We start from the raw sequence: 72,089 nt of genomic DNA on the forward strand, positions 1-72,089 counted from the left end.
AGTGATGATTACTTCAGCCGAGCTACCTAAAAGATATTGGGCTGAAGCAATCAACACCGCTTGCTATACGCAAAATCGAAGCTTGATACACAAGTCTTACAATAAGACTCCATACGAATTATGGAAAGGGAGAAAGCCTAAACTTAATTATTTTCATACTTTTGGCATCAAATGTTTTATTCTTAATAATGGTAAAACATATCTAAAGACTTTTGATGAGCTGGCAGGGTTGTCGAAGCCCTACAAATTCAATACCGGCTCAACCCACTAATTTGTAGTAGTGGCAAGACCAGGTCGAATCCCAAGAGAACTAATGAGTTCGTTTCTTTAATTTAAATAAAATGACTCAAAGTAGGGAAATTTGGGGGATTTGAGAACAATAAATAAAATAAATAAAATAAACAATAATTAATAACGAGTTCAGAGATGTTGAATTTTGATTCAAGGGAAAATGAATTTTAAAGATGTGACTCAAATCATCGGCTCTTAAAAATTAAAGTTAGATTCAAGTACTTAGTCAAAGACTAATTAGGATAGCCATAACTAGCCTTTGATCTCCCTGAATTAACTGATTCAAACCAAGCATTCGAACCAACTACTATTATTGAATGAACTGGGAACGATAGCGTTCCATATTCAGCCAATAACGTCATTACACTTTAATGGAAAATAACTAAACCTAAATTACATATTGAGATAGCTACAATATGCAACTTAGTCTTCCTAGCCTTTATATGCTAATTAAAAGCAAAATAATTAATACAAACTACTCAGTCTAATCATCTATGACAATTACGGATCATAAACTCATAAGATAGCAATAGGAAAACAATAATAAAGTAAGTTGTCAATTTAATTTACTATCAGTCTTCCTGTAAAATTAACTCTGAAAGAGCAGGAAGTACATGAATCCAATAAATTAATTGAAACAGAACCTCCCTAAATTCACAACTGAAACTTCAAATCCCTTGAATCAGATTAAAGAGAATCTAGCTAGACATAGAGAAAACTATTCTAAAATATTAAGAATTTAAAAGGAACAATCTGCCCCGAAATACATCAGAATAGCTCTCCTTTTATAGGGTTCCAAATCAACAATCTTCCCTAAAATTTATGCTCTTACCGCATCTTTCTCTACCAGCTTTCATCTTCAAAAATCTTGTTTAAAATTCATCCGCGAGTAAACCGAAATAAGCGTCGCCGTTCCGAAGCCCCTTTTGCGTTCCTTCCGTACGTTCCGCTGCTGCAACCTGCGTAAACAAAATCAAAGATAAAGTAGTAATATACGTACTGCCAGAGACAAATTGGAACTACCTAGTTAATTACCTATCTAATTAATTATCTAATGGCCCACTCAACTTATTAATATAATAACTAATATAAGTTTAATTATACTTAAATTTAATTAACTAAATTATCTAATCCTAATATAACAAAATATACTAATAATAATGAAATATAAAATATAAATAATAAAATTAACCAATAAAACTTATTTAAACCAAGGTATAAAATATGCTCATCAAAATTTCCCCACACTAAAACTATGCTTGCCCTCAAGCATATTCTCATCTTTCTAACATAAACTTCTCCGACTCCTTTCAAAGCCACCTAGAAATATCTCAAAAATTATTATATATTTAAAGGCTAGAAGTTGAAACACACTCAAGATAACAAGCATGGTTTATTGATAACACTTGAAAAATAAATAGATAAATAGATAAATAAAATAACTCACTAGTTTTATCAAAAGTCAATGAACAAGACTTAACACCCTCTCAAGGATTCAAAATTCACTCATTGCACTCATAGTGTTTAGGGTTTAGTGTATCAAACTCTCCAATCAAAACATAGCAAGTAATCTCATAAGCTTGCAAGTAAATCAAATCTCCACCACTGACAAACATGAGTTAAACCATGAATCAAAGGGTCTTTATTGAAGGTTGTAACTTGGCTAGGGACAAGGGATATGGTAAAAGGAATTTTTAGGCTTATCAAGTTGAAGGAATCACATAAGCCTTTAACACAAAATTTCACCCTAAGCAAATTTCAAAGCTCTGAACAAACCTTCGTTCCTCCGTTGCCTTCCCAATTCATTTTCATGTTTTTTTTACTTCTTTCATCATTCAAACCATTTTGCTGCCTCTAGTATACAACTTTATTCAAACTCTTCTTTTCTCTTCTTCTTTTTTTTTGTTTTTTTTTTCTCCTTAACACTTTTTTCAATCCTCCTCATTCTTTCCCTTTTGCAAACTTCCCAACTTTATTTCTCAAAGAAGGAACACTACTTCACATAAAAAGAATCATCACTTGGATAAATTAATTCAACTCCCAATAACAAGAACTATAATTTCAGTTTCCAATTGCATCCTGAACCCACAGTAAACAATTTATTGCCCATAAGAACAAGCAAAACTTTGTGTAGATAGACCAATATGATTCCTTCAATTCAAGGGTTCAAAATTTATTGAGGGAAATTAACAAAGAAAGGGAAAAATGGCTTGTAATGTGGTAATTAAAAGAAAAGAAAGGCTAAAAGCTCAAAGTGGCTCACTAAGAGTTAAAATGTAAAGTAAGCTTTTTGGCTAAAAGTGACTCAACCTAAGTGCCCTTTTCATCTTCATGTTCTAACCCACTTGAATGTGGTCTTAAAATGCATTTAAGAGCAAGTTCTAACATAAACAAGCCATGCTTGATATCACACAACAAAGAAAATTGAGCAAAGTGTTGCTCTTTAGGCTCAAAAGCTCACCAAAAAGGGTCAAATTGCATCAAGTCTTGCTCATTTTCATTCAATAAAACTAACAAGAATTTTTAAAATATAATTTTTTTTGTATAAAAGAAAAATAAAATCATGCTTGCTTCTCTCATGTGTTAAAACTCTAAACCAAAAATATACCCTAACTTAAGACATATCCCTAAATAACAAGAAAGTAATCAAAACAAGTCATCAAGTCATATACTACCATTGTTTACCCACAATCAGTGTGCAACACTCTCCCCCACACTTAATTCATGCATTGACCTCAATGTATGCACACATAAAAACTTCACATATTCACAAAGAATTTGAGCATATTCTAAGATTACTTATTTGAAAAATAAAAATAAGTAAACAAATAAAGAAAAAGACAGATTATTGAATTGGGTTGCCTCCCAAGAGCGCATTCGTTTAACGTCGTTATGCCCGATGTAACCTCAAATGTGTTTTTATCAATTAAAGTACTCCAGGAGGGCTAAATCAACATCTTCCAAACTCAAAACTACCATTCCCTCATGAAATGGTTTCAACCTGTGACCATTAACCTTAAAAAGTTTTCCTGTATCAATGTTTTTAATCTCTACTGCACCATAAGGAAAAATGTTAGAAACAACAAAAGGTCCAATCCAACGAGTACGTAACTTACCAGGCATAAGCTTCAAACGAGAATTATATAACAAAACCTTTTGGCCTACCTCAAAATTCTTTCTCAAAATCATGTTGTCATGGAACATCTTGGTTTTCTCCTTGTATATTCTAGAATTTTCATAAGCATCTAACCTCAACTCTTCCAATTCCTGTAACTGCAATTTCCTTTCTTCACCAGCTTTCTTCATTCCCATATTACAAGGTTGTACGGCCCAATAGGCTTTATGTGCAATCTCTACTGGCAAATGACAAGCTTTTCCAAAAACCAACCGATAAGGGGACATCCCAATCGGAGTTTTGTAAGCTGTCCGATAAGCCCATAGCGCATCATCTAAGCGTAAGCTCCAATCTTTTCTACCTGTGTTCACAGTCTTTTCAAAAATGGATTTTACCTCTCTATTGGACACTTCAGCTTGCCCATTGGTTTGGGGATGGTACGTTGTAGCTGTTCTGTGATGCACTCCATACTTCTTGAACAATGCTTCAATTACTTTATTGCAAAAATGACTCCCTTGATCACTTATAACAGCACGCGGAATTCCAAATCTGTTAAAGATGTTAGATTTCATAAAGCCTGCAACTACGGAAGAATCATCAGTTTTGGTGGCTTTTGCTTCCACCCATTTTGACACATAATCAACCGCTAATAGAATATATTGAAAGCCACAAGATGATGGAAAAGGTCCCATGAAATCAATGCCCCACACATCAAATATCTCCATAATCAAAATAGGAATTTGAGGCATTTCATTCCTACGAAATAATGAACCAGTTTTCTGACATTTTTCACAAGTTTTACAGCACAAGTATGCATCTTTAAACAAATTTTCCCAATACAAACCACTATCCAACACTTTTCTCGCAGTTCGTTTAGGACTAAAATGACCACCACATGCATAATTATGACAAAAAGCTAAAACTGACTGTTGTTCATTTTCAGGCACACATCGTCTTATTACTTGGTCAGCACAAAACTTCCACAGATATGGTTCATCCCAAACATAATATTTAGCTTCACTTCTTATTTTTTCTTTCCTAGACTTACTAATGTAACCAGGTAAAACTCCCGTCACTAAGTAATTAACAAGATCAGCATACCAAGGAACCATACCTGACAACTGGAACAATTGCTCATCAGGAAAATTTTCAGAAATAGGAAGTATATCCTCATCTCTTACCAATCTACTTAGATGATCCGCTACCGGATTTTCAGTTCCCTTTCGATCCTTTATTGTCAAATCAAACTCCTGAAGTACTAGAACCCATCTTATCAGCCTGGGCTTAGATTCTTTTTTTCCCAAAAGATACTTCAATGCCGCATGGTTAGAAAAAACTATGACTTTAGAACCAAGCAAATAAGATCTAAATTTATCTAAAGCAAAAATAACAGCTAAAAGTTCTTTTTTCAATTTTGGAGTAACTGCATCGTGCAGCATTCAATGTTCTTGAAGCATAGTATATGACATGACTTTGCTTCCCAACTCTTTGGCCCAAAACAGCTCCAACTGCATAGTTGCTGGCATCGCACATAATCTCAAAGGGGAGTTCCCAGTTTGGAGGTTGAATAACAGGAGCACTTGTCAGCAGTGCCTTAAGCTTGTCAAAAGCTTCTTGACATTCCTTTCCGAACTCAAAAGTAACATCCTTTTGCAATAGTTTACACAAGGGGACAGCAATCCTTGAGAAATCCTTAATAAACCTGCGATAAAATCCTGCATGTCCAAGAAAAGAACGAACTTCCCTAACATTAGTAGGGTAGGGTAAGTTCACAATCAAATCTACTTAAGCTTTATCAACTTCTATCCCCTTAGCTAAAATTACATGCCCTAACACAATTCCTTGACTAACCATAAAATGACATTTTTCATAATTCAGAACTAAATTCGCATCAATACATCTTTTTAAAACTTTAGACAAATTATTTAAACACACTTCAAAGGAATCACCATAAACAGTAAAGTCATCCATAAACACTTCTATGCAACTCTCAATAAATTCAGAAAAAATACTCATCATGCATCTTTGGAATGTTCTTGGTGCATTACACAAGCCAAACGGCATCCTCCTGAATGCAAATGTTCCAAATGGGCAAGTAAAAGTAGTTTTTTCTTGGTCTTCTTGAGCAATGGCTATCTGATAGTAACCTGAAAATCCATCCAAAAAGCAAAAACAAGATTTTCCAGCTAACCTTTCTAACATTTGATCAACAAAAGGTAAAGGAAAATGATCCTTTCTTGTAGCTAAGTTCAGTTTTCTAAAATCTATGCACATTCTCCAACCATTTTGTACTCTCATGGGTACCAATTCATTCTTCTGATTTCTTACCACAGTTATACCAGTTTTCTTTGGAACTACATGCACTGGACTTACCCATTCACTATCAGAAATCGGGTAAATTATACCTGCATCCAAAAGTTTAAGAATTTCTTTAAATACCACATCCTTCAATGTTGGGTTGAGTCTTCTCTGTGGCTCCCTTACTGGTCTGGCATCTTCTTCTAAATGGATTCTATGCATACAAACAGCTGGACTTATACCTTTTATATCAGCTAAAGTCCAACCCATTGCAGTTTTGTGTTCTTTCAACAGTGAAACCAACTTATCTTCTTGTTCCTGTAACAACTTATTTGAGATAATGACGGGTAATGTCTCTCCCTCACCTAAGTATACATACTTGAGGTGATCAGGCATAGTTTTCAACTCTAAAGTTGGAGCCCGCAACACAGATGGCAACATTTTTTCATGAGTTAAAGAAAAATCAGCATTTGCAGAATTTAAACCAGATATTACAGCTGATAAAACTTCACAAGAAGAATCAACAAACTCATCTAAATCAAATTCAGCTTCTAAATCAAACAAATTTTCAGCAAAACTATCTTCAAAAACATCTTGCACTATTGAATCAATTACATCCACATTATAAAGAGAATGATACTCAGTAGGATACTTCATTGCATCAGAAATATTAAATTTAGCAATTTCTCCATTAAACTCAACAGAAAGAATACCCTTATCAACATCTATCTTTGTTTTAGCAGTTTTCATAAATGGTCTACCTAACAGAATTGGAGTTGATTGATCTATTGCATCATCATTCATTTTCAAAACATAAAAATCAACAGGAAAAACCAGTCCATTAACTTGCACTAAAACATCCTCTACGACTCCAACTGGATGCACACAAGAACGATCGGCTAATTGAACAATTATTCTAGTTCCTTGCAAAGAATTTATATTTAAATCTTGATAAATGGAAAATGGCATGACATTTATTGATGCACCTAAATCTAACATGGCACGTTTAATCTCTTTATTACCAATTATACAGGGTAGGGTGAACATACCTGGATCCTTGCACTTTTTAGGTAGATCATTACTTATCATGGCTGAAACATTTTTACCCAATATGATGGTCTCCTTACTCTTCAACTTCCTCTTATTGGTACAAAGTTCCTTTAGAAACTTTGCATACTTAGGAATTTGCTTTATGGCTTCTAGTAAGGGGATGTTGATTTCTACCTTTCTAAAGGTTTCCAAAATCTGATTTTCATGTTCTTCTTCTTTTGATTTTGCTAACCTTGAAGGAAAAGGGGGTAGAGATGAATCATATTGACCAAAAGAAGATTCAGAACTTACCTTGGATTTTTCATTAGCCGTAGACTCACTTTCCTCCTTTGATTTTCCTTCTTTTTCCTCTTCCACTGATAATGGAGATTCAGGCTGAAGTTGCTTACCACTCCTCAATGTGATTGCATTTACATTTTCTTTAGGGTTTACCTCCGTTTGTGATGGTAGTTTCCCCGAAGCTTGGGCTTCCAACTTGCTAACAGATGTGGCTAATTGAGAAATTTGATTGCCCAATTGTTGAATACTTGCTCTTGTTTCTCGTTGAAACTGTTGAGTGTTATTAGCAAGTGCTTTAACAATTTCATCTAAAGACATACCTGAATTTGAAGCTTGAGGTTAGGATTGCTGAGGTGTTTGGAATTGTCTAAAATTCTGATTTTGAAACCTTGGTTGCGCTCCTTGATTCCCATAGCTCAAGTTTGGATGATCTCTCCATCCGGGATTATACTGGTTTGAAAAGGGATCATATTTTCGGTTGGGTTGACCAGGAAATCCCCCTATTGCATTCAACTCTTGATTTGGATTTTGCAATGTTGGGCACATGTCTGTGGGATGCTTGACAAATAAACATATTCCACATGCTCCCGTAGATTGCATTTGTCCTACAGCCATTTGACGCACAAGAGTAGTCAAATCTGAAATTATATTTTCAAGTTGAGAAGTACTTACCTCGTTAACTCTACGAATAGATCCATCCGCACGTGTCCCATATTGTGGAGAATTTTCGGCCATGGTTGATATTAATTGTCTAGCATCCGTGGGTGTCTTGTCAGCCAAAGAACCACCACTAGCTGCATCTACCATACTTCTATCTGTAGGTAACAGCCCTTCATAAAAGTATTGTATCAAGTGTTGGTCTGAGATTTGATGGTGTGGACAGCTAGAACACAACTCCTTGAATCTTTCCCAATACTCGTACAATGTTTCACCTGTACATTGTCTTATCCCATATATTTCCTTCCTAATATTAGTTGCCCTAGATGCAGGGAAGAATTTTTCTAGAAATAGTTTTTTCACATCATTCCACGTGTTAACTGAATCGGGGGGAAGATTATAGAGCCAATCTTTTGCTTTATCTTTTAATGAAAATGGAAATGCTCTAAGACTTATATGCTCATCAGTCACCCCACGTGGTTTCATACCTGCACAAACTACTTGAAACTCTTTCAAGTGTTTATGTGGGTCTTCACCAGCCAAACCTCGAAAAATAGGGAGTAAAAGAATCAAACCAGATTTTAAAGCAAAATCAACCTCAAGATTTGGTATTGTTATGCATAGAGGTTGTTGGTTTAGATCCGGTGCAGCTAACTCCCTAAGTGTTCTATTATTTGGTTCAGCCATTTTACTTACAACCTCCTCGTTTACTGGATCATAGGTTGAATTTACCTCTTCAGAACTCGAGGAGCTATTTCTTTGCTTTGTTTCTTTCCTTAGTTGCCTTGCGACTTTCTCAATCTCAGGGATATATTGTAATTATCCCGAATGAGAGGAATGAGTCATGCAACACTAAGGACAATAGAAACAATCACAAAGAAAAAAAATTCAAGAAACGATGTTAGTTCCCCGGCAACGGCGCCAAAATTTGGCAGGGTTGTCGAAGCCCTACAAATTCAATACTGGCTCAACCCACTAATTTGTAGTAGTGGCAAGACCAGGTCGAATCCCAAGAGAACTAATGAGTTCGTTTCTTTAATTTAAATAAAATGACTCAAAGTAGGGAAAATTGGGGGATTTGAGAAGAATAAATAAAATAAATAAAATAAACAATAATTAATAACGAGTTCAGAGATGTTGAATTCTGATTCAAGGGAAAATGAATTTTAAAGATGTGACTCAAATCATCGGCTCTTAAAAATTAAAGTTAGATTCAAGTACTTAGCCAAAGACTAATTAGGATAGCCATAGCTAGCCTTTGATCTCCCTGAATTAACTGATTCAAACCAAGCATTCGAACCAACTACTATAACCAACTACTATTATTGAATGAACTGGGAACGATAGCGTTCCATATTCAGCCAATAACGTCATTACACTTTAATGGAAAATAACTAAGCCTAAATTACATATTGAGATAGCTACAATATGCAACTTAGTCTTCCTAGCCTTTATATGCTAATTAAAGCAAAATAATTAATACAAACTACTCAGTCTAATCATCTATGACAATTACGGATCATAAACTCATAAGATAGCAATAGGAAAACAATAATAAAGTAAGTTGTCAATTTAATTTACTATCAGTCTTCCTGTAAAATTAACTCTAAAAGAGCAGGAAGTACATGAGTCCAATAAATTTATTGAAATAGAACCTCCCTAAATTTACAACTGAAACTTCAAATCCCTTGAATCAGATTAAAGAGAATCTAGCTAGACATAGAGAAAACTATTCTAAAATATTAAGAATTTAAAAGGAACAATCTGCCCCAAAATACATCAGAATAGCTCTCCTTTTATAGGGTTCCAAATCAACAATCTTCCCTAAAATTTATGCTCTTACCGCATCTTTCTCTACCAGCTTTCATCTTCAAAAATCTTGTTTAAAATTCATCCGCGAGTAAACCGAAATAAGCGTCGCAGTTCCGAAGCCCCTTCTGCATTCCCTCCGTACGTTCCGCTGCTGCAACCTGCGTAAACAAAACCAAAGATAAAGTAGTAATATACGTACTGCCAGAGACAAATTGGAACTACCTATTTAATTACCTATCTAATTAATTATCTAATGGGCCCACTCAACTTATTAATATAATAACTAATATAAGTTTAACTATACTTAAATTTAATTAACTAAATTATCTAATCCTAATATAACAAAATATACTAATAATAATGAAATATAAAATATAAATAATAAAATTAACCAGTAAAACTTATTTAAACCAAGGTATAAAATATGCTCATCATGAGCGTGCAGATGAACGAATATTTTTAGGATATTCATCTACCAGCAAAGCATTCAGAGTATTGAACAAGAAATCAATGGTGGTAGAGGAATCAATTCATGTTACATTTGGTGAAGCTCATAAGAAGAAAACCCAGAGCAACAAAAATGATCAGGAAAGTTGTCAAGTTGAAAAATCATTTAATGATACTGACATATCTTTTAGAGATCAAACTGTACAGGGTATGGAGCAATTGGACATTGATTGCAATAGTGAAGGACACGTGGAAGTCAATGGAGATTCACACGTGGAAAATCAAAATTCTCAAGTTGAAATGCAAGTTGGAGAACAATCTGATGAGCAAAATGTGTCTACCTCCAACTTACCGACTGAACAAGGAAACGTGGAAAGCCCATGCAACCTACAACCTGACTTGAGATGGCTCAAAAATCACCCTCCAGAGCTAGTGATTGGAGATCCACGAGAAGGAGTAAAAACAAGGTCCTCAAATATACATACTTTATTTTCTTGTTTTCTTTCTCAGGTGGAGCCCACAAGCATTGAAGAAGCTCTAAGTGATCCAGATTGGATTAATGCAATGCAAGAAGAGCTCGATCAATTTAAAAGAATTGACGTATGGGAATTAGTTCCAAGACCTGAAAATTACAATGTAATTGGAACAAAATGGGTCTTTCGGAATAAAGCAAATGAGGATGGAATTGTCATACGAAATAAAGCACGCTTAGTGACAAAAGGATATTCACAAGAAGAATGCATAGATTTCGATGAAACGTTTGCACCCGTTGCAAGACTGGAAGCCATCAGAATATTTCTAGCATATGCCGCGTACAAGAATTTCACTGTCTATGAAATGGACGTGAAAAGTGCATTTTTGAACGGCTTACTTGAAGAAGAAGTCTACGTTGAGCAACCTCCCGGTTTCGAGGTAAAAGGTGATATTAATAAGGTCTACAGATTAAAGAAGGCGTTATATGGGTTAAAACAAGCACCGAGAGCTTGGTATGACACTCTATCAATGTTCCTAATTAACTATGGTTTTACAAAAGGCCTTGTTGATAAAACCTTGTTTAGAATTCAAGAAAATGATCACATTTTATTGGTACAAATCTATGTCGATGATATTATATTTGGTAGTACTAATAAAACTTTATGTGAGAAATTTTCCAAGCTAATGCAGAATAAGTTCGAGATGAGCATGATGGGAGAGTTGAACTACTTTCTTGGTTTACAAGTAAAGCAACTCAATGAAGGAATATTCATCAATCAGGCCAAATACACGAAAGATCTTGTAAAGAAATTCGGTCAAGATGGAAAATCCTCAATCAAGATCCCGATGAGCACATCTTTAAGATTGGATAAAGATGTTGAAGGCAAGGACGTTGACGAAACAAAATATCGAGGAATGATTGGATCATTACTATACCTCACTGCAAGCCGACCAGATATATCTTATTCAGTGGGAGTATGTGCCAGGTTCCAGTCAAAGCCAAAAGAAAGTCATTTTCTTGCTACCAAGAAAATCATCCGATACCTAAAAGGAACGGTCAATGTGGGATTATGGTATCCCAAAGAAGGTAATTTTACACTAACTGGTTTCTCAGATGCAGATTTTGCAGGATGTAAAATCGATCGAAAAAGTACCTCAGGGACATGCCAGTTCTTAGGGGGAAGATTGGTATCATGGTTTAGCAAAAAGCAAAACTCTATAGCCACGAGTACAGCCGAAGCTGAATATATAGCTGCTGGGAGTTGTTGCGCGCAAATTCTTTGGATGAAACAACAGCTGAAGGATTATGACGTGAATTGTGAAAATGTCAACATAATGTGTGACAATACAAATGCCATAGCTATAACTCACAATCCCGTGTTACATTCAAGAACAAAACACATTGATGTGAGACATCATTTTATCAGGGATCATGTTGAAAAGAAGGAATTATCAATCGAATACATCCCGACCGAGAATCAATTAGCTGATATTCTCACAAAGCCTCTGTGTGAATCAAGATTTTCGATATTAAAACACGAGATGGGCATGATTGAATTGAGCTAAGTCTCTAAACTCTATTTAAATTATAAGCTCAATTTTCATCTGAAATTTTGATACTTTATCTAATTTTATTTCGTTCCTATGTGTCACACATGCAAAAGTTGTCACATCTTTACATTTAAAGTCTACCTATCTCAATTGCATGTATCTCTATTTCAACCGTGTATCGACATACATATATACACAAATAAAAATCATTTATATCTACACAATCTTACCATTTAAGAGTGACAAGATGGTATGATGATAAGTTGACTTAAATAAGAACACATTTTTATGGTAGTTGTGCATAATAAATAGTCTAGAAAGAATAGATTTCTCTTTCTTCCATCTACATAAAACGTGTAGATAAATACATATTATTTTCGGAACAGATTTAGTGCTCCATGAATTTTATTTCAGGTAAAATCAGTCCGAGTATCTAAATTTTTGGCGCCACATCAGCAGACAAATTGGATGGAGAATATATAACCTAAACTAACTATCAGTTAGGTCAAAGGTTGGAAGCTATTGGAATATCAAAAATACCCCTCACTTATTTAAATTCAACATTTAATTGTGAGGATATTTGTGTAAAGACACCTTTCTTCCACCCAACCGGTTGGAAGAGCCACTATTACACTCAAAACTCTCAAAATCCTTTCATCTTCCATAGTCGAAACACTCAATCTTCATCTCTTTCAAAATCTTCAATCCCTCAATCTCTAAAAATACCAAGCACATTATGGCTACCATTGGAGATTCAAGCTCTCAACCGAATGAAGAACACTCTACACAACTCAACCTCATGAAGCTAGCAGTTGGAATCAAGGCCGGAGGAAGTTTTGACCCTCAAGGATTTCTCAAAGAAGCCGAGAACTCACATCTTGCACAAAGAATCATCCATGCACTTCAACAAAGTAATCTCATGAGGTTATATTCTTATCCATACTCAGGATTTTATGATGAAGATGTAGCAGATTTTTATGTGAATGCCAAGGTTGTTGGATGGACCATTGAGTCCACCTTGAATGGAACTCTCATCACCATTGATGAACAAGAGTTGCACACAACCTTTGGACTGCCTATATCTAGTCCAGAACAACCACTGTTGGACTTAGATGTTCACACATATGATCACACGGAAACTTGGACAGAAATTCGGAATGAGAATGCTTCTCTCGAACCAAATCTTTCCGGTCAAAAATCTGATTTGAAGCTTGAGTATGAGATGCTAGTTAGAATTCTCTATAAATGTGTATTGTGCAAACTGAATAGTAGGGAGGATATATCACCCGTGAGAATTGGATATTTGCATGCTGTGATGAATGGAGCTAGGGGTGACTGGAGTAAACTTATCTTGAGCCGGATTGCACATTTTGTGAAAGGTGCGAAAATTAGGAATGGGAAGTTCAACCGCATCCTAGGGTTCGGTTTGCTTATTGGTGAAATTATAAAAATGAAAGGTTTACCAATGAGATCAAGAAAGCCTTTTGGAAGTAACCGAATTTTGTTTAAGGATCATGAAGTATCAACTGATTTGACCTCCAAGAGAAAAAGGAAACCGAGAGGCATTCCTGCTAGGAAAAGGCCAATTGTAAAAATTCTTGGTTTATCTTCTCAACCCTCAACTCAATCCCATGAAAACCCTACCTCAAGCCAAAATCCAAACACAAGCCAAAATCCAAACACAAGCCAAAGTTTATTGAATCCTTTTTCCCAAATTGCCGAAATAGAGTCAATAATGAATGAGGAAATTTATCAAGTTGATGGACTTGATTTGGTATTAGTGAATGAATACCGAAGAGTCTTAAATTGGAGAAAATGGAGACTTGGTTCTTATCAAGATTTGATGACAAAAGGACCGAGTATGCAAGAAGAAGAATTATTTTCCTTGAATTGGATTGGTAATTTTGATGTTGGCCATGCAACTTTGATGTCTACGGTGAATGGAATATTTGTGAATAAATTGAAAGCTAAGTTGGCCGAAGCTACTGTTGATGTCACAGTCCAAGGAGATATGCCTACGGAAGACGATTTCTTAGTTGACATTGATGAATTTGTCACAAGGAATGTAGAAGAAGTAAATGTCACATGTGGTGCACATTTAATGGACAGTGGCTTATATGATGTGAGTGTTTTGAATTTCACTGAAATAAGTCAAGATCAAAATTCCATGCAAGTAAGCCAACACACGGAGGAAATTCAATCCATTCATTCAGAAAGTGCACAAGGTGACACGCACGTGTTACACACACCGGAAAGAGAAGGATATCAAGTGGAAAATCAAGCACAATCTCACATGCTTGAAGTCAATTCTGCTCAAAAAGGAGCAAGGTGTGTTCCCACAACCCGAGAAGAGCAAGACATTGATGGCACAACCTCAAAGGAAAAATTGGAAAATCTGGAGAAAGTAGTACTAAGCCTTGTTGACCGAATGGAAAGCATGTTTCAAGGCATCTACACTCATGTGGATCATGTTGTCAATACTCAAGGTGGAAAATTTGAAACATCTTTTGATGAAAATCGGAGGAGTCAACTACATTTGATCGACACCCACCAAGCACTTGAGAGACAAGTTGGAGGATTGAATGCAAATGTCAAAGGGCAACTCAATGAGTTCTACATCCAACTCTCTCAAATCCTCAAGAATTCTAGAAAGGCAAATGAAGCAGTTGCCGTGAATCAAAGCCAAGGAATTCTCAATGTTGTTCATCAACATGAGAAGCAGATTAGGGATGTCCACACGGATCTCATCTCCGTCAACACCAAAGTGGGCTGCCTTCGGGGATCATATGAAAACATTTCCGAATCTATTTCATCTCTTCGTGAATCGGTTCATACACTCCTTGATTACACCAAAAAGGGGGAAGAGAGATTCAGTCATTTGGAAGGCATGCTTGAGATGATGATGACTGCCATGGCCACCCGGAATGTTGGTACAAGCAGTAGTAGAGGTGGAGGAGGCAGATCTGCTGGCAGAAATGTTGCTAGAAGAGGAGGATTGGAATATTGGTTCGGTGGTGGTGAGGCTGGCAGTCCAGGAGGATCAAGCAGCGCAAATACCACTAACCGTTCTTTTCGTGACATTGTTTGTGCAGGAGGAAATATTGAGCAAATTAATTGGTATAACCGTGCAGCTCTCTATTTGGAATCCACACCAAGAGATGGTAGAGTTGAAATGCCAAAGTTGGTGACTTTGAATGATCTACCAAAGGGAATGAAGAAGAGTGGTCCAAGTGATCAAAATTTATGGGTTTCAAACGAGAATTTCAGAAGAATCCAAAGCTATGCTAGAGCTTTGATGATCATGGTTCTAAAGGACTATATCAAGGTCAATGATGCCGAGCTACAAAATAGAAGAAGCCTAGAAGAATGCATCATATGTATGAAGAAGGTATACTACCCGGGAACAACATCATCGAAGCATTCAACTATTATTCAGTTGGGCAGGTATGCAACAATTATGCCATTAGTGACAATTTCATTGATGTTCAAAATCATATAAATCATGTGCTTAAAGAGAGGAGAAACAAAGTCATTAGATGATTTGTATGATTGTCACATTTGTTTTTGTATGGTCCACGAGAAACATGAACCCATGAACAATTTGGAATGATTCGAATTATCTATTTATGATGCTACTAGTTTTCCTTGTTATTTATTTTATTTGTCTTGAAAGGTAACATTTTTAGCTTAGTTTGTATCAAATCGCATAAATTGAAAAAATGCAAAAATTCATTATTATTAAAGTCCAAAAATGCGAATAGGAATTTTAGTTGCTAAAAATACCTTTCTTAGAGTCAAAATCAAATGTTAAACTCGTCTTGGCTATGTCTAAGTTAATAAAATCTTTTGAAAAATAATTGTTTTTAAAAGACAAGCCAAATGACTAAGTATAGGTTTTGGCTTCATCAAAAAGGGGGAAAATTGATAGGAATATTTTTGTAAGTTTTGATGAGCCAAATGTACTTTAGATCCCCTTAGTTTTTAGGTCTTTTAGTACAAGCATCATAAATTAGAATATCGAGTCAAAAGGAATCTACCATAGGAAGAACAAAATTAATTTGAGAAATTAATTTTGGTCCTACGAGTATTCATCCGAGAAAGAAACATAAAGAAATGGCATTGCAAAGAATAATTGGATGAGCCTAACAGTGAAATGGTAGAAGTTTTTATTCAAAATGATCACACCCGAGATCAATTCCCCCTAAGGACTTATTTTTACAAGTCAAGTTTTCGGACAAGCACAATTCTACCAAAAGAGCACAATGTATTAAAAAGAGCACAATGCTACTGAAGGAGCACAAAGCTACCAAAAGAGCACGATGTGTGCTAAGGAGCACAATGTGAACAAGCACGATGTGTCCAAAGGGTCACAATGTGACCAAATCAGAAAAGCACAATTTTCAAGTCAAAGGAGCACGATGTTCAAAGTCAAAGGAGCACAATGTGGCAAAGAAGCAAAATGATCAGAAATTGGGTAAATTCGAAGGAATTTATTCTAAGTCTACCCACATGCTACAAGAATCCAAAATTTCCTGAAAGATATTTGATCATAACGGAAAAATATTTATGAAGACATGAATATAAAAACTTATCCTAGAAATAAATTCCATCAGATGAATTTATTTCAAAGATACGTTGGATATTCAATATGACAACAAAATAATATTTTGAACAAATCAATTGGAGATAAGATATTATTTTGTCAGGCAAGTTGACAATCAAATCAAAATTGAAGACCTACTATTGTCAACAATATCAGGCTATGAAGATTCAAATATCAAATATCAAATTATCCCACTCCAAGGGATATATTTGATTGCCTATAAAAAGCCATGAAGACTTGAAGACAAGTGCAGCGGTGAAAAAGAAAAGAGGTGCACAAGATAGACACGAGATAGAAGTGCAATACACACGAAAATTTAAAAGTGCAAGTGCTCAAATATTCTTAGAGACTTAGTCTGAATAGTCTCAAAAATTCTAGTTGGAGAGAGATACAATTACCTTTGTATTTGTAATTGTAAAAAGAGTATAGCTGTGTGCAAAATACTCTAGTGAGTGTAGCTGTGTGCAAAACACTCGTAGTTGCTAAGTGTAGTTATGTGCAAGACACTTAGTTGGCGTTGAGTATAGCTGTGTGCGAAATACTCGGAGTTGAGTGTAGCTGTGTGCGAGACACCCGGAGTTAAGTGTAGTTGTGTGCGAGACACTTGGAGTTGGGTGTAGCTGTGTGCAAAACATCCGGAAGAAGTGCTTGTGTAGCACTTATTCACTATTGTAACTGTGTGTGGAAGATAGTGAATTTCTCCTAGACGCGGAAGGAGAAAAGTGGACTAGGAAGATTACGCCACTTCTGAACCACTATAAATTGCCTCTCTCATTTACATACTGCACTTACATAATTTGCTTTATCTATCTATCTTATCCGACTAACCCGTTTACTATTCACAGTCAATCTTAATCGTTCGGGTTTAATGTGTTTTCACGTATGCATGTGACTCAAACTTCTCGAGCTTAAATATTGAATCTTTCTAAGCAAGTTTAACGTGTTGCATGTAACATTCATCACACGGTCGACGTGATACAATATTTATTTGTAATCTTGAATATTGCTATTATATATTGAGTGGACCATCTCCTTTATATATTCAAGATATCTCTGTCACTTTAAATATCATATGTACCTATCTTACATGCGTATTTAAATTATTGATTGGGCATAACTCTTTACATACTACTTATTCCGCTGTGCAGTTTAAACTTACTCTATTTACTTGTTACTTAGAGTTGAAGTTATCAAAGAGTTATTTATTTCGAAAAAGCTTGAAAGTCTATTCACCCCCCCCCCTCTAGACTTTCACCACCCTATCGGGACCAACAGACGGCGGCAGTGGTGGCGGTTGTAGGGTATTTTTGGTATTATAGTACTAAAGCTATTCCCAAATACTTGGGAATAGCTAATACCAGGGGGTCCCCTAGGAAGGGCTATTCCCCTTGCAAAGGGAATAGCTCATTCCCGGGAACGTTATTACCTTGAATAAAATGACAAAACAAACAATGGAATAGGTCTATTTCCGGGAACGGTTCCATTCCCGACCTATTCATGAACCAAACACGCCATAAATAGTTCCTAGAAATGATTATTTTTAGAATTATTGTTTATTTGTTCCTAGGAATATAAATCAATAAATATTTTGTTAATAACTAAATAACATGAGTTCCACCATGTTATTAAGTCACTATGTAGTAATTTATTTTGTCCATCTACTTGCATGTGTATTCATTACTTAGTGTATCGAAAAACTAATACTACTAACTAGTCTACTCTCACCACAACAATTATTTTAGATATTTGTTGAATCAATGTTAACAAAAGTTTAATTAGAGTTAATATTATTTTAGATTGACTTGTGATGGATAAAAGTTAGATGAATGCTTCTCGGATGAGTACGGAATATGAAGTCGGAGTTAGAGAATTTTTAGACTTTGCAAAACATCATCTTCCAAATAATAATGAGATGTTTTTATGTCCTTGTAAGAAGTGTTGCAATCTAAGAAAATTAGGTGCAAAGGACATATATGATTATCTAATTTGTGATAGAATTAATCCAACTTATACAAAATGGATATGGCATGGTGAAGGAGGAGGATGAGGGACTAGTACATCTAACATGTATCTTGACAACGAAGCAAATGAAGATGACGAGTCTGAAGATAGGTTGGATGAAATGTTTCGTAATGTTAGAGAAGAGTTCGTCAATCGATCAAATGAGTTGGATGAATTATTAAATGATTCAAAACAACCTTTATGGCCAGGGTGTAGTAAATATACTCGGTTATATGCTTTTTTGAAATTATTCAACTTAAAAGCTGGGAATGGATGGAGCGGCAAGAGCTTTACTACTTTGCTTGATTTAGTAAAGGATATGCTTCCAGAAGATAACGAACTCCCGAAGAGTACATATGATGCCAAGAAGATTCTGTGTCCCATGGGTATGGGGTATGAAAAGATACATACTTGTCATAACGATTACATATTGTTTAGGAATGATTACGAAAAATTGAATGCATGTCCAATCTGTGGGGCATCTCGGTACAAAACAAAAGAGCATGTTGGTAAGGCAAGTTTGAAAGGTCCACCAGCTAAAGTTATGTGGTATCTCCCAATTCTTCCAAGATTTAAGAGTATGTTTGCAAATCCAAGCGACGCAAAAAAATTAACATGGCATGCGGATCAAAAAATTTCTGATGGCAAGCTTCGACACCCGGCTGATTCTCCTCAATAGAAAACCTTGGATAATGTTTTTCTTGAATTTGGTCGTGAGTCGAGAAATCTAAGACTAGGACTTTGTACTGATGGTATAAACCCTCACGGGAACCTAAGTAGCAAGCATAGCTCGTGACCAGTTATGTTAGTGATTTATAATCTACCTCCTTGGTTGTGTATGAAACGTAAATATATATTATTGTCCTTGATGATTTCTGCCTCAAAACAACCCGGTAATGATATAGATGTCTTTTTGGAACCTTTTATTGATGACTTGAAAAAATTGTGGGATGAAGGTGTGTTAGTGTTTGATGCATACCGGAAAGAGAATTTAAGTTGCATGCTATGCTTTTTTGCACAATCAATGACTTTCCAGGTTATGGAAATTTGGCTGGGTATAGTGTCAAAGAGCCTAAGGCATGCCCTATATGTGAAGATAATACATGTTATTATCAACTTGTCCATGGTAGAAAGATAGTCTACTTGGGTCACAAGAGGTTTCTTGATAGAGTTCACCCTTATAGGAGATTAAAAATGGCTTTCAATGGGCAACAAGACTATACAGATGCTCCACAACCACTGACTGGGATTGAAGTTTATAAACGTGTAAAAGGTATAAATGTTACTTTTGGTAAAACTCAAAAGCTTAAATCTCAAAGAGGTAAGAGGGCAAGAGCTAATGTTGAGATACCTCCAAATGAAAAGAGTCTATGGAAAAAGAACTAAAACACATAGAGTCTGATCCTAATAGTAAATAACCTTATGATGATGGTGTTGCTTTACCTGGTGATTCCTTCTCGCCTCATTGGTTTCCAGACACCGACACAACGGGCCACGCTACCCTTGATTTGAATGCTTTGTTATTGTTCGAAGGATATCATGGTGGTGATACATTGTGTGTTGGCAATGGTGCAGGTTTGGCTATTTCTTGTATTGGTCATGCTTCGATTATCACTTCTTTTAGGTCTTTACAAATGTCTAAAGTTTTATATGTGCCTGGTTTATCTGCTTCCATGATGACGGTTCAACGTTTTGCGTCTGATAATAATGTAATTCTTGAATTCCATCATTCTTTCTTTGTTGTGAAGAATTGCGTCACCAAGGCGGTACTGCTCAGAGGTCCGAGTTCGGGGGTCTATATTCTCTACATGAACGTTCCTTCGCATCCAGTTGCTTTCTTTTCTGCTTGGGCGTATTCTATGGTGTAGCATAATCGCTTGGGGCATCCGCATGTTCGCGTCTTGATTTGAGTCTTGCAGGGTTGTCCAATTAGTTAATTAGATTTTAGTTCGTGTTCTTTGTGTTCTTCTTATTAATTAGGCAAGTCGTCTCATTTTTTACTTTCTCATGTTGAGTCTAGTGCAAATGTACTGGATTTGATTTATAATGATATTTGAGACCTTGGGCTTGTGTTATCTTCTACTAGTTTTCACTATTTTGTGATCTTTGTTGGAGATCATACTAGATACACTTGGTTTTATCCATTACGTCTTAAATATGATATTTATGCCATTTTTGAGAATTTTCGTGTGATGGTAGAATGTTTATTTTATTGTTCCATTAAATCGATTTGGTCTAATTTAGGGGGTGAATACTGTAAATTGAATTCTATTTTTTCCTCTCTTGGAATTGTGCATCGTCGGTCTTGTGTATACACTCATGAGCAGAATGGCCATGTGGAGCGTCAGCATTGACACATTGTTGAGAATGGTATTGCTCTCAAGGCTCATGGCTCTGTCCTATCTAAATATTGGGATTTTTCTTTTTAGGTAGCAGTGTATTGAATTAATCGTCTGTCCTTGGGTTTTTTTAGTCTTCATTATAATTGTTTCGATCACATCCTTCCTATTCTTTTCTTCGTGTGTTTTGTTGTTTGTGTTTTTTGTATCACCGTCCTTATATTAAATACAAATGTATTATAGGTCTAGAGTCTTTTTGTGAGTATCGTTGCATGGACCTAAATACGGGGCATATTTTTATTTGTCGCCCTGTTCATTTTGATGAAGGTGTCTTTCCTTTTGCGTAGTTCTCTTTTGTACATGTGCTGTGTTATGTTGATGTATGGCCATGGGGGGCTAGTCCCTTAGTTCCGACTGTGGTGCCTTCTGTGTAGTCTCATGTTGTTGAGTAGTCTGGTCCTCGGGTTGTTATCATTGTCGATGCTCTGTGGTGACTATCATGGCGTCAGGCCTCTGTTCCAATACCGCTACAGCAGACACATCCTACGGTGCTTCGACACATGAACATGGTGGCTACTCGTCAACCACATGCATTGGTGGTTTTGTTTGATTCTTTGGAGCCCACTTGTTATTCTCAGGCAGTTCGATTTCTAGAGTGGCGTGAGGCAGTGGACCAAGATTTTAATGCTCTTCTACATAATAACACGTGTCATTTGGTTCCTGAGCGGCTGGGCATGAATATCATTGGTTGTAAGTGGGTGTTTCGCGTCAAGCATAAGGCTGATGATTCTGTTGCGAGTTACGAGGCTTGCTTGGTGGCTAAATGGTTCAACCAAGTCACTGATGAGGACTTTTTTTGACACTTTCAGTCATTTGGTTAAGCCTACCACGATTCGGCTTTTGCTGTCACTTGGTGTATCCCGTGATTGGACTCTTCGCTAACTTGATGTTCATAATGCATTTTTAAACGGACACTTAGCTGAGACTATCTATATGCGTCAACCCCCTGACTATTTTGATCCAGTCTATCCAACGCATGTTAGTTTGTTGCAACGCTCATTGTATGGGTTGAAGCAGACTCCGTGTGCTTGGTTTAAGCGGCTATATGATTTTTTGCTTTCTGCTGGATTTAAATATTATAAAACTAATGTGTCTATTTTTTATTATGTGACTAGTGGATCTCAGGTTTCTTTTTTGTTGGTGTATGTAGACAACATCATTCTGATTGCTAGTGACTCCAGTTTGGTTTCCTCCTTTGTAGCTTGTCTGTCCTCAGTGTTTAAGATTCGTGATCTTGGTTCTCCCAGTTTCTTCCTTGGCATAGAGATAATAAGGCTGTGCAACAGACGAATTCGGACGGATCGGGTGGTCGGAGGTCCAATTCGAACGGATATCAAATTAGGCTTTTTAGCCCCAATTTGTTTAATTTTAAGTTGAAAACTGTCAAAAATTTGACTTTGTATTTCCGTCCTATGTCCGACTATCCGTTGGATTAATTGATTTTTATTAAGAAAATTTAAAATGTAAAATTTCATTTTTTTTTGTAATAAAACACTTAATTTTAGTCCAAACAATCAAACATTCAAATAACAAAATACTAAAAAGTGAATAATTAAACTTTAAATTATACAAAATTATAATATATGCATAATAGATAGTACTATAGTAGCATACTAAGTGCTAAACTACTAACATACATCAAAAGCAACATTTATACAAAATACAAGTACAAAATTACATCTTAATTACACCATTTCAGTGACTTTACAAAAGCACTGATTCAATCATTTCAGACTTTCAGTGAATTTACAAAAGCACAGATCCAAATTCTGAGATTCCATATTTCCACTATTCCAGAACCAAAAACTGAGAATGTGAAGCACTCAAGCTATCAAGTGTGAAGCAGTCAACTACTCAAGCATCCTAAGTCCTAATATGCTAATCAACTAATCGACATTTCAACTAAAACTCTATTCCTCTTCCTGAAGAAATTCAAAGTTAAGAAAGTTAATTAAACTTGTGAAAAGATATAATAAATAGTAACAAAACTTACAACAGATTAAGTGATTTAAATATCATGTTAGGATTGGGACAAAGGGTGCTCAGACTTTTTTTTTTTCCTTTACATATCATGTTAGGATTGGGAGCAAATTGCCCATGAGTTATGGATTGACCGCAATTCATGGCAACATACCAAACCCAATCCCTGAATCTCAGATTTCAGAGAACATGGTGGAAGCATCATCATTGCACTATTACAAGCATAAAAGAGAGAGCCAGAGAGAATGAGAGATATACTAGACACCTGTTACTTGTCTTACTTATTGGAATTTGCAAATTTATACTTACAGAGTTACATCCCTATTCATTCGGTGATACCTTAAACCTGAGGCAGTTCTTAGCCATTGAGGCACCAAACTTTCCAGCCAGGGAGTCATCAGGATTCAGGACCAATGGTTCCAGTTCCATACAACAGTACAGGCAGACAGGCAGTCAACTAGTCAAGCACAATATTAGTTGAAACAAATCAAAAGAAATTTAAAATGGAATAAGTCAAATAACATTACAGGTATTGTAGGAAGAGAAGAACCAACTCCACTTCCTCCAGTGCACAACTCTGCAAAAAAAAAAAAAAAAAAAAAAAAAAAAAAGAATATAAATCTTTAAAATGTAAAACTAATAAAAACATAAAGTTACAGTTTACACTTTACCTTTTTCAACTAAAAAGAGGTTGATTGGCCAACCTCAGCAAATCTTGTGCACAAACAAGTGCCTCAACAATTTTAGGAGTAAGAAAACTCCTAAATGCATCAAGAACTCTCCCACTTGTACTAAATGTTGATTCTAATGAAACTGTAGAAATGAAAACAGCAAGTATATCTCTTGCCATTTTAGACAACACAGGGAATCTTCAGCATTAACCATCTACCATCTCAAGAGGTCAAAGTCACCCTCCTCCTCTACAATTACCTCACTCAAATATACTTCCAACTTAGTTTTTTTTTTTTCCTAGCCAATTCTCTACTCCCCAATCTTTGTTTTTTTTTTAACTGAGATTTTAACAAAGATTGGGGCCTCCGAACAGAAACTAGATCATTTATAGAAACAGAAAGAGCAGAATGTTCAACAGGATCGGACTGGACAGGGAAACTAGCAACATAATCAGCATTCAATTCTTCAAGGCCATTCAAGACATTCTGAAACAAGGGCTTACCAACTTCATCACCATATAATTGATTAAACTGATATGGCATGTATTCAATTCTGTCCCTAGGGTCCAACATATTTCTATAAAAGATCAAAAAGTTCATCTTGTATGGATCACCCCAGTATCAAAAAGTTCATCTTGTATGGATCACCCCAGTATTTATCAAACTTAGCCTTCATATTCTTAGCCATAAGATTAACGGATTCAGATTCAGCTCCCACCAGATCTTTTAATATGCAAGATAAGTCAGAAACTTCAGAGAAGAATGTATTAGAAGTTATATACAAAGACCCTGAGATCCTAACAGTCATTTCATAAAATGATTTTAGAAATTTCACCAATCTAACTATTGTTTCCCAATCCCTGTCCCCAGGTATATTCCCTCTCCCACCCAAATCAGAAATAAATGAAGATTCATCATCTTCAAAAGCTTCAAACACTTTCTGATAGAGCAAAGCAGTATGCAACATCATATATGTTGAGTTCCACCTTGTAGGAACATCAAGAACCAATGCGTTTCTTGCTTCCACCCCAATTAAGTCAGCAAGGTCTCTAAATTTTTGGAGCCTAGCAGGGGAGTTTCTCATATACCTCACACAGTCCCTAACCTTCTTAACAGCCTCATCAGATTCCTTTAATCCATCTTGCGCCACCAAATTAAGGATGTGAGCAATGCATCGCATATGCAAATACTTACAACTTACAGCAGAAGAACCCCAAGACATAACCTATGATAGTATCATTGCTTGAAGCATTATCAACTGTCACTGAAAAAGCAGGCATCAACCCCCACTCTAGTAGGCAAGTTTCAAGTGCCTTTGCTATATATTTCCCCTTATGTGAAGTTATAGGGACAAAGGAAATTATTATTATTATTATTATTATTATTATTATTATTATTGCTTCCACCCACTCTCTATGAAATGTACAGTTATGCACATATAGTTCATCCTTTGTACAGAGGTCCAAGTATCAGTGGTGAAACTAACCCTTTGGCAGCTAGTCCTAAAGAAATTCCTCAAATTAACCCTCTCATTTGAATAAATTTTCAGAATATCCCCACTCATAGTCCATCTTGATGAAATTTTGAACCTAAGACAACAAACAAGAACAAATTTACTAAAACCTTGACCCTCAACAAACCTAACAGGTAGCTCATCAACAATAATCATTTCACAGAGAGCTCTCCTAATCAATTCTTAATCAAATACCCAGGTCCCAAAACCCCTTCAGAACCTCCAGACTCAGTTAAAGTAGAACTAGGGACAGAAGAGAATGTAAGAAGAGATTGCCTAGTATCCTTAGAGTGAGGATTCTTTAGGCAACTTAATATGTGATTTCTTAAAGAAGAAGTCTCATGTTTCTTGGACTCACATGCAAACAACATTGCACAGTATAAGCACTTGGCTTTCATGACAATGCCCCCGTTTTTTTTTTTACTTTTTCAAAGTGATCCCATACAGGAGATCTGGTTTCAACCTTTTTTTTTTTTTAGGAACAGATGGAGGCAATGGCTGCTGAGATGTATCTTTCTCTACAACTTCTGCTTCCACATCATGTTCCACATTTTGTATAGGAGGTTGACTTCCAGACCCACCAACACTTTCCATCTATAATGAAATAGTAGGAAAGTATTAGTAAATAGGAATCCCTCATTTTAGATACTAGGACAAATTTCAATTAATTGCACATTTCATCATGTATGCAGGATTGCACATAAATGATTTAAGGGTCACATATCCATAAACCTAATACTTGCACAATTTCGCACTTGCAAAAGTTGCACATTACAAAATACAAAGAAATCCATAATAAGACATTCAAGCTAAGTAGCATACATATACTTTATAATGCTCATCATTTATATGGATTTCACACACAGAGGCTAGGGCTTCCACTAAATCAGGGGAAATTAATTAACCCTTTAATCCTTTAAGGGATATAATCACAATACTTTCACAGTTGCTCATAATCAGCATACAACAACACAAATAGGGGTTTCCACAATCCACAGTAACACAAAATCAGGGATTCAATGACATGCAATTACAAACTGGATTCTGGAAAATACCAATCTGGAACACAATAGTATAATTTCCCAAAATCACAGTCAAGGGACATGCAAACTGAAAATTGGAAAATAACAAACTGGAACACAAGGTATAATTTCTCAAAATCATAGTCAAGACACAAGGGACATGCAAACTGGAAATTAGAAAATACCAAACTGGAACACAGTGGTATATATAATTTCTCAAAATCACAATCAAGGGACAAGGGACATGCAATCTTAAACTTCTAGAATATAATATAAAACCCTAGATTTGTATAATTTCAAATATATTTGTATATCACAGATTCACCGTATCATAGAATAACAAAAAAAGTAAAACTATAAACTAATAATCTATAATATTTGGGTTTAGAGATTACTTCGTTTCTCCAAAATAATCCTCCTAGAACAAAGGGCTTCGATTCCTAGCCAGCAAACTGCAATCCACCGGTCACCAGAATCCAAGACCATAGGTCAGGTCACCGTCTCTGCGTCTCCCTCTCACAACACCAGATTCAGGGACTACCGGAATAGGGCTTCCACCGAAGACTAATAGTTTCCACTGGTGACTAATAAGACTCAAAGACTGAGAGAAGGGTAGAAGAGAGAAAGAGAGAACTCAGACAAGTGAGAGAACTAAGAGTACTCAGAGTAGAGAGAAGAGAGAACGAGAGAGTTATCTAGAAGTCCTAAAGAGACAAAGAGGGTGAGTGCGCAAATGAACGAGAGACCTAGGGTTTCAGCTTCACGTCATAATATATACTACTCTCACACGATGTCGTATAACTAAGGGTATACCAACCCTTACCATAAACCAGATATTCGGACGGGTTTGGGTGGCAATTATACCCCCTACCCGATTTCCATTACCCAACTTCTACATTCCATCGGATCAGATTCTCCAACCTGGATACAGAGTTTTCAAAACAACTACAGTTCGGGTTTCGGGTGTTAGATAATAAATTGACTAACATAAACTAAAGTAACAAGTAACCTAACTCGTAGTAGCGAAAACTTCAGGATCATCTGAATATCCCTTGCCATAGTTGTTAGTGTTGCCATTGGGATGGTAAACCTGCAGAATACACATTAGTGTTTTGTCTACCATTTCTCTCCTGAATACCTGATGGTGCGTGTATTCTGAACACGGGAGTTGTAGGAGGACTATTTTACTTAGAAGCCTACATGCCATCAATATAGGCAGATATTCAGTTTAAGCTAAACTGAATATCCTCAGTTACCTAACAGATTAAGTCACCAATTGACTTAATCTCCTACTTGCACCACAACCACCCAATAATACAATATATTATAATATATTATATTTAGGGAAAATACTTACATTCTCCCACTTGGTGCAAGTACTGGCACAACCTTCATTAAAAAACAAAACACATGAACCATAGTAATACGTCCTCTATTGATCAAGTGATTAATATCTTCTATGATCACATGCATTTAAATTCCCTAACTTAGGTTCTTTATGAACAAACCCTACGTTTATTCTTAGTCCTTTAATAGATGTTTCTCAAAATATATTATGTGCACAACTGAAGGAAGAAACCATCAAAATTCACTGTATGATCTCTAAAATCATTGAAGCATACCTTAAGTAGAGATCTCTTAATGTTAGCATAATGCTAACTATATTCTATGACTTCTTTATAAGTTAACATAAGCACTACTTCTAACGGCTAAGGGCTTGGAGTTGACACGTTTGTCACTCCCACTCATTAAGATAGCCAAAAGATAGTCAAGTCACAGAAACATTCCAATAACTTAGACAACAAATCAAAAAAGTCTAAGTCCATAAATTTGAAATCTTAAACATACATCAACTTCCCAAATAAACTCAAGGTCCACCTCGAAATTAATTGAACATTACGAGTCTTACTTTTATGTCTTACAAAATTGTTTTGAGCCTTACAAACCAAAAATGGCCCGAGATCAATTTTAAAGAAACTAAAGACTATTAATCGCTAAAGAATTTATTAATTGGCAGTGCACCACAAGTTAAATGCTTTCGTTCTAATAAATTCATTAATATTGTTACAACATTTTCATAAATATGTTGTACAACCAAACGTTTAATGAAATGAACTTATGAATTATAAGAACAAAAAAAAAAACTAAATTAACACTTGTGGAAACTTTTGGACTTATTGCTAGACGTACAATTCAATTTGGAATTTATGAAAACAATTAAATCCATCAGCTTTAGTGGAGTATTTTAATGATCTGTTTCTAAATGATCACTCCCACTGATTAAGATATTCTTTAGCAAAATTAATGATATAACACTCATAATTGATTTGACCAACTAAATAATGAAGATATAATTCCCCACCATTAGTTGGGCATAGTAAATAATCAATATTGAGTTCCAATTATAGTCCAACTAAATGAATAATTAATGAGGACATGATTCTCTACCGTAGTTGGACATACTAAAATAATAAAATACGCCTTCCAAAACCAAGTTAGAATCTGGCTCAAAAGGATACATTTTATTATTGGAATCCAAAAGAGGTATATCATACCACGCAACTTACTATAGTTAGTCCAAATAACCAAGTAAGCTTCGTGAAAAATAATTAATAAAAGGTGTATCTAAATTTTGGGAAGTGACTAAATACATGTTTTGCCAATGCAAACCATGAAACTTAGAATTATAATTGAACTAAATTTATAAATTCTAAGAAAGTGAGATAAAATTATTATCTAATGGGTTGATGAATTTATTGACATAAAACTTGTCTGTGTGCTAAAGTTTTAATTCTATTAAATTCAATTAAACACTTATTATAGTATTTCATCTCAATTACTAAATAGCCAGAAGATGGAATCTAGTGACATAAAACTTGCCTGTGGGCTAAAGTTTTACTCCATAAGATCCAACATTTTATGATGAAACAATTATCAAATGAGTTGAAGAATCAAGTGACATAAAACTTGCCAGTGGGCTAAAGTTATAATTCAATTAGATTCATTACAACCATTATGACAAAAACTAAAGAGATCATGTTCCTTTTCTTAATCCTTGTGGGCAAATTAAGAAATATGATCTATAGTTTATATCATAAAATTAGCTTTATGATAGAGATGCGAATTATTCATAAAGTAATAAAATTCTTTATGCCTATCATCATTGATAAAACTACTAAACTACATTCCGATATATAATTACCTGTAGGCTAAATTATGATCATAGTTCAGTATTTCATCCTAATTAATTATACAAATATAACGAAATTGCCTGTGTGCTAAATTCCATCATATTACATACAATTAATCACAATTGATATGTCTAAAACTTTATGTGACCCTAACAACTCAATATATAATTTTAACTGATTAAGGATGCTGTGGCTACTCCCCAACTAATTAATTAATCTAGAAATTATAAGATCACTAGGCATTTATCATTGTCATCTTTATGTGATTTGAACTTTAGACAATTTTTAGTAAATAAAAGATGTTATGGTTACTCTTTAATTAATCTAGAAATTGTAATCCTGGCAAAAGGGGAATTTAAAGCCTAACAAACAAATTAAACCAACATCTGATAGACAATTATTAGGTATACTCCCAGGAAAGTTGGTCGAGACAAAGCTCGGTTAAATACCAACTCCTTAGACAGTAGCATCACAAGGGGACTAGTAGCAACAAGGCTTTTAAGCCAGGGCCATAGAACTAGTATTCCTCCCCAAGAAACTTCCCTAAGTCAATCTCATGTTTGAAGTAAAATCGTTTGGGAGATCTATAAAATTGTAGATTCACCTATGGATAAGCTTTAAATCAATGAACTAAATTAACGGACTAAACGTGTTTAAATTCAAGCACTACCGCAATTAATTTTATGCATAAAATTCAACTTAATAAGGAACTAAATCCATTCTCAAACTATGCTTTCTAAAGGCATAATAAATCGCATAATCTAAAATGAAATAGTATGCTTAGAACATATATGCATAAAATTAAATAATAAACTCATATGTTCTAAATAGATTGCACAACTGAAAACAATTTTAATATGAGAAATAACCTCAAAGTATACAATTAATATTCAAAACTAGTATGACTTCTAACAAAAAGAAATACAAAATTTGAATAATAATATAATAGATATATACTTTGAAAGGTTAAAAACTATAAGCCCACGTGAAAATGTTTTAATTGCATAAAATCAAATTTGTGAGAAACAGGCTGAATTCACAAATATCAAGCCATAGTATATGTTTTATTCGTAAATAAAAAATCTCCCAAATCGTAATTGCATTATTAAACTTAATATTATGCACTTAATGCGATTAAAAGCATAAAACAATCTAAAGAGTATGAAAAACACCAAATGTGTATTCAATTATTCATACTTAACTAAATGTGGGCAATGACATCTAAAATCATAATTCAAATACTAAATAAAGTATGTGATAGATGTACAATAATGATAGTCAATTGCCTAGAAAACATGTTTTTTTTCAAAATTCTGAAGTGATTCAAAAATCACTCTCCAAAACTCAATTAATAGTATCATTAATGGCATAAAATTACAAATAGACCAAAAAAGCAATAAATAGCCATTAATAATATTATTATGTTAATTTGGAGACTAAATATAGAAAAAAACAATAGTTAAAATTGTTAACCTTTAAATCATTTTTGGATATAATTTTAAAATTTAATAAAACTTAAGTCCGAAAATAAATGTCACATAAATCAATTTGGAAACAATGCATGACTTAATACCATAAAAATAATGTTGTCATTAATAAAAATATTAATAGTAATAATGATCATTATAATCAGTTAACATTTAATAATGACAAACATGGTCATACATATCATAATGTTTCCATTTTCTTAAAGATAAAATATGACTAGTTCAAAACAGTTAATAGTTATAACAGCTATAACAATAGTTACCAATAATAATAAACTGTAAACTGCAATTAATGATTTGTGTACCTTAGTGATGCAAACCACATCAATCCATAGCACTAACATCGATAGCAAAGAAAGCTTTCAAAATATCTCATCTTTGCGGAGAGTTTAGTTGACTCGTCGATGCTAATAACCTTAATGAATCGCTCAATGGTATGTAACAGTTTATTGGTAACACTCAATTACCATTATTAATAGTAATGAAAAAAAAATGAAGTGACATGGGTAATCTTACCAATGTACCAAATATAGTAGATTACCATGAATTAATAATTATTATGAAAGGTAATAAATGTGATTAGTCCCAAAACTTAATAACAGTAATTAATAATGCAAATTAGTAATAATTACAATAAATGCAAAACTGTAATTAAGGAATACCAAATATGTGACACCCCGTATTTTCCTAAAATAAATTATAGTCCCGATAGTAAATATTTTTCTTTAAAATATTTATATATCTATTTATTTTAAAACGGGCTCGGGTCTATCTAGTATTGTGAACCAGTGTTTTTATACCCAAATATCCTGAGCCCAAATCCTATATATAATAAAGCCATATGGTCTTGTGAAAATTAAATGGTGATAATCAACATTTAATTTTCACAAGACCATAATAATATTGTTAATTATAATAACAATAACAATAATAATAATAATTGCAATAATAATAATGATAATAATTTCCACTGACAGTTTCTAATATATATATATATATATATATATATATATATATTTATTTATTTATTTATTTATTTATTTATATTTTTATTTCTACTGGCAAATTATTGTGTGAACGATGGTCCACATAATTGTATGGATCATGAATATCAAATACATTTTTAATATATTAAAAATACATTATTTTTATATTGAAAGTACCTTACATACATATATAATGTACCCTTAGTATATTTAAAATATACTTTTTATTGCATGCAACCCCAAAGTTCATAAGTTTGAAATTAACATATGGCATAGCTAGGCGGCCTAATATTTAAGATTGTTGATGTGCATATTGAGGAATACGGAGATAAAGATGCGTTATTCGTGGATTCATCGGATACTATCCAACAACACTCTCCAATTTAATTGACGTGAAGTAGGCTTAGTAACATTAAGATTATATTCTCGAATTATTAGTTCTCATCTTTTAGTGATTACACACTTAATTCGATAGTATTTGGAAGAAAAAATCAATATTCGAACTAAGATTGTGATTTTGGTATTTAAAAGTCAATTGTATGTTGCTACATCTAGAGTTAGAAATCTCAAAGGTCTAAAAATTTTGATCCGTGGTGACTCTAAAATTGTAATTCAATTACTATTGTAGTTTACTAAGTTCTTAAAAATTTGTAATATTAAATACTATGTACTAAATTTTTAATATAGTTTACCCACCTTAAATATTATTTTAATTGTAAATATATAATACCCAAAATCGTCCTCGACTATAGTGGTTTTTCTCAATTTCGTCCCAAACGACTTTGGTGACCTAATATCGTCCCAGACTTTTGTGTTTCGCTCAATTTAGTCCTCCATTTGTTATTCCGTCAAATTGGTGTTAAATTAAGGGACAATTCAGTAATGTCAATATTGATCTCTCTTTACTTTCAACTTGTGAAGTGCGAAATTTCTCTCTTTTGTACGAATTACACTAAGATTTACTCCCGGACCTGCAAATCAAATTTTATATTCACAGTTTTAGGAGTAATTCTGGAGTAATTCGTAAAAAAAATGGATTTCGCAGTTCACATGTCTATGAGTAAAGAGATGTCAATATTAAAATTACTGAATTGTCTATTTATTTAACACCAAATAGACAGAATAACAAATGAGGGACTAAATTGAGCAAAAACACAAAAACCTGAGACTAAATTGAGCGAAACACAAAAGTCTGGGACGATATTAGGTCACCAAAGTCGTTTAGGACGAAATTGAGAAAAACCACTATAGTCGAGGACGATTTTGGGTATTAACTCATAATTTTATCATAAGAATTCACACATAATAATTATTAAATAACAAAAGTTTTGTATATGAGTAAATCTCATATAGGGTATATTTTTATAACATATTTTCCGTGCATCGCACGGGACAAATACTAGTTGGTTTTAAAATCCTAAGGAGCCTATTATTTATTCTTGAACCCAAAGGCATTCCTTATAGCCTTGAACCCAACTAGTCAAGCCCATGCGTTTGTGTAAATATAAGTGCTACCATTTTTTGTAGGCCCCATAATATATATATTAGGAATGACAATGGGGCGGGGTGGGTGCGGGGGACATATCCCCCGTCCCGCACCCGCATTTCCAACCCACTCCCCGCACCCGCACCCGCACCCGCGCGGGTAATGAAAATCCTACCCCATACCCGCCCCCGCGGGAATTTTGTGGGTGCGGGTAATACCCAACCCGCAACTCTAATTATTTATATTACACTTAAATCTAATAAAAATCTTATACTACAATTGTAATTATCACATTAATTTTTTTATAAGTTTGAACATAACTCTAAAATTTAATAAGAGCCAATGAATTTAGTTCTTAATTGGAACTAAAATTGTGTTGATAGTATAAATTGTATTAAGTGTTTACTCATTATGTTATTTGTGTTGTTCCTATTCAAATTTCATAAACAAAAAACTAAGAAGTTTAATTCATTATGCATTTTCAATTATAAAATATACATAAACTTATATAATAAATGAATACTAATAACAATATATATAAGTGCGGGTGCGGGTGCGGGGCGGGGATACCTCCCCCCGCACCCGCCCCCATACCCGCGCGAGTATATAAATTTCAACTCATACCCGCACCTATTACCCAAACTGTGCGGGTATTTTAAAACTCGTAGAGGCGGGGATGCGGGGAACCCGTTGGGTGCGGGTAGAATTGCCATCCCTAATATATATGTGTGTGTGGGGGTTTCTTGACCCAAGAGATTTAGCCCAACCCAATCTTTGTGTAACCCTACTTGTTATTGTGTGTATGTATGCACTATAGAGATCCCTAGCTACCCTATGTAGAACCAACACTCCCTTCCGTCTCCCTCTCTCCCTCGGCTGAGCAGCAATGAAGGCGCTTGGTTTTCTTCCTCTTCTTGTGACGGCACCCAGCAACCAACACCAAGCAACCCCATCTTTCTCCTTCTCCTTATCTCTTTTCGTGATCAGTAGTGGTGGTGGAGGGCATCCTTGGCGAGACCGACAGCAAGGAAGAAGAGAAGCTTCCACAGCAATGTGAGGTAGAACGGAATCGGCAGCGGTGTTGTGTTGGCCTCTCCGATTGGCGAGCAGCTCCGGCGACCTTGGGTGGACGGCGGTGGAGAGCAGAACAGAGGTGGAAGGGGTGGTGACAGCTTGCGCGAAGTACAGAGTTCTTCGGCGGTTCTTTTCTCGTCGACGGCAGCGGAGCTTCGGCCTACAATGGCGGTGGCAATTGAGTGAAGCTACAGCGAGCGGGTCCTTCCCCAGCGACGACGACGTGACGGTGAGGCTCCGGCGACGTGGTGGCTCTAGTGTACCCGTGGGCAGTTGGATAGGGTGGTGGGGTACCCGCCGCACCACCCACGGCATGGCTGCATGAAGAAGATCGAAGAAGATGATGGTGAGCTTTGTTCGTTGTTGCTTGTTGTTATTAGATTAGAATAATTAGTTTGTTGTTAGGTCAAGTTAAAAAGTGGTGGATTAGTGTAGTGGTAAGGAGTGCTTAATGTTAGGGTGTTGGTTAGGGTTCAAGCCTCTCTTAGCTCATGTTAGTTTAATTAATAGTTTTACTATTAATTATTGCTTATTAGTGTTTAATGTTGTGATTAAGTTTTTGATATAATACCTAGCTTAGATGGTTAGACTTGTGGGTAATTTAGGGAAGAATTCGAGTTCAAATCTCCATATAAGCTTAATTAGTTTTGCTTGGTTTAAGTACATATGAGGTCCCTGTACTATAGTGTTTTGTTCAATTTAGTCCTCATACTTTTATTTTGTTCAATTTAGTCCCTGTACTTTCAAAAGTGGTGCAATTAAGGACAATAGTTAACGATGTTAATATTATCGTTAACTTAGGTTACGTGGCGCTGAAGATATTTATATTCCTACTCATATATTACTTTATAAATATTTAAAATTTATTATTTTTACCACCAATATATTAAATTAGTATGTCCAAAATAAATAATTACGATCATGTTCGTAATGAGATTTGGACAATTGTCCTTAGTTTTATCACTTTTTAAAGTAGAGGGACTAATAAATTGAACAGAATAAAGGTACAAGGACTAAATTGAACAAAACACTATAGTACAGGGACTTCATAGGTACTTTAACCGTTTTGCTTAGTGTTTTGTTATTAAAGTGAAGGATCGGTTTGATTCACAGGTTACCGGTAGCTAGGTTTTATGAGTTGAGCCTATGTTGGCGTTGTTTTTGGATGGTTAAGCGAAGGAGGTAACCCATGCTTTACAAAATCTATTTTCTTACCTATATGATGATTTCTTGACTTCTACTTGTGATTTTTGCTATGAAATGTGAGTTTTGATGCATTGTCTTGTGAGAATGCATATCTAGAGCTTGTTATTAGGGTTCTTGTATGCCATTGCTTGGCTATTTCTTGGATTCAAGTCATATTGTTGTATTTTGTGAGATTTTGGGTGTTTTGGACTTGAATTTGGACTTGTTGATGAAAATCTCCGAAGGAATTATTTTTGGTAGAGGTTGGTACTCGCGGGCGGAACGGCGGGCAGAGCTCCACCCGCCGCCCCACCCGCGGGGTACAAGCCCTTGGGAGAATGGTTCCCGCGGGCGGAACCACAGGTGGAGGTCCACCCGTGGCCCCACCTGCGGGGTACACGTTTGATGTTGTTTGGGGATTTGTTCCCCGTGATTCTTTTGACTCGGTAATTGATATTTTGACTTCCCGATATTATTTTGTTGGGCTATTTGAGTGTCTTCTTGGTGTTTCGTAGGTCTAGAATTTTATGATGTGATCCAATGTAGGAATTGGTGTCTTGAATCGTGCTAAGTGTTCAGCTTTGTGATTCGCTGGACCATGATGAGTCTTGTATGTTCTTCGGAACTATGTTTGGTTTACCCGTTTGATAAGCATGCTAGTTTGATGTTGAAATGCTAGTGTGTGCGGTTTGTTCTTCCCTTGTGAGAATGACAACTTGTGTTGATCATTGCTTGGAGTCGGATTGTAGTCCTTCCTTGATTGAGTATGGTTTTATATCTTTGTTGTGATCCATTGATTGATTCCTGTGATGAAACATGTGTTTTGGTTGTACCTTGATTGCAAGGTTAATGGTATGGGACATTAATCACCAAGATATAGATGTGGTCCTCATGGTAGCCATGAATTGAGTTTGGTGGTTTGTTATCGTGAGTTTAGCTCACATATTTGGCGGTTTTGTGATATGATCTTGCAATGTTCCCTCGTGTACTGTGCATTCGGCAGTTTTGTTTGGCGATTGTTGGAGGAGGAACGACGGTTTCCGGAGGCAAAAGGTTGGACTTGGAAGTATAGGGTGGCACTCGAAGGTAAAGGTTGGAACTGTAATAAGGCCGCGGGGGTAGGCATAAGGTTGGAACAGGGCATAAGGTTGGAACATGTGACATGTAGTGTCACGATGGCATGTAGTGCTAATGTGTGAATGTCTATCCTTTCCTGTTGTTGTCTTTTCCTTGATGTCTTCTACTTTGTGATCAGTAGATTACATCTTGAGCTGTGTTGAGTTGTACTGTTGTTGTTCTTGTCTTGATGTTGTTTTGGGATGTTGATTTCCCTTGTTCTTTTGAGAGTGAAATAGAGTCTTTGCAGTTGACTTCTCTCTTGACTTTGAACTGATATATACTGTATTCCGTTTCGAAAATGATTTTGATTATACTATCTATATATGCTACTTAATGCGTATTGATGGGTTACCAGCAATATTCGCTTACCAGGCGTCGTCTCCTTTCTTTACGTTACTTTACAGGTCCTGAGTAGATATGGCGAGCGCGTTAGCTGTTGGTTGTAGTTTAACTCCCCTGTCTATGTAGATAGTGTTTTGGGCCTGTGTGCCAAGGTTATGTTGAACAAGATAGATTGTTGATTTTTAGACTTGCTTGTGCATCCACGTTGAGGTGGATGTGGCATAGCACTCCCTGGTTTTCTCCTTTTTAATCTAAGACTTCCGTTGTTGCTTACGTTTTATGATACCTGTTAGTTGTTTTGCCTTACGTATTTAATTTTTAAACCGTCATGAAAATCGGGGGTGTTACAAAATACTAATCTCAATTTACCACATAATAATTAACCATGAGTCATAAGGAGACTAAAATTAAGGTATAACTAGATTACCAATGTAAAGGCAATATATCAACTATGTACATTGTTTGCCATAAAAAAAAAAAAAAAAAAAAAAAAAAAAAAAAAAAAAAAAAACTTAATATTATTGTTAAGGCCCTGAAAACTATTAATACATTAAAAACATAATGAACTTAAATAATAGTTATAGTTCTTAATGGCCAAAAACAATAATTATAATTCTTAATGGCTTCAAATGGTAATTGTAATCCTTAAACACTTAATGACTCAAAATCAGGCAAAGACAATAATTATAGCACTAAATTGCTTAAGTCAGCCCCACGAACCTTAATAGCCCAAGTTAATTATAACATGAATGATAAATGTTCTAATATTGAAATAGATCAAAATATTATATTATTACCAACCATAAATACCGTTAACAAAATACGGTAGTTAGTAATAATTAAAACTTAATAAATATGTTATAACCAAATAAAAGTGTTACAATTATTATTAAAATATCAATCAAACAAGGGCGTGATCCATATTTTAATGACCAAGATACGTCCTAAATAGCTTGTTCAAAATAGGTTTAAAAGTCCAAGTAAAAAAATAGGCCTAAAGTATGCTTAGAATTAAATGAGAAACCAACAAGCTGACTTAATGGGCTATATTGTCCAAAATTAGCCTAAGGATCCAAAATTGAATGATATTTAATATGAAGGCTATGAGTTTATAGTATGCTATATCCAATCTTAATATATGCTTTTCTAAATGTATACTTATAATAAAATATTATGAATATACAAAGCATGTTTGGATTTTGCAATATTATTAGCTCATAAATCCTAAATAAATTGCAATAATTCAGGCAATTTAACATGCACATTAATATTAAATTAAAATTCAAACAGCAAATTAAAACTTAATATTTGTTCAAAATTGAATAATAATTTAATTGTGACAAGAATTACTGTAATGGTACTGATCATGGCAATAATTCAATCACAAATAATGTCATAATTAATCTCAATTTCAAAATTTTAATGCCAAAATTTAAAGAATAATTAAAGGGCATTATTATTTCAAAATTAAGCAATTACTAATATTTACCATTTGTCAAAATAATTTACAATATTAATTAAGGTAATATTAATATGGTAATATTAAATCAAATAATCACCATTTACCAAAATTAATATATATAAACATAATTATTAAATATAAGGCAAATATTAATATATATGGTAAATAATAGATAATTGCATGATTAAAGGCGTACCAGGATGAGATTGGTTGTCCAAAGTTTTAGGAGAAATAAAAGGTACCTCCGTTGGTCTCGTCTTCTCCGTTGACATTGCCAACAAAAAACACGTACGATGTTGTACGCAGCTTTCTGGATGGAGAGATATCAGCGACGACAATGCTGGAGTCTGAAGCCGCACGGTGGTCGAGCACCTTCTTCGGAAACCCAGCCCGCATCTGTCATTGTCCACACCAGGAACCCAGCGACCAGCGCCGCCTTGAGCTTGAGGAGCAGCGATCAACGCCGGCAGCCTTAGTCGCGTCGCCGTCCGCCGCCGCGATGTCAATATCCAAAGCTCGCCTCCCGGCACCAGCAACGCCTGAAGGAGGAGAGATGTAGCGAAGTAATCGGAAAGTCCAACCCGCCTCTACCGGCTCTCCTCAATGCAACGCCAACGTCCGCCGTCGTCCTCATCATAACGCCACCGCCGATACCAACAGTAGCCAACCGCTACGCCCATGGCGGTGTCCTCCCAGTGGCAAACCCACAGCACAGCGGAGAACCAAAGCCGCAGCCCCACGTTGGAGTCGTCACCCATGAACCAGTCGCCACCAGAAAACTGAGGCCCTCGTAACTCGGTCGCAGATGTTGTTCAGTGGGAATGTGCGGACTGTTCTGCTCATCTTGCATGCCAAAAGTTGCACCGTGCGTCTCTCGAAATAATTTTTGCAGCAATACAAATAACCAGACAGAGATTATTAGGGCTTTGATACCAAATGTTAGATAATAAATTGACTAACATAAACTAAAGTAACAAGTAACCTAACTCGTAGTAGCGGAAGCTTCAGGATCATCTAAATATCCCTTGCCATAGTTGTTAGTGTTGCCATTGGGATGGTAAACCTGCAGAATAGACATTAGTGTTTTGTCTCCCACTTCTCTCGGGAATACCTGATGGTGCGTGTATTCTGAACACGGGAGCTGTGGGAGGACTATTTTACTTAGAAGCCTACATGCCATTAAGCTAAACTGAATATCCTCAGTTACCTAACAGGTTAAGTCACCAATTGACTTAATCTCCTACTTGCACCACAACCACCCAATAATACAATATATTATAATATATTATATTTAGGGAAAATACTTACATCGGGTCGGTCAGGTTTGGCGATTAGGTCGGGCCCTGCATACCCCTAAGAGATAATTCCTGTTGATGGTGGACTTTTTCTTTCTCAGCGTCAATATATGGGCGACATCCTTAAACGGGCTGGTGTGGTTGAATGCAAACCTCTTGATACTCCTATCTTGGTTTTTCGTTCTACTGTGTCTACTACGGAGCCGTATGATAATCTCACTCAATATCGTAGCCTAGCGGGTGCAGTGTAGTATTTTACAGTAACTTGGCCTAATTTATCATATATAGTGAATCGGCTTTGTCAGCACATGCATTCACCTATAATGAAGCACTTGATGGAAAATTTTAAATTAATGTCCTCGAAATTGCACGAATCATTGTCGTAATAGTGTGCAAAAGCAAGGGTCGAACCCACAGGGAATTGAAATAATGCAATTTTACAATTACGCTTAAGAAATAATTGAATGAAACAATTTTAAAGAGATTAAAATGGAAGTTCCAATTGTAGAAAACTAAATCAAAATTATGTAGAGAACTTAAGAGAAAATAACTCAAATCGGGGACAACTTGATAGGTAATAGAAAAATAAAATTCTAGGAACATGAATTCAATACCACTACTAGTTTTGCAAATTAGTTTAACTTGCCAACCAAATTAAGGGTTCGTTCTTTTCTTTAATACGACAACTTTGTATGGCGTCCAAAGTTAGTTAGATGCTTTAACAATTCATGTACTTAAGATACTATTTAAACAGTTAAAACCCATTAAGTCCTAAAAGAATTACGAAATACCCGATTTAGGAACCAAATAAACAATTCAATAAGACAACCAAACTATTTATTCATTTATCCTATAGTGCTTGGAATTATTAGGTATGATGTCTACTCTAAAAATTTCCTCAAATTAATCAAATTTCATTAAAGTTGGCCACCCATAAACTCAATCAATTAATAATTACGATCGAAGGATAAAACTTAATTTATTGGCAAAATTGAACAATCAATACGTAATGTTCATGGTAAATTCATCAGCTTCTTAGACAAATGAAAATTATCTTGACATAATTCTAAGAACCAAAATCAAAAACCTGGTGCACTTCAATAATACAATTGATGTTGCTGATAGAATTTTGATTCACTGCCGATCACCTAATTAATTAATTAGTTGTTACCAATAACAATCTCCAAGCTGGCACCAAAAGAAAATCATCACCGCCAAGGAAATTAATAATCCGCTGAAGAAAAATCCAAGCTACCGGAGGAATTTCTCACGAAGATCGCCTCCGGAATTGGTTCGGAGTGAAATTGATGATGCTTTCTTCGAATTTTCTCTCTATTTATAATGCTTCACCCCAATGACTTCTCTTACCCTTACCACAATTTCTCTGATGCTAGGTTTCCGTTGACGAATGTTAACTAGGGAACCCGTAGATTAGTTCTCTAGTCTAGGCCTTCCGCTATTCAACCTAATTCGCAGAAGAGCATATTTGTTAACGATCCACGCCATCCGGACTTTGGTTTGCTGACGCCCCCGGTGCTCTCATGCGTCAATTAGCTATGCGCCTTTCTCTTCCGAGAGATAGCTTCAACGAATCGCAAAAAATGAGAACCATGGGCTTGCAATTTGGGTTGGTCAAATAAAAATGCTAAAAGTTCACTTCACAATAAACCAATAATAATAATAATAATAATAATAATAATAATTCTTTATTACTTAAACAAGATTAATTGCAAAACACTTAATAATAAAAATTCATGTTAATTGTAAAAGGTCTATTAAAAATAATTATAAAACTAATGCTCATCAACAATAGGAGCTTCTTAAACGTGTTCTTCGTTATGTGAAAGGCACATTGCATTATGGTTTATGGCTGCACGCCTCGGTATCGACTAATATTCATGCTTTTTTTATTTCAATTGGGCTGGTTGTCCTCATAACGATAAGTCTACTAGCAGTTTTGCTGTGTATTTAGGTGTCTGGTGTCTTGGGTGTGTTGTATGCAGCGTACTGTAGCACACTCTTCTACTGAGGCTGAGTATAATGGTCTTGCTGATGTTTCTACTGAGGTTACTTGGATTATGTCTTTGCTATGTGAGCTTGGTTTTTTGTCGTATGTTCATCCACAACTGTGGTGTGATAACCTGATTGCGATGTATCTTCATGCTAATCCGATTTTTCATGCTCGGACTAAACATGTGGAAATAGATTATCACTTCGTGTGGGATAAGGTGACCTCCGGGGGGCTACAGGTCAATTTTGTTTCTACTAAAGATAAGATTGCATATATATTTACTAAGCCGTTGCCTACTCTACGGACAAGTGTAGTGAGCAGTGTATGGAAAGTACGTTAGGAATGAAGATTTCCGGGATGTCGTTCTCAAAGGATGGACAATTGGAATTGACTGTCGTGAGGTCAAACACAAGTACACATTTGTATAAGGAAGCTAGGAAAGAACATGGTACAAAGAGGCAAGGAATACAACAAGGAAGCTATGTGAAAGAAGACAAAAGAAGCTATACAAATGACGATGGAGTGAATTGGAATTCCTAGGATTGCAATGTAGAGATGTTGGTGATAATTGAGGCTCGGTGATGGCTTGATTATTGACACGCACTTTGCTAGTGCTAAGTCGATACGTACTTAGCCTCTTAGGCAAATTCTATGCCTAAGGCATTAAATCAAACACCTAGCCTACGTGATTGCTTCTGGCCTTGGCCCTCTCGGATCGCAAGGTGGAATTGCAAGTGGGGAGGATAGAGTGTATCACAATATCTTGCCAATACACTCATCCTAGACCTCATGCATGAGTGCTAGCTTCACATACACAAGTCTATACATAATCCACTCCTAACAAAGATCAAACTTATATACAAATCACCCCAATCAATACATCATCAATCACAAGGAATATCCAATTCACTAAGAGAATGCTAGCTACACATCATTATAGATTGAAATCACAATATAGATTAATCAAACTAGAAAATCAATAATTGAAATAGGAAGTTACAAGCACAACTCTAGAGATTACCAATTTTAATCACAAAGTGAATATCAATCTACAAATTGGAGAAGAGCTTTCCACAATCAAGAGGTTTGTCAAGTCTCTTCACTCTAGATCACTCCTCTCTCTTTAGCAATTGAAGATCAAAGTGTATAGCTAGGTGAATCTACTATAATCTAGAGAGAGAAAATGTAAAACCTAAGATAAGAAGTCTGAAAATGGAAAATGTAATGAAGCCCCCTAAAATAATCCCGCCTAGCCCCTTTTATTTGCACCGTGCTCTGTTTCGCGTATGCATGGGTGTACGCACGTACGCCCATGCGTACACAGCTCTACTCACTCACCCATGCGCGTGGATCACCAGCATGGGACTTTCTGGTCCCGATCCACGCAATGGTCCACGCGCGTGGGACCTCGTGATGCGTTCTAGGTGCCTTTCTTCATTGCATTCATCCCCGGTTCGCTCCGATGCAAGCCCTATGCCTTCATTTGAGTTCAAAGGCCTTAAAAAAACTCAATTTCCTAAAATATTCACCATTAGTCCCTATGATATGAAATATTACAATTAAGCTCACAATCAATACCAAAATAGACTCAATTTAAGCCATTAATGACACATAAATACTCCCTAAATATATCACATTTTAGCACTTATCATCTACGCTTTGAGTTTCTCAAAGACAAGCTCAATGTTGTGTCCCACAAACCTTGTGCTTGAGGTACACAACTAGTTCCCTTTTTACATGGTCAGAAATTTTTTGGATATGTGGATGGTACAATGCCGTGTCCCCTAGAGACGGTTGTCACAGTGGGTGGTGCTCCTTTGGTGTCCAATCCTACCTTCACTGTTTGGGTTCAACAGGAGTAGGCAATTATCTCTATGCTCATCTCCTCACTTTCAGAAGAAGTCATGTGGCTTGTCGTGGCTCGTTTGACATCTCGTCTGTTTTGGGAGGTAGTGGAGAACGTCTTTGGTTCCTCGACTCAGGCTCGTGCGCTCAGCCTTCTTAAAAAAACATATCTAATACATAACCCTTGTCTACATATATTTCAGATTTAGATAAAACAATCTTGTTTGATTTAAAAACCATCCAAAAGTCTTTCTTGTTCAACAATGCACCAGAAACCAAGTTCTTCCGTAGCTCTGGCGTATACAAAATGTTGTTCAGAGTTTGCTCTTTCCCAAACGTCATCTTGAGAACCACTTTGCCCATGTCTTCCACAGCAAACTGAGCAGAACTCCTCATCCCTGCCTTCACACTATTAGTCATCTCAAAGGTCCTTCACACTATTAGTCATCTCAAAGGTAGTAAACATTTCACGGTTGTACTCATTCTGATTGTCATGCACCACATTAGATTCAGAATTATTACCACATTAGATTCAGAATTATTATTATTCTTCTTAGGTGCTTTGCAATCAGCTAACTTGTGGTTGTCACAATTGAAGCATTTTTCGTTATTCCAAAAGGCTGAACCCCAACCCTAAGGGCCCGACAGAGCACAAGAAGCCCCCCTCACTTTGGGAGGTTGCTCCCACACTGCTGCTGGTGAGACTCGATCTCTGGTCATTCTTGAAATGCTTCCAGCCCAAAGGCAACAAGTGGATAACAGATGCCACTTGAAAGGTTTCACTCATGTCAAGAGTCTCATTTGAGATCATCTGGATCTCTTCGACCTGACTAAGGAAGGTATTGGAATCCACCATCTTGTAATTAAGAAATCCGTCCGTTGAAAAATTTCTTTTGCCAGCGTTTTCACTCTTATAATTTAGGTCCAAAGGTTTCTACAACTCTTTAGTTGCTTTCATTTGATAGTACACATTATACAAAAAGTCACACAAACCAATCAAAACATAGTTTCGGCAGATGAAATAAATAAAAATAATCCAAGCCTCCAATTCACTAATGGTTTCAACGTTATACTCATGTTCTTTTTCACTAGAAACCATCTCGGTCAAGATGTATACCAAGCCGAAATTTGCAAGGTAGAGCAACATTTTATGTTACCCTTTGAAATTAAACTCATTGAATTTTCAAGGTCTTTTGACCAAAACAATTAGTACCACCACATGCACTTGTATCATAGGGATATACCCTTAGATGCCACTACTGATCTGCGAATCAAGGTTTACCAAGATTTCAAGATTTCAAAATGTGTAACATCATTCCCGCTCCGATCGTTACTGTTTGAATGTGCACGTTTCCATTTCCACTTTCAACAATAGTGGAAGATATGACTTATTCAATAAAAATCAGTTTTAAGATTGTAGGGATGAATAAGCCGATAAAATAAATTTATATAAAAATAAAATGGGAATTAAATTTTAGAAAGAATAATCCCAATGGAGAAAAGAATGAGACAACAGTAAAAGAAGAAAATGCAAATCGTGTGTACCACACACTCTCCTTAAAACCCATTCGCTACCTCTTGAGGGTGCTACAAGTGTTGTAGTGTCAACCTCCTAGGATAAAATGGATCACAATAATATAGTTTAACACTCAAGCTATATTACTCTCGGCAAACTAGAACAACAAGAAAGCACTTTGAATTTTTTCATTGGAAATGTTGGCAGAAAATTTAAAAGAAAAGGATTTCGAGAGTCGAAGAAAGAAAAAACAAAATGTTTTGATGTTCTAAAAAAAAGTCTATCGAAATATGCCAACACCAATATATTTATAGGAGAACAATAAATAAATAGTAATAAATAATGACATTTAACATATGATTAAAAATCATATTTGTAACCCCCATAACTGGCTATTAAAATTGGAAATAACGCTGGTTACGTTGTTAATTCTCAGAAAATAAATTAGAATTAATTCTTGAACTGATCAAAATTAACGCATTTTATTGAAAGGTAAAAACCGCAAAGTGGCTGTGTACCCGAAAGGTACATCCAGACTACAAGGTGAACTGAAAAATCACTTGCCCAGGCCAGACAACATAAGTCACGAATCGAAAGGTAACTTTTCGGAAGGTAGATTCCGAAAAGTTATAACGAAAGATCCCTTTGCTCGGAAGGTAAATTCTGAAAAATTAGACGGAAAGGTCATTTTATGAAAAGTAACTTTTCGTAAGGTTAGCCCGAAAGTTCATTTTTCAAAAAGTAACATTAGACCGATACGTCATATTGTTTGGTTAAAAAAAAATATTTGAAAAGAGCGAGGGTGAATAACAGTCAAGCCTTTTTAGACTCATTCTGGGATTTGATTTACACACTTCCTCCATGTGCACAAGAGAGCCTTTATGCTATACAATTCAATCTCATTATAAAAAGGAATTGTATTGTATATATACTAGTGCAAACCCACTTCTCATTTCAATGTGGAACAATGGCAGTTTCAAGCATTTCTACCTTCATTTTCCAACCCAAATAGGTTTATTTTAAGAATCAATTTTTCATTCACCCATTATTCGTTTTGAGCATACAATATATTGATTTCTTCGTCTCACTTTGAAAAACCTGAAGACACTTCGGACCATCCAAATCAAAAGTGAATCTCACATATATTTTTAGTACAAAATAACCACTTAAAATGTCATTTTTGCTAAAAAAAGAAAAAAGTTCCATTAGCTACCTTTAAACAACTACTTTCAACTTTGCATGGTGGAAAAAGATATAGTGTACTAAACTCTCAAATAAGCATAAGAGCTGATAATATTAAATAGAGTTAATACCACAAATGATCATATGATTATTGGATTGGTACTCAATTTGGTCATGAAGTTTCAATTCAATCAAAACACATACCTTGACCTGTCTAATGTGCATTAAAAAAAGTGTATTTTTAAAAATCAAATTCAAGCATATGGAACCAAGGTGGTAATTTGAGTCTATAAATAATTAGTGGTGAAAGAAAATCCTTCAAGTTCATGTATAATGTCTTCAACTTCTTCTAGTTCATTAAGGCAACAATATTATTATGGTGATTTCATCCCAATTCCTTATTGTCATGTGGTAATGAGTTGAGTTTTCGAACATCAAGGACTAATCACAATCTTGGAAGAAGGTTTTGGAATTGTGTTTGGAGTAATATAAGTTTTTTATTTTTTATTTTTTATTTTTTTATTTTATAAAACATCATTTATATTTTTGTTTTAACTTTTTTCTTAATAAATATTATTTGTGATATAGGCATGAAATTGTGAATTATTTGAGTGGTTTGACCTGTAAATGTGTTCAAGGCCTAAGAATATAATTCTAGGGTTATTTAAGAGGATCAATCAGGATGAAGAAGAAATTGAAAAGCTTAAAACAAAGCTAAGAAATGCTAGAGAAATTGGAAGTCTTATAAATTATCATAAAAAATGGATGATTATTTATGGTATATTTATGTTGATGATTAACATTATTTTATATTGTTTGAAAGTGAAAATGTTTCAACAGGTAGTGGTTTATACAAACTTCTAGCTAGTTAGACGAGTATGGCTTTGTAATGCACTTTTATTTTCTGTTGTAATGTTCTAAAGTTTCTAGATTATAACTATTTTAAAAAAAATAAAAAATCGTGTCCAAATTTTTAATTAAATAAAATGAAATACATATTAGTTAATAATATAAATATTAAAGGAGTTATAGATACTTTAAACATTTGGAAATAATATTTAATTAAAGAAAATTATTTTGGAAGTGTTGATAGTAACAAATTAGGATAAAATCACCATCATAATATCATTGCCTTAATGAAATATAAGAAGTTGAAGACATTATACATGAACTTGAAGGATCACCAAGTATTTATAGTTGAGTATTGGGAACCTTTTTGGCGTCATTGTGCTGTAGATATATTAATATAGATGAATTTTTTAATCAATTTTGGTACCATATGCTTGGAATTGACAAAAAGACACTTACTTTTAACGCTCATTTGACAAAATTTCTAACGAAGGACCTTTTTTTTGGTGTAAAAAATGAAAGTCAAGTTATATATTTTGATCGAATTGAAAGTTCAGGACTAAAACAAGTATATTTAAATAAATTATTCTGCCCCTCATATGCAAAAACTAAGATGACCAATACTTTGCCCCTTAATTAGGTCAGATCGGTGCGAACGGGAATTAATTTGAATATATTACAAACTTAAATGTGCCTCTTATAATTAAGGCCTACACAAGAAATCTCATGGTAAAAAAAAAAAAAAAAAAAAAACAAATTGTTATTATTGGTAACCAAATGATCAAAATACTGGAAAACATTGCAAATAAAGATGTAAATTTTTTTTTTTTAAAAAACAATATAAAATTGACAAATGACAATAAAATAAGGCCAACATGGTTTTGTTTTAGGAAAAAAAAATAGTTAGTGATGATAAAATGAGGGCCAACTTGGTATTCTTGCCAATCAAATATCACTTAGTTTTGTTAGTGATTACAATAATAAAATAAAAGTACCATGTATGGATGATGTTAGGAATATAGCGGAATAATGTGGAAGCGAAGAATCGAAAATTGAGAATTATAGAGAAGTTAAATAATATAAATAGGGAAAATATACATAAATGAAGAGAGTTATATAGATGACTAAATGAAAGAATAAATGAATATATATATATATATATATATATATATATATATAATGATCTCTAAAAGAGAATATAAAGGAAATTATATATGTATAAATGCGTGAGAAGATATAAATATGGAATAGATGAATTCAAATATAAATGAATTGATGTAATGATGAGTGAATTACAAAAGCAAAACTAAATCTATTTATACATTGTAAAATGAGATAAAAACGCATGTAATGGGAGAGCATCATGCGGCAGTTGCGGCAGCTCTATGGAAATCCAATATATTCGGTGTAGTGTGTAGGAAGCATGCAACGTGGACATAATCTTCATGAATTAGAGCCACTAAATTATTATTTCCTGACAGATGAAATGGTGCAGACATCTTCCATCCCCTTCCTGCCCTTCTGTTCCCTTTACTGTTCGCACAATACCACGGGAGATAGGCTAGAAGCTGGGAGTCCTCAACAGATCTTCCTAATATTTCTACACAATATATGGAGTGTGGCTAACAGATGTTTAATAATTTTTCTAGAGCTTTTCTCTTCTTTGGGTAATATGTTTATACTTTTGATAGTTGGTTATAGAAGAAAGAAAGTTTAGAAAGCCATGAAAAGAAACAAGGATTTTCTGAAGAAAAGAACTCAACTGATGACTTATCTGATCTCCAACTTTTCTGATACTTTTATTAAACAAAGAGGCTCCTTATATAGAAAACCTCGGTAGGAAACTTACAAAAATTTTACAACTCCTAAGTGATAACTCTTACAAGAAAAGTCTTCAAGCTAGGTACAATAACATAACTACTACATCAAAAGTTTTCAAACTAGGTACACACTAGTACAATAATAAGATAACTACTACATGTAAAGATTTCAAACTAGGTACACACTAGTACAATAATAAGATAACTACTAAGGTGTCTTTATCTCTTTCTCCTTACATTTTGTCTTCTAGCATTTTTGTCTTCTTCCTCCTTTGCTGATAAGGCATTTCTTCCTGATCTTTATTTGATAAAATTTTGCAACTTGATTTTGGCTGATCATTTTTCTTCTCTTGGGATTCCTTCTTTTAATACTTGCTGATATTGAGTTTCCACCAGTAATAACTTGGATAATACAGATTTAATATTTCTGATATTATTTTGCTGATACGTCCCTTGGACCAGAAAATTCTTGATAATACGCCGCTTGGGCCAGAAAACCATAATACTTTGAACCATAATACGCCACTTGGGCCAGAGAACCATGATAATATTTTGATAATAATTTGTTAGTACGCCCGCTGGGCTGAGAGCCGTTGGCTTACTGTAGTTTTTTAGGCTACATTGGGCCAGTTGATAATAATACTTGATAATACACCCGATATTACATCAGGTAAGATAATACATCCTCAGCTCCTTCAGAAGGGATCTTCAGAGCTCGGACCTGCCTTGATATTATTTTGTTTTTTCCTCTGCTCGATGACAGTTGTATAGAACTCAATAGTAGCTGGATCATGCTGATGTTTTAAGTTTATTAATTTATTATGCATTAATATTTTCTTCTTCTGGTTCTGTTTCACTAATATAAAATATTTCATATTCATACCATTGGTCATTTTCTTCTTGTATTTGTTCTAGGTTCATGATAAATTCAGTAGTATTAAGATATTTTACTCCTTTTCGTTTTAGTTTAGGGCATTTATTTGCATAATGTCCTTTTTCATTATAATTCCAACATCTACATTCGTAAGGTTTTTTATTTTCTCCTTCTAATGGTCTCATATTCTTTCTTCTTTTTTCTAAATTTTCTCTTATTTCTAAATCTTCTCCTATTTTCAGGGGTATTTCTATATTTTCTAATTTTTTTCCTTTTATATCGCTTATAGTATGGTTTATAATATGACTTGTGGTAAGATTCATAGTTTCTGTTTTTCCTATATTTCTTATATTTTTTAGAGTATTTTCTTTTCCTTCTTCTGTCTTTATAGTCTTTGTCACATCCAAATATTAGTCTTTTCTCTGTAAATCCACATATTTCTCTTAATTCTTTTCTCTTATCTTTTTTAATCTTTTGTTGTATTCTATATTCTTCACATTTTCTCATCAAATATGATCATAATACTCTAATTCTTTCTCCTAAAGTATTTTTTTTTGGTTCATATTGACTATATTCTTTAGTTATTTCGGTATTATATGTTGGGTAATAAGGTGGAAAATCCCAAAATAATAATAATCCTACAGAAAGATTAATATTATATGGGAAAACAGAAAATTGGGAAGGAAAAGGTTGAGTGTTTGGGTATAGGTTTAGCACGAGTTCGAACACAAGGTTCTTTTCCTTAAAACCTTATTTGCTACCTCCCACAAGTGCTAGGAACGTTGTAGCCTAGGTTTCCCAGGATAAAACGTGCTACGATTCCTTGTTTAAGCACCTAAACAAGGAACCCGTCGAACAAAGCAAAGCTTGGAACACTGGTTGGCTAAAGAAGAGAGTAGAAGCAGAGTTTTTGAGAGAATAAAGCTACTGGAATTCCTTTGTTTCTACACTGTGTGAAAATACTACTGCTCTACCTCTCTTTATATAGGGCTGTTGGAAGGGATAGCATTCAACATGGCTTTTAATTGGTATTAAACCAATTGTATAACACCTGTAACAGTCACCCACTAAGTAGGATTAAACTCAGATTGAAAATTGGAATTAAAATAGTATTAATTCCGTAACAGATGAGTTTAATCTGTACAACAGGCTGAACTTTCGGGTTTCAGACCGTTGGGGTGCAGGTTCACACGAGAGCACACGGACCAGCAACACGAGAGTACATCTCTCGTGCTCACTGTGGTGCAACCCGAGAGTGCACTACTCTCGTGGTCACAGATGCACGAGAGTTGTGCTCTCGGTGCACCACAACCTCTCGTGCTACACACGAGAGTAGGTGCTCTCGGTTCGGCGAACCAAGTGACTATATCAGATGGAAAATGATACCGAAGTTAGGCATAACTTAGCCCGCAAGGCCAACCTATTTCCGGACGACATTCGTGCCCGCAGGTGCCGGCGCACGAGCTCGGGCTTGAATTAAGCCTTTTCGATGTCCTCTAGTTGGACTTTGATTTGCACCCCCCCCCCACCCCCGCGCCAGAGAGCCTCTATGCTATACAATTCTACAAGCTTGAAAAGAGCTCATGTATATAAGGGGGGCAAATCTTGTTTCCAAACCAATGTGGGACAAAGTCCTACATTTTCCCTTCATTTCCCAACTTAAATGGGTCTACTTTGAGAATCAATATCTCATTCACCCATTATCCGTTTTGAGCGTACAATATATCAATCTCTTCGTCTCACTACGAAGAACCCGAATCCACTTTGACCCGACCCGAATCGGAAGTGGACCCCACTGATAATTGTACCATAAAATAGCCACTTAATATGCCATTTTAAGCTAATTTTTCCAACAATCCCCCACATGAATGAAAATTGATTTTCGGGGTAGTTTTAAAACGGAAACAACTGTGTTCAACGGTCGATCCCTGCATAGGATAGGTAGGGTCACACCCTTTGAACCTTCCCTAGTGAAGATACATTTACTCTACTGACTGTACGGTAGAACGCGATGTCTTTGAACCGACTGCCGTTTGTGTAGACGATGACATATCTCACACAGGAACCTCCCAACCATGCTTTGTTCTCATGATTGTGCCCATTTTGGTCGTGGGTCACCATTCCTGGTTCTGCAAGAGTTTGTGAAGAATTGTGCCCGTCAATTCTCCTTTGAAGCGACCCTCACCTCTCTCTCACATAGGTGATTCTTTCCCGAGTATCCCGCATACTCACATATGTCAACCGACATTCGAATCACTAAAGCATTTAACATGCTAACCTTGTGCGGGAGCCACTGTTTCTAACGAGGAGTGGTAGGAAATCCGAGACCCCCACAGTGACACGCTCCATTCCATAATTTAGTTGTCCCATTGAACCTAGGTGCCAGCTAGGTTGGGTGTCCACTATAGAACTTATACCAAGGGCTTTAGACCCATTCCTCGTCTCAACTTCTCCACAGCTACTCTACATAACCCTTTGGTTAGCGGATCCGCTATATTGTCTTTTGACTTTACGTAGTCAATCGAGACAACACCAGTTGTGAGAAGTTGTCTAATGGTATTATGTCTACGACGCACATGTCTAGACTTACCATTATACATATGATTCTGTACTCGTCCAATTGCAGCTTGACTATCGCAATGCACACACATTGGAGGTACAGGTCTTTCCCAATTAGGAATATCCTCTAAAAAATGGCGTAGCCATTCAGCCTCTTCACAACATTTGTCCAAGGCTATCAGCTCAGATTCCATCGTGGATCTAGCTATCACGGTCTGTTTAGAGGATTTCCATGCAACGGCTGCACCGGCTAGTGTAAACACGTAGCCACTCGTGGACTTGGAGTCCTTAATATCGGATATCCAGCTAGCGTCGCTATACCCTTCAAGTACAGCAGGATATCTCCCATAGTACAGTCCAAGGTCTCGAGTATACCTTAAGTATCTCAGAACCTTCACTATTGTCGTCCAGTGCATGGCACCGGGGTTACTCGTATATCTACTGAGTTTACTAACCACAAAGGCAATATCCGGCCTAGTACAGCTCATTAGATACATCAAACTACCAATAACCCGAGCATATTCTACTTGAGAAATACACTCTCCCTGGTTCTTGGTTAGATGAACGCTTCGATCTAATGGCGTCCTAGTCCCTTGATGATTATCCTTGTTAAATTTTTCAAGGATTTTATCAATATAATGTGATTGGGTTAACACCAGACCATCAGGTCTTCTAATGATTCTAATCCCGAGGATTAAATCAGCCAAACCCATATCCTTCATGTCAAATCTCGCATTTAACATGTTTTTGGTAGACTTGATCATTCGATCGTTACTACCAACGATGAGCATGTCATCTACGTATAAACAAAGAATGACATAACCGTCTATCGTTTCCTTAACGTAGACACATTTGTCACTTTCGTTTATTTTAAATCCATTGGTCAACATCGCATGGTCAAACTTCTCGTGCCATTGCTTAGGCGCTTGTTTTAAACCATATAGCGATTTAACCAACTTACACACTTTCCTTTCTTGGCCCGGAACCACGAACCCTTCGGGTTGTTCCATATAGATTTCCTCATCTAACTCGCCATTTAGGAAAGCGGTTTTAACGTCCATTTGATGAACTTCCAAATTCCGCAGCGCGGCTATAGCAAGTATCATTCTAATGGAGTTTATTCTCGTCACGGGAGAATACGTGTCGAAGTAATCAAGGCCCTCGCGTTGCCTGTAACCCTTGATTACAAGCCTAGCCTTATACTTCTCGATGGAACCATCGGGTTTCATCTTCCTTTTAAAGACCCACTTGGATCCTAAGGGTTTACTACCCGGAGGAAGATCAACAAGTTCCCAAGTGTGATTCTGTAAAATAGAATCCACTTCACTTTTAATAGCCTCTTTCCACATTGGTCCTTCTGTAGAAGTTACGGCTTCTCCGTACGTTCGAGGCTCGTTTTCTATCAAACAAGATAGAAAATCGGGTTCATTTTCTAATAAACAAGTTAGAGTACTCGAATCGTACTCCAACAAGTAAGTTAGAAAATCAGGGCCAAATGATTTTCCAACTCTCGCCCGCTTACTGCGTCTTGGCTCGAGCTCGGGTTCTCTCTCGGATTCCCCACTATCATTATCCATAGCTTTGTCAAACGTTCGTTTTGACGAACTCGGTCCCTCATTGGACCTACAAGGAAATACATTTTCAAAGAAAGATGCATTCCTTGATTCTATTATCGTGTTCTCGTGTACGTCCGGATTATGGGACTCGTGTACTAAGAACCGATAAGCACTACTATTATGTGCATAGCCAATAAAGATACAGTCCACCATCTTAGGACCTATCTTTACTTTCTTAGGTGTTGGCACCAAAACTTTGGCAAGACACCCCCACACTTTCAGGTACTGGTAGGAAGGTTTCCTACCGTTCCACTGCTCATAAGGAGTCTTATCAAGCTTCTTGTGGGGTACCTTATTTAAAAGGTAATTACTTGTCAAAATAGCCTCACCCCACGCGTCTTGAGGTAGGCCCGAACTTATAAGCATCGCATTCATCATATCTTTCAATGTACGATTCTTTCGCTTGGCAACACCGTTCGATTGAGGTGAGTAAGGTGCAGTACGCTCGTGTATTATACCTACACTCGCACAGAAGTCACCAATAGGTGCTTCGTACTCACCACCTCGATCGCTTCTAACTTTCTTAATCTTACGATTAAGTTGGTTTTCAACTTCATTCTTATAAAGAATGAATTTTTGCAAGGCTTCGTCTTTGCTTTTAAGCAAATACACATAGCAATAACGTGTTATCGTCGATAAACGTGATAAAATATTTATTACCACCTCTCGTTTGTATCGATCTAAAATCGCACAAATCACTATGGATTAATTCTAGTGGTTCAGTTTCCCTTTCAACCGATTTGAAAGGTACTTTCGTTAATTTTTCCTCAACACAAATTTCACATTTGTTATTTGTGTTAATTTGAAAATTAGGAATATGGTCCATGTTAATTAATCTACGTATAGAATTATAATTAACATGACCTAGTCTACCATGCCACAAATTGGAAGACTCAAGCAAGTAAACGGAATTAACTTTGCTCTTATTCATGATAATAGGCATTACATTGAGCTTAAAAAGCCCATCAGTTACATAACCTTTGCCTACAAACATTCCTAACTTAGACAAAACAACCTTGTCTGACTCGAACACCATGCGAAAGCCATGCTTATTCAACAGTGAGCCAGACACCAGATTCTTCCTCAGCTCTGGAACATACAGCACGTTGTTCAACGTCAGTTCCTTCCCGGAAGTCATCTTCAGAACCACCTTGCCCACGCCTTCCACAGCAGACTGAGCAGAGTTTCCCATCCAAACCTTCTCGCCCTCAACGGTCTCAAAGGTATTGAACATCTCTCGGTTGCAACACAAATGCCTTGTTGCACCAGTATCGATGAACCACTCTCGCGGGTTAGAGTCCACGAGGTTCACCTCGGTCACCATAGCCGAAAAGCTAATCTCGACCTCCTTCTGATTGCTTTCCTCAACCATGTTGGCTTCAGAACTCTTGTTATTCTTCTTTGGAACTTTGCACTCAGAGGACTTGTGGCCAGTCTTGCCACAATTGAAGCATTTTCCATGAAATTTCTTCTTGGTAATGCCTCCTTTCGGACCTAACTTTTGCTTGTCCTTCTTGTTCTTCTTGGAGTTTTTAGAATGCTCCACAACATTGGCTTTAGCACCAATAGTGACAGAATTTCTTCCATCATTCGTCCTGTTCCCCTCCTCAATTCGGAGTCGCTGGATCAGGTCCTCCAGGTTCATTTCCTTTCGCTTATGCTTAAGGTAATTCTTGAAGTCCTTCCACCCTGGAGGCAACAAGTGGATAACAGATCCCACTAGGAAGGCTTCACTCAACGTCATGCCTTCGTCACGGATTTCATCAAAGATTAGTTGTAAATCTTCAACCTGACTTAGCACGGTTTTGGAATCAACCATTTTGAAGTCAAGGAATCGGCCAACCACAAATTTCTTTGCGCCGGCATCCTCACTTCGGTATTTATGATCCAAAGCTTCCCACAGCGCTTTCGCTGTGCCAATCTTGCGATATACATCGTATAACGCATCACACAATCCATTTAGGATGTAGTTTCGGCATAGGAAGTCCGAATCCTTCCAATAGCCAACTGCCTTCACGGATTGGGCATCATGTTCCCTTAGTTCGGGAACCTTCTCGGTCAAAAATCTCGCCAAGCCGAGAGTTGCTAGGTAGAACAACATCTTTTGTTGCCACCTTTTGAAATTCGATCCAATACCGGTGAATTTCTCCGGTCTTTCGGCCGAACCACTCGGTACCGTAGGTACCCGAGTCATGGGAATATATCCCTCAGTGCTCCCACCATCTTGTGAACCAATGTTCACTGGTGTAGCTTGGGAATTAGCAACATTATTGTCATTCCCACCACTGTTGTTCTCAACAACATTCTCCTCCCCGAGAGCTGGCAAAACTGGATTCTCCATTTCTTCTAGGAAATTAGAGATAAACAACTAACGGGAAACGGATATAAGGTTTTAAGATTGTTGGGTAATAAGGTGGAAAATCCCAAAATAATAATAATCCTACGGAAAGATTAATATTATATGGGCATTTATTTGCATAATGTCCTTTTTCATTACAATTCCAACATCTACATTCGTAAGGTTTTTTATTTTCTCCTTCTAATGGTCTCATATTCTTTCTTCTTTTTCTAAATTTCCTCTTATTTCTAAATCTTCTCCTATTTTCAGGGGTATTTCTATATTTTCTAATTTTTTTTCCTTTTATATCGCTTATAGTATGGTTTTATAATATGACTTGTGGTAAGATTCATAATTTCTGTTTTTCCTATATTTCTTATATTTTTTAGAGTATTTTCTTTTCCTTCTTCTGTCTTTATAGTCTTTGTCACATCCAAATATTAGTCTTTTCTCTGTAAATCCACATATTTCTCTTAATCCTTTTCTCTTATCTTTTTTAATCTTTTGTTGTATTCTATATTCTTCACATTTTCTCATCAAATATGAACATAATACTCTAATTCTTTCTCCTAAAGTATTTTTTTTTTTGGTTCATATTGACTATATTCTTTAGTTATTTCGGTATTCCATCTTAACAAGAAAATTCGGGTATGATTGTAGTTGATTAGTTGAAGAAATAGTGATTAGACCAAAACTAATAATCTAAAAATTAATATGTGTGAATAAGTCTAAAATTTGTTTTTTTTTTCGTTATATATATATATATATATATATATATATATATATATATATATATATATATATATATATATATATATATACTGAAAGGTTCCAGTGCGGTTGGGTGCTTCCGGTGCGGTTGTGTGGTTGATTAGTGTGCGTGAGCTTTGTACTAAATGTGCGTGAGTCTTCTGTCTTAATGTGTCTGAGCTTTGTACTTACTGTGTGTGAGTGTGTAATGTTAATGTGCGTGAGTTTTGTACTTAATGTGTCTGAGTCTTGTGTTCAATGTGCCTGAGATTTGTACTTAATGTGCGTGAGTGTGTAACGTTAATGTGCTCATGTTGCTCTTGTACATATACGTCTTCGTCTTCTTTTCCTATATTTTCCTTTAATCCTCTCTTCCTCTCTCTCTCTGTTCTTCTTCATATACGTCTTCGTATTCGTCTTCTCTTCCTATTCCCTTAATCCTCTCTTCCCCTCTCTCTGTTCTTCATCATATACGTCTTCATCTTCTCTTCATATTCCCTTATTCCTCTCTTCTCCTCTCTCTGTTCTTCATCATATACGTCTTCGTCTTCGTCTGACTTTTGTATTTAATGTGTGTGAGTTTGTGGTCTGAATGTATTTTGTTTATAGCTTCCTGTGTGATTGTGTTAAAATTCACGCACATTAAGCACAAACTTCATGCACATTAAGCTCAATACTCAGGCACATTAAGTACAAAACTCACGCACATTAACATTACACACTCACGCACATTATGTACAAATCTCAGGCACATTAAGCACAAGACTCACGCACATTAAGTATAAAACTCACGCACATTAATCAACCGCACGGGAAGCCACAAATGCACCTAATTCCTTCCATATATATATATATATATATATATATATATATATATATATATATATATATATATATATATATGGATGCTCATATGCGGCAATGCACTTAGGTGCAGCGGTGCGGTCATATTTGTGTTGTTGAATCAGTTTAATCTAACGGAGTGGCTAATTACTGAAGATTTGAAGATTTAAGCGCGTTTTGGTAAGTGGGGGGTGTTATGGTAGTTATAATGGCCATTTATAGCGGTCGCTTGAATCTTCAACGACACAGATGGGGGTGTTATGGTAGTTATAGTGGCCATTTATAGCGGTGGCTTGACAAAATACATCGACAGTGTTAACAAAAGGCACCACTAGTATTAGAAAAAAGCACAACAATGAAATGAACAAATACACCAAAAAAACACACAACACACCCAAAAAATACACCATATAACTCCCTCACCCCTAATGGTGTATTTCTGAACACTGTGTGGTGCTTTTATTCATACCTAATGGTGCGTTTTGGCAATGCGTACCTAATTTGTGCATGTTTTTTGTGTGCATTTTTTAACATGGATGGTGTATATATATTTGTATAACTATTAGTGCGACCGCACTGACCGCGCAGAAAGGCGCGGACGCACCTGAACTTGGCACCAACGGGAATCTACAAATACACCAGAGTAAGGTTAATAATGCACCAATAACGAACATAAAACACACAACAATGTGATTTGCCTATTCCGGTGCCCAATGACGACTTTAGCCTTGCAGTTCGTGTAGTAGGAGAACGTGCGCGAAAATATTGGAGAAGCCTTGATGAATGTGATTTATTGGATTTATCTAATCTAATGGCCTGAAATTAACTGTACCGCCGCACCTAACAACTCTGTCGGACTTGAACTCCCCCCCCCCCCCCCTCCCTCTCCCTCTCTCTCTCTCTCTCTCTCTATATATATATATATATATATATATATATATATATATATATATATTCAAATTGTATGTTAATTATTTCTTAAAATATAAATATTAAATTTACAAAAAATTTTTACATTATAATATAAATATTTAAAATCTAAACAAATTTAAGATTTTAATATTACAAGTACTGATATTGAGTACCTATTTTTAAGCATTACACATAAAAAAGAATTACTAGTAATAAAATAAAAGTCAACTTAGATATTTTTGCCATTTATCAACTAGTTACTTTCTTTAATTTGTCTTCAGTGTTTTTTTGAGTTGACTAACATTACTTTTGATTTTTCTTCGCACATGCATGAATGTATATTGACTTGATTGCTATGAACTTTCTTTTACAATTGTGATGTTTTTAAAAGATAATTTCATTTTAATCTTTCAATTATTTTCTATTTTGAAATGTGTACCCTTATATTTTGCTAAAATTGACACTTTGACCCCTCCACCTAATGGAGTTGACCAACAATAATTGAGACGTCAAATTAACAACTTGAACAATAATTAAGGAATCACGTTTCTTCACTTAAAAATTAAGGGACCACATTTCATATAAAAATAAAAATAATAATTAAAAGAGCAAAAATGTAGGTTATAATTTGAAAGGGTTATACTATATGCTTCTGTTTTACTCACTAATTCTTTATATATTGATAGTGCAGGGATGAATAAGTCCATAAATCAAAATATTTATAAAATATAAATAATATCTAGGGTCCAAATTTTAGGAAATATAAACTCAACAGATGAAAGAATGAAAAAAAGAGAAATCTAAGTCATGTATAACACACATTTTCCTTAAAATTGTTTCACTACCTCCGATCTCGAGGGTGTTGGAGCATTGTACCTTTAGTTTCTTAGGATAAAATGGATTACAGTAATATAGTTGAGTACTCAAGTTATATTACTATCGGCGAACGTGAATGCAAAGAGAGCACTTCAAATTTGTTCAGAAGTGTTGACAGAACTTTCAAAGAAATGATTTCTGAGAGAGAGAAAAAAACAAAAGTTTTGAAGTTCTCAAAATCAGCATCAAACAATCTGTCCTACTATACACCAAGTAATTGTACAAGATATTTAAATAATTAGCAATAAACATTTGATTAAAAATCAAATTGTAATTACCTTTGAAATCGACAATTTAATTTAAAAATTAACACAACAGTTACAAACGATAATTCTTAAAATTAAATTTAAATTAATACGAAAGTTATTCTTACCGATTAGAATTAATACATCCAGAACGTGCACCATAAGGTAACATGTGAAAAGTTACACACCAAGAAGTGAATCCGCTTCTCAATCGAAATTGAGAAGTCATCACTTTTCAATCAATCGAAAAGTAGGGCCAAAGTATTCCACCCGGAAGGTGAATTAATCCACCTTATGGCGGGATGTACATTCGAAGACCGGCCCCATCTTTAGCATGTCTTCTTCATCTACTCTCAACCCATAACATAAGTTAGTAGTCCAACCTCAAATAAATATGTATTCTGACTTTTCTTAAAACTCTCTTATCTATTTTATTGCTTTTGTTATGCAATTCTAGTATTTATTTATTTACATAAAATTTAAAAAGCAAAATTTGAATTTGGTCATTTAAGATTTTTAATAATAATAATAATAATAATAATAATAATAATAATAATAATAATAATAAGGGAAAATGGCACTTTTTTCCCATTTGTTATATACTTATAGCACTTTTTCCTCCTAAATTATTTAAGTGGCAGTTTTTCCCCCTGATATATTAAATGGACATATTTATCCTTAAAATAAATATTTCATTTATTTTTCTTCTCCAACAAATTATAACCACGATTTGAAAAATAAAATACATTAAGTGTTGAATTTAGAATATTTTAAAAATAAAAAAATAAAATTTTAAAAGAAAGTTTGAACCAACCATTCAAATTGGATCCAAAATCGTGAACCGACGATTCAAAATAAAACTCAAATCACGATTATATATACTTATATGTGAGAGTCAATATAAACGCGGAAAAAAACGTACACTATTTGCAAATATTATAATTCTAATTTAAGCTACTGCTAGTAGTTGTTCCGATTTGAACCTCCGGTTCACGGTTCAGGATCCATTTTTTTCCAGTTCACGATTTTAATAAACGAAAACTCAAATATTGGGCTATAGTGTTTGGTTCAGTTCGAACTGAACCGTGGTCATCCCTACGTATAAGGGATAATTTGTTGAAGAAGAGAAATAAATAAAATATTTGTTTTAAGGGTAGAAATGTCCATTTAATATTATCAGGGGGAAAAACCGCCACTTCTATAATAATTGAGGGGGCAAATACGAATACATGAATAACTCAGGTGGAAAAAGTGCTATAAGCATATAACACAGGGGAAAAAAGTGCAATTTCCCTAATAATAATAATAAGTATGAGTATTTTGGACTTTATACTACTTATTTCCTTTCAATTCCCATGTATATCAAATATTGAAATTATAATTCCCAGTAATTCTATTCTGGCAAGTCAAATACTGGAATTTAAATTACCATTTCATTCCCACATTTTTCCTCCCCCATAAAGTTGCAATTTTTTTCCTACATAATTCATTCCCTCCAATCAAACGCCCCGTTAGCGACTTAGGGTTATTTTTTCCCCCTCATTTTTCTTTTCACTTCATCCCGTGGGTAATACTCTCTAAGAGTATATTTAATATTTACTACTGGAAATTATAGAATTTCCGACCACCTGAAAGTGATCTTAAATCAAGTCGTAAGCAAAAAATGATCGGAAATAGCAATAAAGGTTTTTCCGGATACCAAAAATGGTCGAAACAAGACTTTCGACTTGATTTAAGATCACTTTCAAGTGTCGGAAATTGCATAATTTGCAGCAGTGATTTCTGAATTTGACACATTTGGATTTAATATGCATGTTCATATATAGTCATAATAGATAGTAGTTGGATACGAACAGATACTACAATGTAATAGAGCCAGTAACTTTCAAAAAAAAAAGATAGTAGTTGGATTGATTGAAATTTCAACATTGCAATTGCACGTTAATTTCACTTAGAAGCTTTAAGTCATACATTTGGAATGCTAAAAAGTCTAGCAGGACACTTTTGAAGGTTCTGTGGTTGACTAAACAGCCATAACATTGAACATCGAATGTGTATTTTCTCAGTAAATACATCCCCAGAAAATACCTCGTTAGCGTTAGACAAGCCACGTCGCCGACTTGACCGCTTCTCATACGATGTATCTTGATTCGATGCCATCAACTACTGCTATGAAGTGGATGTCGTCCGCTGCTTCCGATTTTAATTTTCTGGCGATGCGGCAATTAAACGCTGCCCACGGGAAAGAATAATATTTGGGTTACTTTCATCTTCAGACACGAAAACCCACACTTGACAAATTACAATGGATGACACTTGGCAGCCTTAAAATTCGCATTGCTAATTTCTTTTAGATTTCAAGGAAAAACACAAGTATCACCTTGCAAGTCTCCATGGCAGGTCAGGATGTGAACGAAAAAAAAAAAAAAAAAAAAAAAAAAAAAAAAAAAAAAAAAAAAAAAAAAAAAACAAAGCACTAATATCAATTATAGATAAAAAAAAAATAAAAAAATAATAAAATAAAATAAAATAAAAAACCTAGCTAACTGATACCAGATTAGAACGATATAAAACTGTATTGAATGAACTGTATAACAACTCTATAGATTGAGGGAATATATACAAGAGGAATCATAGAGAGACTAGGATAGGGAGTCAATATATACGAGAGGAATCATAGGGAGACTAGGATAGGGAGTCATAATGTGACTCAAATACATAGAGTCCTAATACTAGTCCTAATAAGACACTGACGAAACTTACAAACATTTTTAATGTTATGTTTGATTTGCATGATAGCATGGTCGGATTTTGGGCCAACAGCACAGACCTCAATTTTTAGAGGGTCCAATATTTATTTTTGATCTAACTACTTAAGAAATAATAAAAAAAAATCTACAATTAATCCTAAAATTCATCAATTTTTTTCAAATCACTTCTCTCTTCTAAACGTAATTGGAAAGAACAGTCATATATTTTACAGTATTAGTTTTAAATATTACACTTATACTTTTGATAGGGGCATAGGGCCTCATTTATTTATAAGAACGGGACCACAAAAATCCAAAAACAGCCCTGCATGATAGAGTAGTGTTATAGACTTATTATTATTATTTTTTTTGAAAACAGAATTCTAATTAATTCAAGTCAAAAGATAAAGCATTACAGATGATGGCGGGAGGGATATAAAGTCACTCCGAATAATCAGACATAAAAATAGACTACCTAGCTAACAGATGAGCTGCCTGATTTACAGATCGCTTAACAAGCCTAAACTAATTTGAGGAAACATACTCATTAAGTTTTTTACATCAGCTAAAACCAGATGAAAGGATGAGTCAACCACACCAGAATTAAAATCTTGTACCACTTGGAGAGAATCAGTTTCAATCCTGACTTTTTCAAAGTTTAAGGATTTTAACCAGCTAAGAGATTCCCTAATAACCAAAGCTTCAGCGACCTTTGAGTTGTACACTCTTTTCCCATGGGCTCCTCTAGCTGCAACAAACTGGCCGCAGTCATTCCATAGAATGCATCCGAACCCCATGCAGCCACGTTGTTTGTCAATTGCTGCATCAACATTTAATTTCAAGAATCCATGTTGGGGTTTAGACAACTTTTCTTCTCCTGTAGTTGTTTACGTATAATGTCCTAGAGTGTTTACGTATAATGTCCTTCGTTGCACATAAACTACTCCATATGAAGGAGGGATTAGTGCCTGGTTTTGTATCCATAAAAAAGCTGTTAGGATAGTCTCTGGCTTTGTAGATTTTGTGACCAAACTGTCTGGTTGTTGGGATGGCCTCCACGCCTTCTTACAAATAAGAGCTAAGTTGAAATCATGAAGGTTCCTAAAGCCAAGTCCTCCCCATTTCTTTGGCTTACAGAGATTGTTCCAGGACTTCCAATTGATTCCGCCGGTTCTTCTCCCACCACCTTTTCATCAGTAGGAATTCATAATTGTCTCAATTTTTTTACAAGACCTTTTGGCGAAAGGAAAACTCCCATGGCATATGTAAGAAGGGACTGTAGAACAGATTTCAATAAAATCTCCATGCCGGCTCTAGAAAGGAATCTTTGATTCCACCCTTGAATGCGATTGACAATCCATTGTTTAATGAAACTTAGAATTTCCTTTTTGTTCCTTCCAATAAATATAGGAAAACCCAAGTAGTTTCCAGGACCTCCTTCCATTTGCACCCGTAAGGTATGAGACACTACTTCTCTCACAGAATTTGACACATTTCTACTGAAAACCACAGCTGATTTGTCCAGGTTAATGCACTGCCCTGATGCCTTTTCGTAAACCTGCAAAAATTGTTTCATATTGGAGGCTTCTTCTTTGGTTGCCTTGAAAAATATATAACTGTCATCTGCAAACAGAAAATGATTAGCACTAGAGGCATTCCTAGGAACCGAGATCCCATGGATGTTCCCCCTTCTTTCAGAATCCCTTATCAAAGCACTCATACCTTCAGCCATAATGATAAAAAGATAAGGGGGAAATAGGGCCCCCTTGTCTTATCTCTCTCTCCGGTTGAATAGGCCCAATTTCCTCTCCTATATTCAAAATATAGTACTGCACCAATGAAATGCACTCCATGATGAGACAAACCCACCGGGCATCAAATCCTAATTTAAGCATAATATTTCGAAGGAAATGCCATTCTAATCTATATAAGCTTTACTAATGTTGAGCTTCAACACTGCATAACCCTCACAGCCCTGCGATTAGGGATGGCAATGTGTGTTGATAAACATGAATAACAGAAGAGAAAGAAAGCTTTAAGAGTATTAAGAAGATGAAGAAGTAAAACTGGAAAACTTGTTCTGTTGCTACTGTTACATTGCTTATATACATATGGAAGATGGGTGAAAAATAAAGGAGGGAAAAGAGGTTATGAAAATAACCAACTAACTACTACTTGTAGCTAACTACTTCTTGTGCAAGCATCCATATCATTTAACACCCCCCCCCCCCCCCGCAAGCTGGAGTATACAAATTATGTAGACACAGCTTGGAGATCAGACCATGAAAAGTGGCTCCTGTATGTGGATTGGTAAACACATCTGCAAGTTGATTTGTGGTGGTAACATGTAGAAGCCTTAGAACTCCTTTTTGTATCTTCTCCCTTACTAGATGGCAATCAATCTCAATATGCTTTGTTCTTTCATGAAAAACAGGGTTTTCAGCTATTGCAATAGCAGATTTACTATCACAATACAACATAGCTGCAGGATTTTCATCTATCTTCAAGTCCTGCAATAGATAGATCAACCATTGGATCTCACATGCTGCTGTGGCAAGAGCTCTGTACTTTGCTTCAGATGAACTTCTTGAAATTGTTACTTGCTTTTTGGACTTCCAAGACACCAAAGTGTTGCCAAGGAAGATGCAGAAACCAGTGACAGACTTCCTGGTGTCTGGACATGCAGCCCAGTCTGAATCAGTGAAGCCTTTGATTTGTAAAGAGGACTTTGCTGAGAAGAACAAGCCTTGTCCTGGGGCAGATTTGATATACCTTAAGACCCTATGTGCTGCCTGCATATGTACATCAGTGGGGCAGTCCAAAAATTGAGATAGTTGTTGAACAACATAGCTAATATCAGGTCTAGTTATAGTGAGATATAGCAGTTTTCCCACTAGTTTTCTGTATTGAGTAGCATCTTGAATAGTATTGCCATTTGATCTACTGTATTTGATTGAGGTAACCATGGGTGTACAAGCAGGTTTGCATTCCAGAAAATTTGTTTCTTCAAGCAATTCCATAGCATACTTTCTTTGAGTCATTGAGATGCCTTTGCTACTTCTTGCAACTTGTAATCCCAGAAAAAAACCTTAAAGGGCCTAAGTTCTTAATGTGAAACACTTGATCCAAATGTTCCTTGATTTGTACCACCTGATTTAGATTAGGACAGGCAAGCACCACATCATCAACATAAACAAGTAAAGCCACAAAATCATCATCTTGTCCTCTAGTAAACAAGGAAGGATCAGAAACTGCTTGTTTGAACCCCATTCCCACCAGTTCATGAGTCAGCTTGATGTTCCACTGCCTACTTGCTTGTTTAAGACCATACAAGGACTTAACTAACTTGCAAACTTGACCAGGTTTGTTTGAAATGAGACCAGGGGGCAGTTTCATAAAGACTTCTTCATTTAATTCTCCATGTAGGAAAGCATTGTTGACATCTAATTGATGCAAAGCCCAACCCTTAATAGCAGCAACAGCTAGAAGCATTCTGATGGTTGTGATTTTTGCAACAGGACTAAAAGTGTCTAGGTAATCCAGTCCATGTGTTTGAGTGTACCCCTTTGCCACCAGCCTAGCCTTGTGTCTTTCAATGGTTCCATCAGCCTTAAGTTTAGTCTTATATACCCACCTGCATCCTATTGGCTCTTTGTTGGGAGGAAGATCTGTGATGATCCATGTGTTGTTGGCTTGCAATGCATTAAACTCATCTTCCATTGCTTTTCTCCAACACTCTTTCTTTATGGCCTCATTGTAATTCTTTGGTTCTTTTGCATCCAACATGTTCACAGCAAAAGCCTTATACTCATGTGACAACCTGTCATAACACAGAAACTTAGAAATACTGTGAGGAGATGTCATCTTAGTATTTTGACAGCTATAATCATTAAGGTAGCCTGGTGTAGTTCTTCTCCTAGTTGATCTTCTTGGATGTGTTTCATTCTCAGAGGGAATATGCTGATTACTAGAATCATCCATTATTTGATCTGTTTCCATAGGCTGCACTTCAGATTGCATCTGTAGAGGGTTGCAAGGCTGGACTTGCTCAATATCTAGAGGTGGCATATTTTCATAAGGTAACACCAAATCATCAGCTTGTGCTTTATGTGGCCTTTTGAAGGGAAATATGTTTTCATAGAATGAAACATCTCTGGATATGAAAACCTCTCTTGTGTTGACATAAAAAAGCTTGTACCCTTTTACTCCATTGGCATATCCTATAAAAATGCACTTCCTAGCCCTTGGTGAGAATTTTGATCTCTGGCAACTAGGAATGACAGCAAATGTTAAGCAACCAAACACTCTAAGGTGCTGATATTGTGGTATCTTCTTGAACAAGATTTGGTAAGGTATTTGACCATTTAATGCTACTGATGGAAGTCTATTGATCAGGTACACTGCATGAAGAATACAGTCACCCCAAAAAGTCTCAGGTAGGCTAGCCTGGAACCTTAAAGCTCTTGCTACAGATAGGATGTGACCATGCTTTCTCTCAACAATGCTGTTTTGTTGTGGGGTGTAAACACATGAGGTTTGATGAATGATTCCCTTAATTTGATAATAATCTTGCATTAAGAACTCCTTCCCATTATCTGATCTTACACACTTGATACTTTTCCCAAATTGTGTGTTAATTAACTCACAGAAATTCTGCATGAGTTGTTTGACCTCACTCTTCTGCCTCATAAGATACACCCAAGTTGCCCTACTGTGATCATCCACTAAAGTCAAAAAATATTGATGCCCATAGAGTGTAGCGATGTGATATGACCCCCAAATGTCAGCATGTATAAGGTCAAAACAGTTAGCAGCAATAGAGAAGCTAGGCTGAAAAGAAAGTCTTCTTTGTTTAGCTAAATGACAACATTCACAAGCAGTAGGCTTGTCATTACAAATGGTATTATCCAAAGCATGGAGAACCTTTATTTTGCCCTCTGAAACATGCCCCAACCTAGCATGCCAGAAGCTACAAGCACTAACAGTAGGTTTACAATGTTTAAAAACAAGAAAAATGAGTTGATAGAGTCATTTCCTTAGCTCAGCCATACCAATCATCTTCCCAGGGCGTTGATCCTGTATGACACATTGGTTAGAATGAAACCATATGTGGCAGTTTGACCCTCTTATGAGTTCTCCCAGAGATATCAAGTTATATTGAAAAACAGGCACACATAAAACATTGTGTAGAAGAAGATCATCAGACAATTGAGTGGTTCCAATGTGAGACACTTGAGCTTGGTGTCCATTTGGCAAATCTACATATAAACCCTGCACTTCCTTGGCCATTTGTAGCAGGTTTTTATTGCAAACAATGTGATGTGTAGCACCACTATCAATTATCCACATAAAATCAGAATTAACCAAGTCAGAACTAACTGTTTTACCTTCCAATTTTGCATCAGGTATGAAGTTAGCTAATATGGTATTGGCTTGAGGATTGGTGTTCCTGTATCCTTCTTGTCTAATGAAGTCCAAGAACCTTCTATAATCTTCCTCATTCACAGAACTAGCAGAGACAGATTCTGTGAGATCAGCTCCTTGCAAAGTAGACTGGACTTGGTTAGCAGTCCCTAGGTTCTTGGTTCTTGGCTTCCAACCAGGGGGGTAGCCATGTTTCTTGTAGCACTTCTCAACAGTGTGCCCTGTGTATCCACAATAACTACACACAACTTTTGGCTTCTGATTAGAGAAGAACTTCTTGTTGTTATTGTCTGACTTTGTAAAGAATACACTTGCTCCTGTTAAGTTGTCTGGTAAGCTGTTTGGGATAATCTCCACTTGCCTCTCTTGCTGAGATACCATAGCAAAGGCTTCCCCAACATCCGGAAGGGGCTTCATCATCATAATCTGTCTCTTGGTGTTGATGTAATTCTCATTTAATCCAAGCAAAAAAGCAGTTAACATGTCATTTTCCACATGTGTTCTAACCTTCTCAGACATATCAGTTCCACATTTACAGCTAGGAATACATTCACAGGAAGGAATTGGTCTCAAAACAGCTAGTTCATCCCATAACAACTTCAATTGAGTAAAGAACTCATTAATAGATGAGTTACCTTGTTTCGTTTTATGGATCTCAGCCTAAATTTCAGCTATCCGGAAGATGTCTTGCTGACTAAATCGTTTCCTCAGATCTTTCCAGACTCCCTCAGCAGTGTTAATCTATAGAACACTCCTTCCAATCGTAGGAGACACAGACCTGAGGATCCATGACAATACCATTGTATTGCATTGATCCCAGTAAAAATATCTAGGATCATTCACGTTTGGAATCTGCAGAGTTCCATTCACCAGAGCCAGTTTGTTCTTCGATTTTAGGGCCATCTCCATAGCCCTTGCCCAGGCATGGTAATTCGACCTGCCTTCTAAGTGTATCGTGACCAGCTGAAGCGATGGACTCTCGTTTGGATGTAAGCAGAGAGGATTTACGCGATCATTGGGATAAAAAACAACCGGAATTGGAGCAGGATTCTGATTTGCCGGAGTAGGGATCGCAATAGCATTTGCAGATGAACCAGCCATATTTGCGTTGGAAGTTGATCTCCAAGCCATTTCTTAGAGCTCTGATACCATGTTGATAAACATGAATAACAGAAGAGAAAGAAAGCTTTAAGAGTATTAAGAAGATGAAGAAGTAAAACTGGAAAACTTGTTCTGTTGCTACTGTTACATTACTTATATACATATGGAAGATGGGTGAAAAATGAAGGAGGGAAAAGAGGTTATGAAAATAACCAACTAACTACTACTTGTAGCTAACTACTTCTTGTGCAAGCATCCATATCATTTAACAATGTGTCCCGCCCAGGACGAAAACGGGAATGGGAAAAATTTTCGGGGAACCGGGACGAGGACAAGGAATATGTGTGATTCCCCGTTGGGGACGGGGACGGGATGGGAATACCCCTCCCGGCCCCGTCCCCGATTTTATATACATATATATATATGCAGGGACGGTGCCAGGAAATTAATTGAGTGGGGGCGAAATTTAAATGGCGATAGAAATGTCAATTACAAAATATCAAACAGGCATAATAAGATTAAAATACAAAATACTTTATAAATTACAATAGAATATTTTTATAGATTACATGATAGTTAGAGTCGGAGTAAAAAATATACTTGTGTGAGGTGAAAATGCGAAAATATTTATGACAAAATATGAAACGTAATCCATTAAATAAAAAATTTTGAATAACATTATATATTCATAAATACTTTTAAATTTTAATTTTTTTTAGTTAGATCAACTTTAAGTTTTTCTAAATTAATTTGAATACAATGAAGTAGACTAATGAAGTAGATCAAATAGTAAATTAATTCAAATAAATTTATACGAAGTATAATATAAACTTGTGTACTACATTAATTAAATGATTCATAAAAGCAGATTAAAAAAATATTGAATTTATCTTGGAAAGGAATGAAAGAAATAAAATAAACAAGTGTTGTTAATGAGTTTTGAACCCATGACCATATACTTTTTATTAAAATCAAATTTCAAGTTCAACCAACTAAACTACTCAAACAATTAATACATTAAACATAAATATTAATTTTATATAACATTGAATGCTATATATGTATATATACACATACATATATATAAAGGGGTGGGGTGGGGGGAGTGGAGGCAGCTGCCCCATTGCCCCCAGCCTAGCTCCGTCCATGTATGTATATATATATATATATATATATATATATATATATATATATATATATATATATATATATATATATATATATATATAGAGAGAGAGAGAGAGAGAGAGGATTATTTTCAAATACAAACCCCCCTAAAAGTACAAACTATGTGCATGTAAGTATGTTAATGTGTGCACCAGCTAAACCCAGATATTGTTGGCAGTGTGCCCATTATGCATGTATGTTAATGTGAGCATGAGCTTTAATGGATAGTTGTGATTTTTTTCTCCTACGCGATGTGTACACGTAAGTATGTTAATTTTCGCATAAGCTTTGATGGATGGTTATGATTTTTTTCACCTACGCGTTGTGTGCATGTAAGTATGTTAATGTGTGCACGAACTAATCCTAGAAATTGTTGGCAGTGCGCCCTGTGTGCATGTAATTATGTTAATATGTGCACGAGCTCAAGTTCGTATTTTAAGGGGGTTTTTATTTGAATGCAACTATATATATATATATATATATAGAACTGGGTTCTAGTGCAGGTGGACACCTCAGGGGTGCGGTTGTGCGGTTTAATCTGAGCCATTCATCTCGTTTAAATCATCGTCCAAGATTACCAAAATTAAATTAAAAAACGCAGTGGCATTTTGGTAATTTTTGTATCTCGGTAAATTTGATGTGTTTGGGTTTGGACTTAATGTGCGTGGGATTTGTGCTTAAGGTGCGTGGGATTTGTGCTTAAGGTGCGTGGGATTTGTGCTTAATGTGCGTGGGGTTAGTGATTAATGTCAGTTGTTGTTGAAACTTAAAGTGCGTCAGTTTAATGCTTAATGTGCGTGAGGTTTGTGCTTAATGTGCGTGAATTTTATGCTTAATGTGCGTGAGTTTGTGCTTAATATGAGCCATTTTAAAATCTTAAGTATGTGGGTTTTGTGTTAAGTGTGCTTTGTTTTGTGCTTAAGGTGCGTGGTTTATGTACTGAATGTGAGTGATTTGTGTTCTTAAGGTGCTTTGTTTGTGTGCTTTAACGTGCGTGGTGTTTTGTATACCTAAGATGCGCCATGTTAATATTGAAGATGCGTCCAACCGCACAACCCCACATATCATTTTCCGCCTCATGAGATCCACCACATATCATGCACCGTGAGGGTTGTGGAGTAGGTGGTGTGCATCTTTGATAAGTAGCTTGACTCATGTTGGCGCAAAATCCTTGAGTAGATTGTTGATGGATATGGTTGGTGGGGTTGAGCATGTAACAATTTTCCACAAAGTGATTCCCACCACAAAATGAGCACCATTGGGGTTGTGATGTTTGATATGAACTTTCTTGATAATATCCTTGACTAGAGTTGGCAAAATTTGAGAAAGGGAATTGTTGTTCCATTCCTCCATATTCTCTATTCATATTCCAACTCATCTCATAACCTTGAGAAGGAGGGTAAAACGGTGGCATGGTTCCTTGGAATGCATATCTATCCATAAACTAAATCACACTCAAAACAATGAACTTGTTATGGGTTAGCAAAATAAAATAAAATAAAATAAAAAATTAAAAAAAAATAAAAATGAACTAGTCTCCTAGAATAAAGATTTCACTAATGTTAATACTAGAAACACCACTTCCCCGGCAACGGCGCCAATTTGATGGGTAGTATATTTG

General features: G+C 35.7%; 1 protein-coding gene and 2 long non-coding RNA genes across 3 annotated transcripts; all 3 read right to left on the reverse strand.

Annotated features, from left to right (window-relative positions):
• Nucleotides 1–7,372: 7,372 nt before the first annotated feature.
• LOC109178444 lies at nt 7,373–8,377 on the reverse strand. Its single transcript, XM_019328080.1, has one exon. The coding sequence runs from the start codon at nt 8,375–8,377 to the stop codon at nt 7,373–7,375; it is 1,005 nt and encodes a 334-aa protein (XP_019183625.1).
• Nucleotides 8,378–9,451: 1,074 nt separating this feature from the next.
• LOC109178494 lies at nt 9,452–30,392 on the reverse strand. The gene is made up of 3 exons (XR_002053726.1): nt 30,382–30,392; nt 29,804–29,806; nt 9,452–9,538 (listed from the first exon to the last, which is right to left on the reverse strand). It is a non-coding gene; the product is annotated as an uncharacterized LOC109178494 (long non-coding RNA).
• LOC109178493 lies at nt 25,605–26,638 on the reverse strand. Its single transcript, XR_002053725.1, has 2 exons — nt 26,559–26,638; nt 25,605–25,735 (listed from the first exon to the last, which is right to left on the reverse strand). It is a non-coding gene; the product is annotated as an uncharacterized LOC109178493 (long non-coding RNA).
• Nucleotides 30,393–72,089: the final 41,697 nt, after the last annotated feature.

The sequence above is a fragment of the Ipomoea nil genome, unplaced genomic scaffold, assembly GCF_001879475.1.
Source record: "Ipomoea nil cultivar Tokyo-kokei standard unplaced genomic scaffold, Asagao_1.1 scaffold0848, whole genome shotgun sequence".
NCBI lineage: Eukaryota > Viridiplantae > Streptophyta > Magnoliopsida > Solanales > Convolvulaceae > Ipomoea > Ipomoea nil.

Excerpts from the sequence above, each read along its gene's own strand:
- LOC109178444 (XM_019328080.1), bottom strand. The coding sequence starts at position 8,377 with ATGGCTGAACCAAATAATAGAACACTTAGGGAGTTAGCTGCACCGGAT.